The sequence below is a fragment of the Schistocerca gregaria genome, chromosome 8 (assembly GCF_023897955.1).
Source record: "Schistocerca gregaria isolate iqSchGreg1 chromosome 8, iqSchGreg1.2, whole genome shotgun sequence".
NCBI classification, from domain to species: Eukaryota; Metazoa; Arthropoda; class Insecta; order Orthoptera; family Acrididae; genus Schistocerca; species Schistocerca gregaria.
The window spans coordinates 288,736,314-288,808,402 of NC_064927.1; the positions used below are offsets into that span (position 1 = coordinate 288,736,314).

Sequence of the window (72,089 nt, forward strand, 5' to 3'; positions counted from 1 at the left end):
TATCCCAGATCATGTTAACATAACAACAGAAGTAAGTCAACAGTTCATCTGAAGATTTGTTATTAACCTCCTGAAACCATCTGAAGATGAACCTCAAAAGGTTCTAAAACCGGTTCATGGAATAAAACATAATTATTAAAAAAGACAGTGACTGGTTTCAGTTTTGTATAACTTATTTACATTCAATATACAGCCACGGTTCTAAAATATCCGTAATGGATAAGCATTTAATCGGCAGGCTGATGATTAAATCTCCTTTGACCTTTTATTTTTCCCTGTTTCTACTGCCCAATTACACGAAGCCTCGTTTAGTTCACTTTTTTTCGATGTAAGCAAATCACAAGAATGGAATAATCCAAAAAACGTACAATATGTTTTGAGTTAGTTTCCTGGTTACTCAGAATTATTTTCTCTTTCTTTATTACTAATAATTACTTTCTCGATTTGTAGTTCATAGTACCTGACCATTTTGAATATGGTCGTCTGAACCTCAAGGTGATCCGATAATAAAAAATATATGCGGTGACGCTTTTAACTAGTAAACAATTCGTCCTGCCAGGTTCTAATCTCGCGACTGCTTACATTTTGAATAAAAACCACCAGGAATGAAGGCAGTTGACTTGCGGCATGAAAAGTCACCCTTGTTCTACCCACGGCTTTGTCAAAGAGGGCGGAGGTTCAGGGCACTCCCTTGCCCCTGGAGAGGGAAACCCCCCAATAACAGGCAGAGTAATCAGCAATGCTCACCGGCACAAGGATGCAGAAGGCAATACACACCAATGAATTAAAGAAACACAATGTGTGTTTTGTTAAAAAAAAGTGTCAAGATGATCTCTCCATTGGCAGAAAATCCCGGACTAATCCCCCATTAGAATAACCGGGAAGCGGGTGCCAAGTGGATAGTAACCATGAGAACACGACAGAAAAATCAGCGAGATGGCAACGTTGTATGAGTTGGGAAGAGGAATGTCAGACGTTAGAACGTGGTAGGGAAGGTAGAAGATCTGAAATAGGAAATGCTGAGGCTTGGTCAGTGAAGTGAAATGGAAAGAACACAATGATTTCTGGTCAGACGAGATTAGGGTAATTTTAAAAAAAACAGCAGAAAATGATATAAAAGGAGTAGGATTCGTTATGAACAGGAAGGTAGGGCAGAGGATGTGTTACTGTCAACAGTTCAGTGATAGCGTTGTTATCATCAGAACTGACAGCATACCAACACCGACAACGATAGTTCAGGTACACATGCCGATATCGGAAGGCGAAGATGAAAAGAGAGAGTTAAGAAATGTGGATACTGAACGGGTAAATAGTAAATAAAGGGAGATAAAAATCTAATACTCATGAGGGGTTGGAATGCTTTTGTAGGGGAGGGAGAAAAGAGTGGAGACTTGGTAATAGTAGCAATAGAGGAGAAAGAATAATTGAGTTCTGGAGTAAGTATCAGTTATTGATAGTGAATATTCTGCCACAAGTGATGATACGCTTGGAAAATACCAGAAGATATGGGAAAATTTCAGGTAGATTACATCGTCGCCAGGCAAAAATTTCGAAATCAGATTTTCATTGCAAGACGTACACAGAAGCAGATACACACTCAGATCATAATTTACAAGCCATAAGAACACTCTGAAGTTTAAGACACTAATCAGAAAGAATCAATACGCAAAAAAGTGGGATGCGGAAGTACTAAAATTTGAAAAGACAAGCTTGAAGCTCTCTGAGGCTACAGATATTACGATAATGAGTAGTTCAGTAGGCAGTTTAGTAAAAGAGGAATGAACATTTCCAAAAAGGGCAGTCACAGACGTTGGACCGGAGACTGTAGACACAAGCAACACAACTGCGAAGAAATCATGGAAACAGATGATATTCTTCAGCTGATCGGCGAAAGAAGGGAGTACAAAAATGTTGAGGAAAATTCATAAATACAGAACTGCAAGTCACTTAGGAATAAAATAAACGGGAAATGCAGAGAAGCTTCGTGAAACATGTGGAGAAATTGAAAATGAAATGCTCGTTGGAAGACGTACTCATCATATAGAAAAGGCAAAGCAACGTTCGGTGAAATTAAAAGCATGTGCGTTAAGATTAATAGAGCAGTAAGAGTTCAACGATTAAATGCAGAGGAGGCAGCGGCTAGGTGGACAGAGTACTATGAAGACGAAAGATACGTTTTCAAAGACTTGGAAGTTGCACAGATCACACCAATACTCGAGAAACAAAGTAGGGGTAATACACTAAATTACAGGCACAAATCAGTAACGTCGATCCGCAGCAGACTTTTGGAACGTGTATTGTGTTCCAACATTATGAAATACCTCTAAGAAAACGGTCTATTGACTCGGAATCAACACGAATTTAGAAAGCATCGTTCTTGTGAAATACAACAGTCTGTTTACGCACTCGAAGTGTTGAGTGTCACTGACAAGGGATTTCAAATTGATTCCGTGTTTTTAGATACCGGTAGGCCTTTGACACTTTATCGCACATGCTGCTGGCACTGAAATTGGGTGCTTATGGTATATCGTCACAGTCATGTGACTGGATACGTAATTTCCTGTCAGTGTGTCCACAGCTGGAAGTTATTGACGGAAAGTCGTCGAGTAAAACATAAGTAATTCTTGAGTTCCCCAAGGTAGTGTTATAGGCCCTCTGCTGTTCCCTATGTGTTAATCTATTTGGGAGACTACCTGAGTAGACGTCTTAGGTTGTTCGCAGATGATACCGTCGTTTATAGTGTAATAAACTCATCAGAGGGTCAAAACACGTTGCTAAAAGATTTATAGAAGATATCTAAATGGTACGTAAATTAACAACTGACACTAAATAATGAAAAGTGTGAGGTCGTCTAGATGAGTGCTAAAAGTAATCCGTTAAACGTCGCTTACACGATAAATCAGTCAAATATAAAGGGCGTAAATTCAAGTAAATATCTATGAATTACAAACTTAAATTGGAAAGAATACACAGAAAACGTTTTGGGGGAAACAAACAGAAGACTGCGTTTTATTGGTAGAACAGTTCTACTAAAGAGGCTGTCTACACTACACTTGTCCGTCCTCTTTTGGAATACTGCTGCGCAGTCTGGGATCCCTACCAGATAGGATTAACGGAGTACTTCGAGAAAGTTCAAAGAAGGCAGCACGTTTTGTATTATACCGAAACAGGGGAGGGAGTGTCACGAACATGACGTAGGATTTGCTGCGGAAAACATTAAAACAAAAGCATATTTCGTTGCTGTGGAATCTTCTCAAGAAATTTCGATCACCAAATTTATCCTCCTAATGCGAAAATATTTCGTTGACGCCGACCTACATAGAGATAAATGATTACCATGATAAAATAATCGAAATCAGAGCTTGCACGGCAAGATATAGGTTTTCGTTTTTTCTTCACTCTGTTGGAGAATGGAGTCGTAGAGAATTATTGTGAAGGTGGTTCGAAGAACCCTCTGTGAGGCACTTACGTGTGATTTGCATAGTATTCATGTAGTGTACGTGTAGATGTAGGTGGACTATCTCACATGTTTAAATTCAACGATCTAACAATGATCAAATAGCCTGTTATCTAGCTGGTTGCCCAAACTGTGCTTGATTATGCCGGTGACGACATGACGTTCGTGCATTTGTCCGTTCAGTTCCATTCGATGTGGAAACCTGGGTGTTGCGACTAACATCGTGGCATATTCAATTGTTGATTGCTGCAAAACGTTTATAGCGAAGCCTTTAATAAGAGCGAAACCACATTTGCGACTTTTAAAATGTACATTGTTAAGTGAAACTAACACTAATTGCACTAGACACTGCAGTGATGATGGGGGGGGGGGGGGGGGGGAGGGGCTCTAACATTAATTACGAGAAAACAGTGAACCACGTAACATGAAATGTCCAGACACTTCTGGTTACAGACTTTGCAGGGTGGACTCCATTGATGGGCTTTCTGATGTAGCCTTCGGAAGACCTCACGCAGACACGCCGTGTCCTGAAGTCCTTGACTTTAATCTGCCGAACAGGAATCCTTAAGTAGAAGGTCAACTGCACTGCATTCGGGATTCTCCAGTCTGAATACTGCAGGCAAATACAGTCTGTGGTGCGAACCTGAAAAGAGAGTGAATCCTGCCACATCATGCTGGAACTGTGTTTATGATACTATTACTTTCATTATTTTTTTGTGCACAGAAGTGTTTTATTGCCTTAGTTGTTCTCACGTGGTGGATTAGATTAATTAGAGTGTTTGGTTAAATGGTTGTGTACTGGACTAGACCACGTTATGCCATTGTTCCGTACCACCGTGACAAATATCACGATAACTTCATATAGGTTTGTTCAGTGTCAGCAATTACAACTTCTGCAGTTCTCCACTAGCAGCCGAACTTTCCAAAGTGTGTATTTCGTAAGTATTTTATTCTGTACGTCTTCTAAACGACAAATAATGTAATTTATTTGGGAGTGTAGTAACAGTAATCATAAGTCGTTATATGGGAGCTTATGATAGGAGCACAGCTCTGACACATATTTGGCGACTGCAGTTTGCATAATAGTAATCCGATTCCTTGACAACAACTTAAGACTGTAAGTACTATCTACAAAACAGATGACGTTAACGAATACTATTATACATAAAAAATACTCCAGTCTATGTTCACAGCAGTAGCCCAATACAGGCTTCAGTGATGCAGATGTAGGGTATACAAGTGGAAAATGATATAGTTTCCCACCTGACAGTCTACATATGATTTCCATCTACAAATTATGTACAATTTTTCCGCTTGGAACGAAATTTTCATCAATCCAAACTTTTTGTTATCAAAATGGACAGCAAACCCTTTCGAGATATTCGCTCATATCTCCATTGGTCATGCATAACATTGTAAAATGTTTAATTAAACATGTTTGACCCTAATATTTAGATTCGCGTAGTAGGAAATGAAAGAACGAGATAGCCGTTCTTAGCAATCAGTATTGGAAACTAAGACTGTTTCACTGCAAATTCGTTTGAACAGGACATCAGAAGAGACCTATCAACGCAAAAATGAACGCAGTGTGGCTGTAAATCTAGTGGCCGAAACTTGACCAGCGGGGCCCCTTCGGTTTCGAACATAAGAAGGAAGTAATTACAAGTAATTCTCCGGAGGTTTCCTAATAAATTTCGTTGCCAATAAATTAGCTACTTCTCTATTGCAATAACAAGTCCCAATCTAATTTGAGAAAAGAACCCAACGAATTTATTAATTCGCGTAGGTACCCAGGCGCAGTAAGTTTTCTGAAAGTTAAAATAGTTCTGCTACATGAATGTGGCTTTTATTTAAACTTTCATTTGTGCGCGATGAGATGAGTGCAGGCAGTGGCCGTCGTGAATGTTGCGTCTTATAGTTTAGAATCGATTATACACGACTGTGCTCCAAATGCAGCTGATACCATACACATGCAATGTGAAATAAGAGAAAGTCGTCTTCAGAATGTTTTGCAACCGACGGTACCAGAAGACAAGTAGGAACTCCAAAACGTGTTGACGTCGTGGTCAAGCAGTTTGAGGATGTAGTCACGCGAGTGGCAGTTGACAGCATGCGATGTCTGACATCTCTTTTGGCTAATCCGATGCAATAATTTCCGCTAAGAGGTACACTGAGCTGACGCAGGCGAAACGCTAACATACAAAAGCTCAGTCATCGTGATTCATGTAGCTGTTTTAACGGCAGACGGAGAGTGACTGACTCATTGTTATTACCACCAACAACGAAGCAAATCTCCACGTCTCTGGAGTTAAGTAGGTTTGAAACTAATCACAGTGGTAATGGCAAAGCATAACCAATTTCGTTTCTGTATTAAATGAATAATCATCTTTGCACCACCAATTTGGTGAAGCGATTACCGAATTCTTCAATATGACAATAGCAGTCACGAGATTATTACAATTCATTTTGTCACCTCCTTATATAGAAAGAAATGTCCTGACCGACTGACTCGTAATCGCCCAGCCCGGATCACAAAAGACAGAAATAGGAAATGGGTATTGATCTTATACTGCAGGCGTCTTATAAGAAGGGACTGTTCGAAATTCCATCCCTAACGGGGTGAAATAGTAGATGAAAGGTTTTTTGAAAGTACGTCGCTATTAAGACAATTTTGAAGTCATAACTGCGAAAATTAGTATTTGCTTTTTTGGGTAAGAAATAAACAAATACGGGTTTCAACATTGTTGTGCATCTAACACCTATGAGAGTGAAATAGTTAGTGAAAAGTTTTTGAAAATTATCCATTATTAAAAAGCTAGTGAAGTATTTTTAAAGTTACATGTCCGAAATTTTATATTTGACTTCTCGTTGAGTTTTAAAAGAAATACCGTACATGTTGCAGTGTTTTAGGAAATTCAGCCTTTAAGCCGATAAAGTAGAGGATGAAATTTTTATGGAAATATTTCATTACGAATCTAAATCTCTGAAAATTTGTATTTATCTTCTCAGTTAGAGATAAAAATTAGTGTTTCATTGTTTCCTGGAAATTTTGCTCCTAAGGGGATAAAATTGGGTATTATAATGTTTGTTCAAAATGGTTCAAATGGCTCTGGGCACTATGGGACTTAACTTCTAAGGTCATCAGTCTCCTAGAACGTAGAACTACTTAAACCTAACTAACCTAAGGACATCACACACATTCATGCCCAAGGCAGGATTCGAACTTGCGACAGTAGCGGTCGTCCCGTTCCAGACTATAGCGCCTAGAACCACTCGGACACCCCGGCCGTCACAATTTTTGTGAAAATATTTCATTGCGTTAAAACTCACTTAGGTTAAATCTATGAAAATCAGTATCTCATTTCTAAAGAAATCTGTGTTAGTGGTTGATAGTTTTTATGGAAATATCAGCAAGAGAATGAAAACACAAGTTTAACAAATACCTCCAACTTCAGCTACCAGAATAGCTTTTTAATCAGAAGTACAATAAGAAAAGACAATACTTCTACGGTTTAAATTAGCGTGAGAAGTTTAGAAGATGTTGCAGTGTTCGAACAACTTAAACATTCACTAAAGAAAAAAAAGGGTCTGTGAAGATCGCACTGTCTAAGCGAGTGAAGCGGTGTGAGATAAGCTATTCAGTCTATAACTAAATTGATGCCAACCGTTACGATTCTCTCTTTTATCTAATCTCCTCATTTCAGAGTAGCACCAATGCAGATATTTGTCTACTGCCATATTCGCCCTCTACCACTTTAGCAACCACTCTCTCGTAAGGGTTTACCGTTAGTACCGTTCCTCGTTGATTCTATGGAGAGCCTCTTTGGCGGCCAAGATATTTTCAGTGTACTTCTGCAATACCGATTCGATGCTATTCTTCTCGCTCCCAGGTTGTGCAATTTCTGGAATATTTCTTTATCTAGGTAGTTCGCACCGTACAAGTTTACCTTTGCCGAGTAATGCTCTCCTTACCACTGCTAATCGCCTTCTTATATCCATCTTCCATCATACGTTATGCATTATCTTCCTTCTAACGTAACTACACTTCGTGAAATACATCGTCCACAATTTTGATGTCCATCGCTAATGTTATTTCTGCTAATACTTAATGTGTCGCTTTTCTTTGTTAGCTCTCTATCCGTATTCTGCGCTGTGCAGAATGTTCACCCATTAAACAGGTCCCGGATATTTTCTTCACTACTACAGCGGATAGCAATGTGATCACGTAATCTTATTAAAAATGACCCTGATTTGTTAAATAGGGTAATTAAAGGCGACGAATCGTGGGTTTATGGATATGATCCTGAAACCAAAGTGCAGTCTTAGCAGTGCACGACTCCAGGTCTTCACAATCGAGAAAAGCACAGCAAAGACGGTCGAAGGTGAGGATAATGTTGCTGATTTTTTTTTTCGATCTACCGGTATTCTGCTTCATGAATTTTCCGCTGGAGGACAGACAATCAACCAGGAATACTACAAATGTGTCCTTGACCGTTTGAGCGAAAAGGTGTGGAAGAGAAGGCCTGCATTGTGGAAAGACGGGAGTTCGGTGCTACACCATGACAACGATCCTCCTCTTCGTGCCTTCTTCATCGTTGAATTTTTGACCAAATTGAAAATAACTGTGCTTCCCCAATTGTAATACATCCTTTATTTGGTCGCTGCGGACTTCTACCTGTTTCCTAAACTGAAATTTTCACTGGAAGGGAAGCGATTTGACTCGATTGTAGGCGTCCAGGCAATTACGGAGAACGTCCTTAACACACTTCAGGAAAATATTTCCAGGAATGTTTCCTAAAGTGGAAACACTATTGGAGTCGGTGTATTCGGCTAGAAAGTGACTATTTTGAAGGATATGCATCACAGTAGAATGTTAGTACCACCATTGTAAAATTAAGCCCATTCTTAAAACTTTCCAATCACATCTCGCACGTAAAAGGGGACGCTGGATGGGTCCTGCGAAGAGTTGTCTGGTGAAGTTCCCGTGTTTTTGTTCGGAATGTAGTTAGCAGGTACATTTACTCTAGCTGATCGCTAGAGACGTAATTATCCATAAAAAGTATGAGAATACTGCATCATTATGTTCATAATTAAATATACCTGACGTAACATTTTTCTGAAAAGTATATGAGTAATGGTGTGATTATTACTCAGATAACTAGCCTCACATACATCTAATTACTATATTTTATCTGTAAATAAACAGCTCCATTCTGCTCTCATATATGCCCATAGTGAGTAGTTGTACTGTCACGTGTGTCTTGGTACCCAAACTAAGTGAGATTAGTGGCTTGCAGTTTGTCTCCTGTCTTGTACCTTCCGTTTGAAACCTGATTCATTGCGTCATTTGCATGATAATAGTAGTAATGTCATTCAGAACGTACGATAAGATCTAGTGAGTAGGAAAGAAGTGTCTGTTCTGGGGGAAAACGACAACGCATTAATTGTCACCAGTTTTTAACCAGTGCTGTCATATTACAGTAAAGAAACGTGCACGTCACATTTCACCGATGACAGCATCAGCATTTCCTTATCTCCAAGGTTATTTCAGAAATCATGACGTCCTGCCACATACTCATGTAGAGTAGAGTAGATCTACCCACAAGCAGATTTTCCATGAAGTACCCCACACTTTCACTGTGCAACAGCTTTTGCCTTAGTGACCGCCATACATTCGTTTAAGGATTATTTCACCGGTCTGCACATTGGTAACTTCGATTTGAAGCTATGTATCGTTCGCCATGCAATATCTCAAAGAGTAGATAACATTTTTCTCAAAAAATAATAAATATCATTTGCTCTTAAAAAGTAAATAAGTAGGAATTCTTAATTGTGAATGAGTTGTTTGCCTTAAATATTAGCACACAGGATACGAAAAAGCATATCAAAGTAAGTCCACTTTCAGATCATGCTAGCTCCTGCCACCAACAAATGGCAATAATGGAGATAACGAGTACATACTGTCACTAGCACATTGCTACACTGTGAAACCGATGATGTTCGACTGTTGTGAGAGAGCTTCTTACTGCCATCGATAGATGGCTGTGCCGTTAAGAAACGTAGCATGGTCGTAAACAAATTTTTTTCGCATCTAAAACGCTCCAAAATTCTAAAACGTCTGTAAAAGGTGTAGGCAGCGCAACAAACTGCGTGGTTTGACACTTATTATGCAGGACATGATTGAGATCAATTTATTAAAAAACTCTGTGAGACTCGAATCAAGTAATGTGCACTCCATCTTCAAGCCATCCGACTGCCGTGTCATCCTCGGTGGAGGATGCGGATAGGAGGGACGTGGGATCAGCACACCGCTCTCCCGGTCGTAAGATGGCACCCTTGACCGAAGCCGCAACTATTCGGTCGAGTACCTCTTCAATTGGCACTTTGCACCCCGAAATATGGCAACAGTGCATGGCGGCCTGGATGGTCACTCATCTTCGGTGATCTCACGGGAACCGCTGTACCCGCTGTGGTAAGACCGTTGCCCAAATCAAGTAATGTGACGCTATAATGTTGGGAAAAAAGTCTACATCGTAAAATAAAGCACGACTTAATTTGCAATTATACACATATTCGCCAGATTAGTGCCCAAAATTGCCACAAATTTTTCTTCTCCTCAATTCCATTCAGTACCTCCTCATTAGTTACGTAATCTATCCATCTAATCTTCAGCACACAATTCGAAAGCTTCTATTCTCTTCTTGTCCCAACTATTTATCGTCTATGTTTCACTACCATACATGGCTCCACTCCATACAAATACTTTCAGAAATGATTTCCTGACACTTAAATCTATACTCGATGTTAACAAATATCTCTTCTTCAGAAACCCTTTCTTGCCATTGGTAGTCTACATTTTATATCCTCCCTACTTCGACAATCATTAGTAATTTTACTCCCCAAATAGCAAAACTCATTTACTACTTTAAATGTCTCATTTAATAATGTAATTCCCTCAGCATCACCCGAGTTAACTCGACTACATTCCATTATCCTCGATTTGATTTTGTTGATGTTCATCTTATATCCTACTTTCAAGACACTGTCCATTCTATTCAACTACTCTTCCAGGTCCTTTACTGTCTCGATCAGAATTACAATGTCATCTGCGAACATAAAAAGTTTTTAATTCTTCCCCATGGATTCTAATTCCTACTCCGAATTTTTCTTTGTTTCCTTTACTGCTTGCTCAATATACAGGTTGAATAACATCGGGGATTGGCTACAACCCTGGCTCATTCACTTCCCAACTATTGCTTCATTTTCATGCCCCTCGACTCTTATAACTGCCATCTGGTTTATGTACAAACTGTAAATAGCATTTCGCTCCCTGTATTTTACCCCTGCCACCTTCAGAATTTGAAAGAGAATATTCAAGTCAATATTGCCAAAAGCTTCCTCTAAGTGTGCAAATGCTAGAAACGTAGGTTTGCCTTTCCTTAATCTATGTTATATGACAAGGCGTAGGGTCAGTATTGCCTCACGTGTTCCAACATTTCTACGGAATCCAAACTGATCTTCCCCGTGGTCGGCTTCACCAGTTTTTCCATTCGTTTGTAAAGATTTCGTGTTAGCATTTTGCAGCCGTGAGTTACTGAACAGTTATTACGGTAATTTTCACATTTGTCAACAACTGCTTTCTTTGGAATTGGAATTGTTATATTCTTGCTGAAGTCTGAGGGTATTTCGCCTGTCTTATACACTTTGCTCACCAGATGGAAGAGTTTTGACAGGACTGGCTCTCCCAAGGCTGTCAGTAGTTCTAATGGAGTGTTGTCTAGTCCGCGGCCTTGTTTTGACTTAGGTCTCTCAATGCTCTGTCAAACTCTTCACGCAGTATCATGTCTCCCATTTCATCTTCATCTACATCGTCTTCCATTTATAATATTGTCATCAAGTACATATCCCTTCCACCTTTCTTCTTTCCCTTCTTTGCTTAAAACTGGGTTTCCATCTGAGCTCTTGATACTCATACAAATGGTTCTCTTTTCTCCAAAGGTCTCTTTAATATTCCTGTAGGCAGTATCTATCTTGTCCCTAGTGAGATAGGCCTCTACATTCATAGATTTGGCGTCTAGACTTCCCTGCTTACCCATTTTTACTTCCTGTCGATCTAATTTCTGAGACATTTGTATTCCTTTTTGTCTGCTTCATTTACTGCATTCTTATATTTTCTCCTTTCATCAGTTACATTAAATATATTTTCTGTTACCCAAGGATTTCAACTAGTCCTCTTCTTTTAACCTATTTGATCTTCTGCTACCTTCACCATTTCATCTCTCAAAGCTACCCATTCTTCTTGTACTGTATTTCTTGCCCCCATTCTTGTCAGTCGTTCCCTAACGCTCTCCCTGAAAGTCTCTACAACCTCTGGTTCTGTCCGTTTATCCCGGTCCCATCTCCTAAAATTCCCACCTTCTTTGCAGTTTCTTCAGTTTTAGTCTGTAGTTCATGACCAATAGATTGTGTTCAGAGTCCACATCTGTCCCTGGAAATGTCCTACAATTTAAAACCTGGTTCCTAAATCTCTGCCTTACAATAATATAATCTATCTGAAACCCTCTAGTACCTCCAGTCCTCTTCCATGTCTACAACCTTCTTTCATGTGTCTTGAACCAAGTATTAGCTATGATTATGTCCTGTGCTAAATTCTACCAGGCGGCTTCCTCTTTCATTCCTTACCCCCACTCCATATTCACCTACCACGTTTCCTTCTCTTCCTTTTCCTACTACCGAATTCCAGTCACCAATGACTATTAAATTTTCGTCTCCCTTCACTATCTGAATAATTTATTTTATCTCATCATAAATTTCATCAATCCCTTCGTCATCTGTAGAGCTAGTTGTCATATAAACTTCTACTACTGTGGTAGTACAAGTTCCTATTTTTTATTCATTACTAAGCCTACTCCTGCATTACCCCTAATTGATTTTGTATTTATAACCCTGTATTCATCTGACGAGAAGTCTTGTTCCTGCTGCCACCGAACTTCACTAATTCCCGCTATATCCCACTTTAACCTATCTATTTCCCTTTTAAAATTTTCTAACCTAACTGCCCGATAAAGGGATCTGACATTCCACACTCCGATCAGTAGAAAGCCAGTTTTCTTTCTCCTGATAACGATGTCCTCCTGATTAGTCCCCGCCCGGAGATATGAATGCGGGACTGTTTTGGGAATATTTTACCCAAGAGGACGCCATCGTGATTTAACCGTACAGTAAAGTACAGTAAAGCACGAAAAGTATGAATTTTATATATCCACATTTGCCAAATTAGTGCTGAAAATTCTAAAGTATGTACTCCAATACTAATAACACATGACATTTGAAAATATAGCTTCTGATTGTTCCATACATAAAACGAACCTGAGAAGCCTACAATAGTAGAAAAGATGAATTTCAGCAAAAAGAATTTGTCGCTAAGGAGGTAAATACGTAGGTTGAATGTAACCAATTAGGTCTAATGCCTATAATAGTAGAAAAGATGAATTCTAGCAAAAAGAATTTGTCGCTAAGGAGGTAAATATGTAGATTGAATGTAACCAATTAGGTCTAATTCTGGTGAGTCAGAACACAATATTTCCACACTAAAATTGTTCTGAAGCACCACTTTAGGAGAGGAAGAGAAAATGATAATGTTGATCACTAGAAAAATTATAAACGAATTTATTGAACGAAGTAATTGCGATTATTGCAAATGACACAAATGAACAGTAGGATGAGTAGAATAACAAAGTTTGCAATCGGAACTACGGTGTCTAGGCTCTCTAAAACCTTTACGTGCTGTGTTTCCTATATTATTTTACACATCTAAGTAGTTACATTATTCTAAAATGTTCGCATAATTTGAAGTTTGCTTCGCAGGAGTTGTGAAGGACACTGCGTGTGTACTCACTCCGAGCAGCAGCTTTTCGGGAAAGCACAGATCGCAAAAGTATGTAATCCAGCACACCACTCAAACACAAACACAACACAGCTGTTCATATTACAGGAGGAAGGAATCAGGTGGTTTATTACGAAATAACAGTTAAACTGGACTCAACGATTATATAAACAGGCAAGAAAGACGTGCAAGGACAGTACCAGAGAGATGTGACATTTCCAAAGACAGTGTCAGATTCGATACCTCTGGCAACATTTATTAAATTCGTGTTATAATGTAAGTGAAGGTAGAAACGTTGTAAATCTTACAAGGGAAGCTCAAAATCCCATCCCCCTCTTGGTGGTAAGAGGGCTCAGTGAATAGCCCGTAAGAAACTGAACACAGAACAAGCGTGAAAACAGGAAGAACGTGTACTGGACTGTGAAAAAAAGCTAAATAGAGACAATGAAGGGACCAAGAACAGTAACTCCAGTAACTTCCCTCTTGTCCAATCTTCGTCCCTCCACCCCCCCCCCCCCCCCCTCAGCTGTTCACTTTATTCAAGTTTTCAACTTTCTGTCAGCGTCGTTGTGTAACGACCAAGGTGTGAGGTAGGGATCTACAGTGACAACTCTATTAGCAGCCTAAAGGATGTGGCTTTCGAACAGCAACCACAAACGTTAGATGACAAGACGACGACAAGTCAACCGAATCCTCCACCAGAAAACACATGTGGTGTGTCATAAACGGTGTTGCTAACAGTACGTGAGTCATATGATGGGCATCTCTTATCAACGCACATAAGCTGCAACCAATGGACGCAAAACATGTGTTTTTAACGTCTTTGAAATTGCGTTCTGTTTCGTAAGTCGTGACTCTTGAATTTCGAGGGCTGACTGAAAAATAATGTCTCCACTTTCGTAATTCTTCAACAGTTGTCAGCATTGGTATGCTGCAGGTACTGGCTTGTTCCATAGCCTCTTCTCTACAGCTCCAGTTGGCGGGAAGCCGTAGCGTTGAACGGTTGTGTTGTTACAGTGTCAAGTATGGAACCCTGCGCAGACGCTCGGTCACTGCGACTTAAGCAACATTTAGTCATTGAAATCTCGACCGCAGAAGGTGTCACCCCACAGGAGATTCAACAGAAAATGAAAGCAGTTTATGGTGATTGTGTTGATGTGAGTACTGTGCGTCGTTGGGTGACGGTGTTTAAAGATGTAGAGGCAGGAGCATCTGACGTGGATGACAAACAAAGTGTTGGACGTCCTGCGACAGCAACCACCGAGTTTCACAACCAAAATGTTGACAGATTAATTCAGGACGATCGTCGTATCACTCAGAGAGAAAGTGCAAGCACGATCGGCGTTTCACAAGAACGTGCGGGTCACGTTATTGCTTTGCTTGGCTCTCGGTAGAACTTTGCACCACAGCAGAACTTCAGAGACTGAATCCTCCACTGTATGGCATCCTCCATAGAATCCAGATTTAGCACCGTCTGACTTCTATCTGCTCCCGATAACGAAAGACGATTTGCTGGGACATCATTATGCTCCTGATAAAGACACTGAGAGAAATCTGAGACTGTGGTTTCGGAAACAAAGTGCCGACTTCTTCCGTGGCAGCTTCAGAAAACTTGTTCATCTTTGGCATAAATGTATCCATTTAGCTGCTGATTATGTGGAAAATTGAATATCGGTAATTAAAGACCACATTCAAAGGATTATTTCTGCGTTTGATTTATTAAAATATTCCGATATAAACCCAATTAACGAAGGTGGAGGTTTTACTTTTCATTCAAGCCCTGTACTTTGTTGTCACATAGTTCACACCCGTTTATTTGTTGTTTTCATTTCTGTGGTACTAGCCTGACCATAATATTCATCACATTTACTTGAGACGGTAACATATTTTTGCCACTTGCCTGATATACCAACGTGTAGAACGATAACTGTCAAGTCTACAGAAACAGAATAAACATCTCAATGGCGGGACAGACAGTTTATAATGTTGTGAAAAAAAAAGAAAATTGGCTGCAGGTAGTTTTGATCTGGGCTACTCCGACTGGCAGTACAACACCATGATTACTTTCCCACGACGCCTGTGCAATTTCAGACTGCTCTTTATTGCACTTCTTGTTTTTGGATCTTGAACTGTTTCTGTTACTTTTTTTTTCGTAGTTTAGTACGCCTTCTTCCTGTTTTCATGCTTGGTCTTTGTTTTTGCGTTTGACGGTGAGTCCACTGGGCCCTTTTACCACTAAATCTGATGGAAGTGCGATGGGTAGTTACTCCTGTTAGTGGGTCAAAATCGTAAATATACGCTTAATAGCATGTGCGCAACCATACCGTTAATGTTCGGACTTCCAATGAGCAAAGCTCAAACAAAATGGCTGTAAATATTACCAGATATATTACTACAGCCTTGCAGTGCGACAGCATGAGAGTGCCGGTCTGCTGTGACGGGGATATCGACGTCGTAATACACGGAAAATAATGTGATTGCAGTAGCATACCGATGAGGCATTACCGATAATTGACGAACTGACGTAATCATACCCCATGACAGAGTCTTTAAGAGGAAACATACAAGTCATCGTGTACATAACGGAAGAGTCTTGCACAGGGATCAAAGACACGATCCATTCTGCAGTGGCCTCCAGCCAGCTAATACGGTGTTCAGTCAGGTGTATGGTTACTTTATAAAAATCTATAATGAGTGTACCAAGCCTGCTCCTGAGCTAGTAATTTTAAATAAATGACATACCATATATTAACCCTAGGTTTCGATGTTTACGAGAGATGTCGCCTCCAACCACACATTACGCTCCACAAAGGAAAAACTTTATATATTCCGTTATAGATAGATTCCGTTGGCATAGATTTATTGTGCAGTTTCGTGATATAGAATAATATGTGAATCTAATGGGGGCTGTGTGTAAAATGATGGCGTCGTAACACATTCCGCATAAAATTGTGGCAAATAATAGCGTAAATGGATAATTTAAAGAAAAATTACGGGATATCTGTGACAGAGTACCAAGTAGTGAGGGACAAAATGTACTGCCGACGGTACTGCGGCGAACGAGACTTTCCAGGTTTTCTTACAATCCTTCTGTAACAATAAGAGCAGCTCATTATGGCCATAATGCACGTAGAATATAGTTAGTGGTCTTCCTGTACGCCAGCAGAGAGACAACAGAGGGGCTTCTGACCCAACGCTAGCAGAGCTATTGGTGTCACAGCATACGAGTGCAGCAAACACGTTACAGCGTTTAGTGCTCGAATAAAATGCATGGAACCTATTTATTTATTTATTTATTTTAGAAAAGTCGTATCTACTTTCTCCAATATTCCAAGTTGAATGGTACATAGCTTCAAAGTTACGAATGTGCAGGCTAATGAGCTAGTACTTAAAGAAATTTTTGAATGTCAGTAATGTACACATTGTTGCAGGGTGGAGGTGCAGGGCGCAGGGGGCAGGGTAGGGGAACTGGATCCTTCATGCAAAATTTTGCGAAACGCGGGTCTCTCTTCTCTCCTCTCCTATCCTCTCGTCCCCTCGGCTCTCGTCTGCTCTCTTTGACAACAGCACGTTGCAGGGTTTCATTATTCCTGGAAGGACTTTAAACGTAAGGACGTGCTGATACTGCCATGAGCCAAATATGACGTTCGTAACTGTCTCAGCAGTAATACGACGGCTATCCGGGAAGAAAGCAACGATGGATGGCAAAATGGAAACCAAAGTGAAAATCAAAACTGTATTATTTTGCAACGGTTAGCTACACCTTCCAGCTACTTCTCTACACAGTCTCCGCTCAGACTTAGACATCTGTCGTAGCGTTGTACCAACTTTCAATTCCCTCGTTACAGAAGACGGCCGCCAGTGCGTTTCGACAGTTTTCTACTCTGGACTGGAACATCTTCATGGCCCCTGCAGAGTGCGGCCGAGAACTGTCGTGAGGAACGAACCGTATGACAGTTATGTTATGTGGCTTGAATAGCTTTAGGTAAAATCTTTCGCCAGGCGCTCATACTTGGCGGGAGAAGCTAATTACTAGCCATTTTTAGGTTCTCCCTGTGAGGTCAGAACTGAAATGACCGACATGATGGCAATCGACGGGCGTACTAGACACAGTGTCCAACGCATCTGTGCAAAGCTTCATCAGATTTTCACTGTATTTTCCATTTCGCGACCGAGCGTTCCTTACTTTCCGAATAAGCCTCCTGTGATAACACTGATAAAAAGTTCTGACAGATAACGTGTCATTGTTTTCGACCACAATATACACTACCCCGTACCTCTCGCCTATGTACTGTTTGGAATTTTGAGGAATTAAATTCCGAATGTAGGAACCACTGTGCGTTGGATGGTTGTTCTGTTTTTCGACAGCTTGTGATTAGCGAGCATATTAAAGTAGACCGAACATCTTTTAAAGGTGGTTATCAGTATGTTGTTCGTTGTTGGGCGAGACTGGACGTGCGTAATTCCATCACCATCCACTTACATGTAACGCCAAGCTGCGTGAAGTTGGCTAAATGTGAGCTCTTAGTGAATGCTCATTTCTTACCGATTGTGATTATGGTTTTCAGGTTTGATATTTATTGAGGTCACAAACGTAATTTTTATCATTATTTCACGATAAAGCTCAACCGCTTGTTTTTTCCTGGTTTTAAATGTCATCGGAGATTGGTGTTGTCGCTTGGAATGACACCTGGTTGCTTATTCAGGTCTCGTGGCTGGACCAGTGTGTTTCGCTGTCCGTGCATGTTGCTCTCCTGGTAGATGCTGCGGTGCCTGACCTAGTTGCCACACACGCCCCGACAGTCCTGCCGGAACGGGTCCTCACTTGCGAAACCTGGCTCGTTCTAGGAACGTAGGTCGTTCCAAATGGGCGCCGCTTCTGGGAAATTCTCTAGGTAATTTGAGAGCAGAGAAAAGGAATTTAAACAAAACTTAAAAATGAAAAATTCACCACAAAAGAATCTCAGTCGCAAGGACCCAGAATTCCATTCCCCGTCCCATACTCCTGCCGTTTCAAATTCGTTCGGTCCAATGCTCTTGTAAGCTGCATCACACGCGCTTCGACCAGTGTACTTTCTACAATGCACTGTAGATGAAGCGTCAACATTTTCTTATAATACTTTTCGCTAGAAAATGTTTCACGTAACGCACGCAATAATCCGAGGTTACTTCAGTCCTGTTGAAAACCTACCCGAGCAGTCCCCATTGGCTGTTGACGTTTCTAGCCGGTACTTGTCAGTGACATCTAATTTAATGGGGTTACAGCTAAACCAACTACGAAATACTCAATGTCCTTCATGTCCTGTAGAAAGCTTTTTCGATTTTTTGTCCACTTATTGTTAACACGAGATAAATCTAAATGGCCTACTTGACTTGCAATACACAGATGAAAATTCCTAAATTAACTCGCGACAGCTGTGCTTTCTTTCCTTCACGCGAAGCGTGTGCGGCACTGGAAAGCGCGGTATCACCTCAGCCTTGCAAGAATCCGGGTTTTGAGAAGGAATAGTTAAAGGCGAAGAAATGGTGTGAGACCTTAAACATCTTATTTCATGTGATGTTTAGTACGTGCCGGAGCTAGTCTTTGGCATGTTGGTAATGTGCGACGTTAACTATCAGCAAACTAAAAATAAGATTGGATGCAGGTTAAGATATGACAAGATGGACCTTTACCTCTTAACAAAAATTAGAAATCACAACTTGTTCCTCTATGTAACGATGCGGTTACATGTCTGAGATAGCTGCACGGGATTAGCCGAGCGGTCAGGGTCGCTGCAGTCATGGGCTGTGCTGCTAGTCCCGGCAGAGGTTCGAGTCCTCCCTCGGGCATGGGTGTGTGAGTTTGTCCTTAGGATAATTTAGGTTAAGTAGTGTGTAAGCTTAACAGTTAAGTTCCATAAGATTTGACACACATTTGAACATGTCTGAGATTCCTCGTTTCTTCCACCGACTTCTTTCAGCGTTATGTCTGGTGTTGTGGAATTTGGGGAAAGTGCCTGAGCGCTGCCCAGACACGAAAATTACACAATACTAGATCAATACTAGTCGAAAATCATTTACAAAAGTTCACCAATAGGGAGTGTGAAAAATTTAAGTGTTCCTACATTCCAATGAATTAATAGTAAACATATTTTCGATCGAGCCCACACAAATACTCTCCCCACGAATACACAGACTTGATTCCCATCTGACACACGTTCAAATCGTGAAAGTTTCAAAAACTTCGCAATGCAAATTGAGAAAATAACTATGCTTGAGACATACGCTCGCTGAGAACGATTGACAAAATCGCAATACGATTGCCTGGTTGTGCACATAGCCGCCGGCCTTGGTGGCCGAGCGGTTCTAGGCGCTTCAGTCGGGAAGCGCGCAACCGCTATGGCCGCAGGTTCGAACCCTGCCTCGGCTATGGATATGTATGATGCCCTTAGGTTAGTTAGGTTTAAGTAGTTCTAAGTTCTAGGGGACTGATGACCTGGATGTTAAGTACCGTAGTGGTCAGAGCCATTTGAACCGTTTTTGCACATAGCCAAACGACATCTTACCACCACACGGTACAGCAAGCAGCAACATCGCCGACAGACAGAAAACAAAACTCCAAGCAAGCCAGGACACAAACTGCTTATTCGGTGCTTATTCTGACTCGCGACCCAACATTCCAAGGTAAGTGGGTCGTGACGTGATACATCAGCTAAGCCGGAAATCAAAGAATACTTCTTGAGCACCTCACAGTCTGGCCCAGAGTAGACTTACACTCTTCACAATCGGCAAACTAGGTACAGAATTGCATGTTTAGAGTACATCTATGTTTACTAATGCGTGAAAGACTTGATTAGTGAAAGAAAAAAAAAAAAAAGAATGTACTGAATGTTTGCAAACATAAGAGCTGACATTCAAAGTGTATCAACACAATATCTGATAGAACTGATGTAGTAGTAGATCTGATAATGATTATTAAAACAGTAAGGCTGGTAAGACACTGTGAACATCATTACTGTAGCGAAAGTAGATGCAAAGACAACGTTTCAGTACTACGTGTTTATATACCGACTTGCTCCGCAGATCCAGAAGGGATTGAAAGAATCTAAGACGTTATTCAGATTGTTAACTAGATGAAAAGTTTCGACAGGGACTCGAATTCGATAGCAACGAAAGACGAGAACGATAAATACTAGAAGAAAAATGACTTGTGGAAAGAATGAAAGGGGAAACCACAGAATTTTGAATAGAGTAGAATTTAATCTTGGATTAAGAATCTTTCTTGTTCACGTGCACGAGACCTGTAGACACCGGAACATTTCCAATAGATTACATAATGGTAAGACCAGAATTTAAATTGTGAAATTTTTCTACGGTCGGTTCGGTCCCTAACCATAGTTCTTTTGTTATGAACTGTAGATTAAACCTGATGAAACCACTAAAAGGTTGGCAATTAAGCGTATTGGACCTTGATAAATTTAAAAGTGCCAAGGTTTTTGAGATTGTCAAAGGTGCCATCAGGCACGAGAACATATGCTACATAAGAGAACGGGTACCTTTGAGAGATGAAATAGTGAAGGCAACAAAGCATCAAATAGCCAAAAAGTTAAGGCCAAATAGAGTCCCTGGAATAACACATGAGTTATTCAGTCGAGCTGTCGAAAGAACAATAAATAAAAATGCCGCAAATGAAGCAGGCTGCAGGGATTATAGACGTTTAAAAGCTGAGATACCCGGAAATACAAAACGGTAAAGCCAATAACTGCTATATGAGGATTAAAACCTCCTGACAGATTAACATTTATATGATGGACCGAGACTCGAATTCGGAAGCTTTGTCTTTCGCAGTCACGTGATCTTCCAACTGAGCTACCCAAGGACAACTTGCGACCCGCCCCCAGAATTCTAATTCCGCCAGTACCTCGTCTTCTACCTTCCATACTTGGGTAGTGCAATTGGTAGATCACGTGCCCGTGAAATGCGAAGCTCTCCAGTTCGAATCCCGGTCCGACTAAACGTTCCTTCCGGGGTATTGCAGAAAGACTTGGGAGGAATGTAAATGGCTCCTCTCAGTGGTAGCCACGGGAAGGTTCGGTCGCAAGAAGACTTTGCTCCGGACTGCCATGTGACACAGCCGAGAGGCAAAACCATCTTCTACAGCGTAGGGCTCTTGCGCATCATACTGAATGTACAGCAGAAGTTTGAACAGCGGTTGGCACCACAGTGACACAACGAACCGTTATAAATCGGTTGCTTTTCTGACAGCTCCGAGACAGACGTCCTGTAGCGTACATTTCACTGGCCCCAAGACAGTCGCTGCTTCAAGTTTGTCGAGTAAGGGCTCATTGGAGGCTAGGGTGGAGGTCTGTTGTGTTTTGTGACGAGATCTAGTCCTGATTCGGTGCCAATGTTGGTTGGATTATGGCTAAGTGAGCGCCTGCAACCAACCTGTCTGCGGTCTGGACGCATTAGGCCTACATCGGGAGTTACGGTCTCGGATGCGATTTCCTTTTACAGCAGGAGCACTCTAGAGGTTACTCCACACACCACGAATGCATGTTTGTTCGTCAGTTTGGTGTTTCGACCTGCTGTGTTGCCATTCACGAACAGCTTTTCAGGGTGTGTTTTCCAACAGGGCTGACTTGTGTGGCCGAGCGGTTCTCGGCGCTTCAGTCTGAAATCGCGCGACCGCTACGGTCGCAGGTCCGAATCCTGCCTCGGGCATGGATGCGTTTGATGTCCTTAGGTTAGTTAGGTTTAAGTAGCTCTAAGTTCTAGGGGACTGATGACCTCAGATGTTAGGTCCCATGGCGCTGAACCATTTTTGCAACAGGATAACGATCGCCGTTATACCGCAATTGTAACCCAACATGCTCTACAGAATGTCGACATGTTTCATAGGTCTGCTTGATTACCAGATCTGTCTCCAATTGCAGATATTTGACATCATAGGACATAGGACGACAACTACAGCGTAATCCGCACCCAGAAATAAATGGACCTCCAGTCTACAAACTGACATCTGATACCTATACATATCCATGTTGGGATGCTGGCATTCAAAATTCTGGCAATTATACCACTTATTAATGTACCAGCATTTTATACTTCCAATGGATTTCCTCGCGCTTACGTGGTCTTGGAATTCTAATCACTTAAAAATGTTGCTCTGCTTTGTTTATTTCTTGATGTTGGGAGTTTCTTCCCGCCAGTGTAATTGTTAGCGAGTGTTTAATGAAGGTATTGGTACGTAGTGCAGCATTGTACGGATACGAAATAGATCAGTATACAGGCCAGAAAAGTAGAGAAGCATTTGATATACAGAATACAGAAGATTAAATGTGTAAATTATCTGTTGAGAAAGTAGCTAATCGAATTAGGGAAAAAATAAATTTTTAGTACAACCAACATAAAATAATGGGTCTCTTGCAGAACACATTATCAGCCATCAGATTATGGTCAGTGTGTCAATGGACGGAAGCGCAATGGGTAAAAGTTGTAGGCATTAACTAATGATTTAATATAGTAAGAAAGTTCAAATGACTGTAGTTGCAGTAGTTTCGCAAAGACGAAGTAGCTTGTGCACAGAAGGGGCTTGCTAAATTGGTGTTAGCACTGATGACCACCACACCAACGAGTTCTGACTATTTTACATTGGCATAAGCAGGTTCTTAATGGGCTACAAATGCAACTGCGCAAATGTAATACATGGAATAAAAATAGTCATCAGGTGCGGAAGGAGGTAGTCAAAAACTCTGAAACCAGGATTCAACCCACATGAATGGTCCTTCTTCTGAAGTCTTACTATGTTTCACATGCTGATCTTGATATGCCGCTAGTAGGACTTGTCACAATTAAATTTGACTGTCGTAAAAACAAAAAAATCCATCTGGCTTTGTCACACATACTGGATGTGGCGTTTATGACCAATAACGGATAAACATGCTTGTTTTTAAGACGAAGCCTATTGGTGGCACATCATGGTCGGCATGTTAAACGCAATGCAACTTCTGAAGAAGACTCTTTTATATGGGCTGAAACCTAGGTCAAGTGCGTGTGACTACTGCCTTCCGCAACTGTTGACTGTTTGTATTCCATATAACGTCATTTGTATTTGCTTTCAACTTAAATCTCACCGTTGACGAAATATTCGGACCCTCTTCTCTTCTTCTGAGATCTCTTCTGAGTTCATTTCCTGTGCTTACAATGCATAAACGAGCTCAATTTGACCTTGTACGCGTTCGTTTCTGTCAAGCGGCGAATCTTCAGATTACTTTCTTCGGACATCAGTTTCGAGAATCAGCGACGGCGTCTGGCCACCGCCGAGCTGCGTCATGAAAACCTTCACGACGGGCACTATAAAAGAAGCCCCGTTCTGCGGTGGCGCTCATCCAAGTGCTCAGCGAACACTCGTCCACACGGCTTGCCACCTCGCGCAGATCATGAGCGCCGCAACGGTAAGTTTTTTTCTCTCCTCACTGTCCTTGTTGCGTAAACGTGGTACCCCGCGCAGGTGAAGACTATCCATGCTGCAGCCCGTGCCACAAAGCACGGCACATACATTTTCTTTGTCTATTTATTCTGTAGAAATTTTCAGTGGACAGCTGAAACGAAATAAGCCAGCATTCAGCACTCAAAACTGCACTCACTCTTGTAAATTTTCTGTTGGTTCCCGGTCAAAAGGTTAGCATTTATGTTCGTAATATCACTAAGATTCTTAACACAACGGTTAGCAAATTTCTTGCAGCTTGAAGATATACTATAACTCATTTTCGTTAGTACTGAGAGCGGGTGAAAACAAAACTGAAAGTGTGATTATTCGGAACTTTCATTTTAATGCATGTTTGGGAGAGCATTGTACTTTAATTAAATATGACTAATATTTTGCCTCTTTGTTAAAATCTTTTGTTTTGTTCAGTTTGCCTAACAAACATGTTCCTTTATGGTTACAATTGTAAATCTTGAAACAGAAATGCCGTTTCTTGCATCGTTGTGAATTGAAAATTCTGTTTCGCTTTATGAAAGTATGCTTGTTGATAGTTGTGTTAATATATCATATTTATTACCTTAACGATTTCAATTATTTTCATAAACTGGGGTCACTAATTTATTATATTAAAAATTGAATAGTCATTACTATAATTAAATAAAATATCTTACAGTTTTAAACATTATTGACCAAAAAATGGTTCAAATGGCTCTGAGCACTATGTGACTCAACTGCTGTGGTCATCAGTCACCTAGAACTTAGAACTACTTAAACCTAACTAACCTAAGGACATCACACACATCCATGCCCGAGGCAGGATTCGAACTTGCGACAGTAGCGGTCGTCCCGTTCCAGACTATAGCGCCTAGAACCACTCGGACACCCCGGCCGTCACAATTTTTGTGAAAATATTTCATTGCGTTAAAACTCACTTAGGTTAAATCTATGAAAATCAGTATCTGCCGGACTGCGCGCCTAGAACCGCGAGACCACCGCGGCCGGCCAACATTTTTGTTTCTCAGCAACCGTGTATTATTTCCCTTACAGGATAATACAACCAGCCGATTGCAAATAACTGTTTGGTACAATGACTTAGGTTACGACACATACTAAGGCTGTCTCATTACAATGAAATTTTGAAGAACCTTTAAAATAATACATCGAAGATACGCTCAGTAAGCGTCGAAATCGAGGCCAATTTACCAAACAGTTATTTGCGACCGGCTGGCTGTATAGTCCTATGCTGAAAGATATCGAAAGTGCCGTGTATGAGGGACTGCATTCGAAAATTGTTATGAAGTGCTTCCTTTCTGGATTAGATATGACGAAAGTTCTCCTTCCAGTGTTCTCACCACAAGATCAGCCGAGAGATCTGTAGATACGAAACACAATCTTGATAGCAGACATCTGTGTAACCAATTTTTGTCCCCTCCTAAGAAAGTTGTTTAAGGCTGTATGCCGAACCTGGGACCATGCATTTCATAGACACTTGACCTAGTTTCTCAGCTATTTTTGTTTTCATTTTTAACTTTATTTTCCGAAAAATTTATGGTGTGTGGCTGTGGCACTTCTCCTTTCAGTCAATAGTTTTTTATCCTTTAGAAGTAAAAGCTATAATGATAACTGAATATTGTAACATATGTATAAATCCCAGATACAAATTGTCTTTCAAAATCGTAAACCTAACATACATTTTGCCGAAGATGAAACTCTCTAACATTAGCAGCCAGCTGGAAAGTTTCTTCACAATTTTTAGATTACCACTGATGCAATTATGTCTACGTTCGTGATGGGACACAACTATGTTTACATGTTGTTTGTATTTTACTTCCGATATCGAATTTATTTCTTTTTGGGTGGTCTTGAAAACTTTTGAGTGCTGTTTCATTATTTGTTATTACATAGAATATCTAACTAAAATTTAACATTGTTGCTGATTTCCCTTTCGCACACGGAAAGGCTCGAAAGTCTAAGAAAAACAACTTCCTATGCGATAAGTCTTGTGGTTGCTCGTGTAGCATAGTTTCACATTGAGTCTTCCTCCATTTCCCTACCTCTGTGGTTATCAAACATTCAACCGTCCTGGGTATGGCGGTACTTTTCATGTGGGGGTGCTGTCAGCATGGTTCTACTCTAGGTGGTTGCTGTGACGTCACTATGTGACAAGAAAAATATGTAAACATCACTGTTTACATCCGAAGCTACACATCAATAGGAGAGATTTTTCTATATATTCTTCCTCTGAACATCCTGTATTTCAAGTTAAGTATGCGGTGTCACTGGTTTATTTGAAAATTAAATTTCAGTAAAGCCCGTTGTACGATGATTGCTTTCCGTACCCAGATTACGTACAATACACCAGTCACACTTCGTAGGGGGGTAAATATCCGTCGGTCTTGTAATAGGTGAGTTTCTCCAAGCATGCTCCATGCTCCCCTGAAGAGCTTTCCTCTATCTTACTGTACCGGGTGTAGCCCCATACTTCCATTGGGGGCGCTAGCTCTCCGCTGGTCATGCTATCGTGGCACGACCGACCACACGCCCTCAAAGCAGTATATCTGCCATTATCTCTCGCTCTCCTACTCTCTCTCCCTCTATCTCCCCCTGTCTCTCTCTCTCTCTCTCTCTCTCTCTCTATCTCTCTCTCTCTCTCTCTCTCTCTCTCTCTCTCTCTCTCTTACCTTTCAAACCTCTCCGAATTTCTCCTGCGTCACTTTCACGACCAACACTTTTGAAAGTAAGGATTTTGCTGAGACCTGGCCTAGCCGCAGAGTATGGATATAGGCCGGGAATGAGTTATCACTCTGTAATTAAGTGTGTGCTGATTTGAAACTTTCTGGGAGAGTGAAACTATACGCCGGATTGGATCTCGCCTGGGAATTTTTCTTTCTTTTTGGAGTGCTAGTCGCGGAAGGTATGAAGGAGATGTGAGACGTTTCGAAGACAGCGGCGGAGCTACAGCTGTGGGAGGGATGGAGGGAGGGGAGGGAAAGGGAAGCTGCGAGTCAAAGGCAAAGGTCTCCGGTTAGAGCGTCGGTCTGGACGACAGTTTTAATCTGAAAGTTTAAGAAGAGTGGACATTACGTTCTAGAGTGAAAATTCATCCTGGAAACGACTTTTTAACTTTACATTTGTTATTTTCACATTACATTTCCAACTGTGAACGTCCTTTTGCACTTTTATTCGCTCTTATTTTTCAGTCCTGTCATGTCTCGAAAAACAAGGTAGTCAGTTCTACCTTAGCGGTAGTCTTGTCCTATCCTGTAGAACACGGTTGTCAACTTTTTGTATTACCTGTGCCATATTAGAAGAAGGCGAATCAGATCAGATAATATACTTACCATTTTACATTTCATATACGAGATTTCATAAATAATTTTATATACAAATAATTAAATATCTTGAATTAATGAGGCATTTGACTTTCAGTTTAGGAAACTAGTGTATGAATATCATTCTCAAGGTTTTCATCTGAGATTCTGATTCTATTTTTACTCTTTATGTGCTTTACTCTTGAAAATAACATTTCACAAACACAGGCGGTTCCAAACAAAGATAAGACACGTAACGCATAACTATGCAGCAAAGGATATTCATCTGTATGCAGCTGCGATTTGTAAAAGTCCAAGATACGTGATGAAACGGTTATTTTAGTTAGATGTCGGACTGCAACTTTGTGCATTCTATCTGAAAATTTTCTGGCAACCTGGTCTCTCACCTTTCTTTAAATATAAACACGTTCAGAATAATGCAGCACTATCTACTGCTTGTTAGCATCGGTTGAGCGTAGTTCGAAGACGATGACTTGCAACTTTACCGAAGGCTACTGACCAGAGATGGGGCCAAAGTCGTTGCGGCCAGACAGCACAGTACAACCACGCTCTTAGTATTGTACTTGCGAACAACGCGTAGCTCACGAGTAAATAGAGATTACACGTCAACAAATTCCATGCAGTGCTAATAAGCTATAATAAAATGAAATGAAGCTGCGACTGATTGAGTAATGTCTGCTATCTACTGTGTGTAGACTGGAAGGGAAAAGAGCATAGTGACCGCAGCGGGCCGCCATTAAGTCCAGCACCAACACGTTTCGATTTGTACTTAACTCCTCCTTTGGTAGAAATTTCATACGAAAGTTAAAACATTTTGTGAAAGCCCATTATACACTGAGGCAGCAAAGAAACTGGTATAGGCATGCATATTAAAGTACAGAGATGTGTAAAAATGCAGAATACGGCGCTGCGGTCGGCAACGCTTCAGTTGGATATTATCAAGGTTTAAATGAGTTTCATCGGTGTTATAGTCGGCGCACAAGCGATGGGACACGGTATCTCCAAGGTAGCGATGAAGTGAGGAATTTCCCGTTCGACCATTTCTCGAGTGTATCGTGAAAATCACGAATCCAGTAAAATGTTACATCTCCGACATTGTTGCGACCGGAAAAATTTTCTAAAAGAAAGAGACCAACGATGACTGAAGATAATCTTTCAAACCGACCCTTCCGCAAATTGCTGGAGATTTCAATGCTGGGCCATCAACATGCGTCAGCGTGTAAGCCATTCGACGAAACAACATCGATATGGGCTTTCGGAGCCGCGGGCCCAATCGTGTACCCTTGATGACTGTACGACACAAAGTTTTAGGCCTCGTCAGGGCCCGTCAACATCGACATGGACTGTTGATGACTAGAAACATGTTTCCTGGTCGGACGAGTCTCGTTTCAAATTGTATCCAGTGGATGGCGGGTACGGACATGGAAACAACCTCAAGAATCTATGGACCCTGCATGTCAGCAGATGACTGATCATGCTGATGAAAGCTCTGTAAAGGTCTGTTGCGTATGCAGCTAAAGTGACGTGGGACCCCTGATGTCTAGATACGACTCCGACATGTGACACGTACGTAAGCATTCTGCCTGATCATCTGCAGCCTGTCATGTCCATTGTGCATTCCGACGGATTTGGTTATTTCCAGCAGGGCTATGCGACACCATACACGTCCAGAAGTACTACAGAATGGCTCAAGGAACACTCTTCTGAGTTTAGACACTTCCACGGGCCACCCAACTCCTCAGACGTGAAGATTATTGAGCATATATGGGATGCGTTACAGCGTGCCATTCAGAAGAGGTCTCCATTCGCAGTCTTATAGATATATGGACTGCCCTGAAGGTTTCATGGTGTCCGTTCCCTCCAGCACTACTTCAGACGTTAGTCGAGTCCATACCAGGTCGTGTATCGACACTTCAGCCTGCTCGCGTGCCTATACACGACATTAGGCAGGTTTATCAGGTTCTTTGGCTCTTCAGCGTAGAAATATTCATGTCAACATGTAGCAAAGTATATGATGTCAAATTAAACCTGTCCTAACAGAATTATACTGCTGTCAGAATTAAAGTTTCCAACTTCTATCAATTAATAAAGATCAGAGCTACGGTGAAAAATGTTCTCTATCACAATTGTACACAAATAACACATAATTTTCTCGTATTTCCTATAGCTTTATTTTCACATTTGGCCACTGAAGTAACTGCTAGATAACAGACCAGCACGTCTGACAGATTGGCCGAATAAGAATGAGACAGCGATGCAAGTATAGCACAGGTGACAATGTTAAGAACAGGATGGGCCCAAGGGTGCCAGAAGGTTTTAATGTCACTGGGTGTAAAAAATTTTCCCCACATATGTATTTCATAAATATTGACGATGTTCTTATGTTCACATCATTTTCCCCTGTTTGTTTTTACACTGCACTTTTAGTACCCATTCAGTGTTATAAACACAAACAACCAAACAGTAGAGTTATATTAAAACCTGTTTGGCCTTTAAAGAATTTATGTGGTTTTCTGTTGATCCCGTCATAAACCCTATTGTCTCCATTAATTGTTTTCTTGCCTTTAAACGCTTAATATGGATGACATTTCCCACATCTTGCGTTTCTGAACCAGTACCACAAGATTCAACATCAGTTTCACTTGAAACAGACATTCGAAGTTACTACATAACACACTGTAGAACATTATCTCACTTCTGACAGCTTTATCCAAAATTCTTGAAAAATTCATGTATTAAGGGGTAGCATCACACATTTGTAAAAGTGAAGTACCAACAAAATATAAGTTTGCTTTTTTCAGAAAGGTTTTTCAACACAAAATGATATACATACATTCACTGATCAAATTTTAAATGCATTGAATAACCTAACATCACCGATTGGGATATTTTCTGATCTCTCAAAGGCCTTTCACTGTGTGAATCACGAAATTCTTTCAGATATGCTTAAGTATTGTGGTGTGAGTGGGACAGTGCACAAAAGGTTTAAATTATATTTAACTGAATGAATGCAGAAGGTTAAAATTAACAATACAGGTCGTGTGCAAAGTTAGTAGAGTCCTCCAGTTGCAGTGGTAGCAAGATTGGTGTCCCACAGGGTTCAGTCTTGGGCACCTTATTGCTCTTAATGTACATTAGTGTCTTGCCACTCGCTCTTCATAAAGATGCAGTGTTAGTCCTTTTAGCTTTTGATACAATTATAGTAATAATACCTAACAAACAAGAATTAGCTTAGGATATTGTAAATAACGTCTTTCAGAAAATTATTAAGTGGTTCTCTTCAAATGGGCTCTCACCAAATTTTGAGAAACCACAGTATATACAGTTCTGTACAGTAAATAGCATAGCACTGTTGACAGATGTTGGCTATGGAGAAGTCTGTTGCTAAAGCAGAACGTTAAAAATTTCTGGATGTGTGCACTGGCGAGAAATTTAATTGGAAAAAACACATCGATGGTCTGCTGAAACGATTAGGTTCAGCTACTTACGCTGTTAGGACTATTGCAAGTTTAGTGATAAATATATCAGTAAATTAGCGTACTATGGTTATTTTCGTTCACTGCTTTTATATGGCATCATATTTTGGGGTAATTCATCATTAAGAGAAAAAGTATTCATTGATCAAACCTTGCAGGCATTTGTTTAAGGAACTCGGGGTATTCACAGTACCTTCGCAAAATGGTTCAAATGGCTCTGAGCACTATGGGACCCAACTTTTCAGGTCATCAGCCCCCTAGCACTTAGAACTACTTAAACCTAACTAACCTAAGGACATCAAACATATCCATGCCCGAGGCAGGATTCGAAGCTGCGACCGTAGCGGTCGTGCGTTTCCAGACTGAAGCGCCTAGATTAGAACCGCTCGGCCACATCGGTCGGCAGTACCCTCGCATTACATATGTTCACTTATGAAATTTGTTATTAAAAGTCCCCCCCCCCCCCTCAATTCAAAAATAACAGTGAAGTGCATAGCTAAAACACTAGAAGAAAAGATTACCTTCAGTAACTAGGTTAAATGTCTTTGGCACACGAAGTGGAGAATTATACTGCCAAAAAATCTTTTTGCCAAATAGCATTAAAAATCTAACAGATACTCAACCAACATTTAAACACAAATTAAAATAATTTCTGAATGACAACTCCTTCTACGTAATAGATGAATTTTTAGATATGAAGTGGTAACTGTAAAAAAAAATATTCTGTGTAAATAAAACTTATATTAAAGTGACACACCATTACGAAATGTCGTAATGATGAACTATAGAACAAATATTAATGTACGTATGTATATGTATTGTTAGTTGCAAATCAACAAAGCTTTCACCGCATTTAAATTAATTTTGACCAATTTTACAGATTTCAAAGTACTGACACTTTTTTTAGATTTTTTTATTTTAACTCCAGTTGCGTGATATCGCCAGCCAAGATACAGATGCTCCAATTGCTACAGTACGTCGCCCTGCAGCGAACAGTACGCGCCACGCACTTCATTAGGATTACTGAGTTTCATCGCATATACATATAGCAGATTCATCACTCAGTCATTCTGCAGGTTTATTTCATTTTATTAAAGCTTATCAGTAATGCGCGCAGTTGGTTGACGTGTAATCTCTCTTTACTTATGAACTACGCGTTGTTCGCAAGTACAATTATGACCATAAAAAGAGCTACATAATTTTCCCCTTTTCGTCTTATATATACCACACTGTATTAAATTTTTCAAGGATGAAATAATTTTGAAGATTTTAGGTCCTTTTTACTTGTCTAACGTCCATATATGGCATAACGGTTCATTCTTTCAGTGTTGGCAAGAACGACCAATGTTGCTGAGGAATAGTGCTCTAAGAAGTTTATACAGCAATTTTCGTACGTCTTTAGAAGAATAATACTTCTTGAATAATACAATGACCTTAGACATTGTACTCCTAATTTTTGAAATTTCAGTTTCTACCTCCTATAAAGTTTTTCAATAATATAGTTCCTTTCATAAGTCAATTTACATACCTATATCATTTATACGTCACTTCGTCGATATTTTCAAATTATTTTAGTATTAATTTTACACATAAAAATTCACACCCTGCAGTTACAGATCCTTTTCGTATTCGTAAGTGACATCTCTCTGAGTGTAGCTGGCACCCTCCTGCTGGCGGTCCACTATGTATCAGTGAGACAAGTGCATTTTCAAATTGAAAATTGTCAAATTTTTATAACTTATTTACGTAAACGGGTATTTGTCTGGTCGCCTGATAGATGCTCACTTCTTTGGCCCCATTGATTTTTGCTGTGGGCCGCAAACAGCTCTCTGGTTCAACAAACCTGCTGTAGAATCCACAGTTACACTTCAAGGTACAATGTACGGAAATTGGTTCTTCCGGAGATTTTGAAAATGACGTACCCTATCAAGTCACGTTTTTCCACAAGTCACGAAAAAGTGTTATTTAAAACTAATTTAATATTTATGGCATTGCTGTAAGTTAACATTTTTTGGCCTGTAACTGAGATCCGCTGAAGGGAAAAACATGTATAGGGAGTATAGGAAACAAACTTAAGTGCAAAATTTAACAGCGCACTCATCTAACATTTACCACTGGAGTTTACTAATGGCGTGGTCCCACGTAAGATCAGCTGTTGGAATCCGCAATTTCATGGTTAAACTTACAGGAGCATATCATAATTTTGCTGTTCAAAGGTAGCCGTCGTCAGTGTGAGTTGCCTCACCACGCTGCCACATAGATGTAACTAACGACGTTGATTCCATTTGTTCACTTCTCCTGCTATAACCTAGCTTTGTTCTCACGTAACCGCATACATTTTATGCAAAATTCGTTTCATCTAGGTAAACTGATTTAATGGACATTCTACAAAAATGGCCTGGAGCAAGTAGTATAACTGATTGGTGTCTACGTACATTATGACTTACTTGACCACCTCCGTAGCTGAGTGGTCAGCGCTACTGACTAAGGTACCCCTGTTCCAGTGCTGGTGCTGCAGGTACTTCTTTTCCTTGGTGGGAGGGCTGTTAACGGGTGCACTCATCCTCGTGACGTCGACTGAGGATCTACTCGACGTTTCAGTAGCGGTTCTAAGGTCAAGTAACGCAACGACCAGAAAACTGAGACTGGCTCGGCTGCTGACTTTGTGTCCCGCCATACGGCGTGCTGTGACACAATGGGAAGTGAATGACATAGCGCCCGGCTGGGTTCCATTGGGTCCTCTAAGCACAGGACGGGGACCTTTTTGTCAGTGATCATACACTCCTGGAAATGGAAAAAAGAACACATTGACACCGGTGTGTCAGCCCCACCATACTTGCTCCGGACAGTGCGAGAGGGCTGTACAAGCAATGACCACACGCACGGCACAGCGGACACACCAGGAACCGCGGTGTTGGCCGTCGAATGGCACTAGCTGCGCAGCATTTGTGCACCGCCGCCGTCAGTGTCAGCTAGTTTGACGTGGCATACGGAGCTCCATCGCAGTCTTTAACACTGGTAGCATGCCGCGACAGCGTGGACGCGAACCGTATGTGCAGTTGACGGACTTTGAGCGAGGGCGTATAGTGGGTATGCGGGAGGCCGGGTGGACGTACGCCGAATTGCTCAACACATGGGGTGTAAGGTCTCCACAGTACATTGATGTTGTCGCCAGTGGTCGGCGGAAGGTGCACGTGCCCGTCGACCTGGGACCGGACCGCAGCGACGCACGGATGCACGCCAAGACTGTAGGATCCTACGCAGTGCCGTAGGGGACCGCACCGCCACTTCCCAGCAAATTAGGGACACTGTTGCTCGTGTGGTATCGGCGAGGACCATTCGCAACCGTCTCTACAAAGCTGGGCTACGGTCCCGCACACCTTTAGGCCGTCTTCCGCTCACGCCCCAACATCGTGCAGCCCGCCTCCAGTGGTGTCGCGACAGGCGTGAATGGAGGGACGAATGGAGACGTGTCGTCTTCAGCGATGAGAGTCGCTTCTGCCTTGGTGCCAATGATGGTCGTATGCGTGTTTGGCGCCGTGCAGGTGAGCGCCACAATCTGGACTGCATACGACCGAGGCACACAGGGCCAACACCCGGCATCATGGTGTGGGCAGCGATCTCCTACACTGGCCGTACACCTCTGGTGAACGTCGAAGGGACACTGAATAGTGCACGGTACATCCAAACCGTCATCGAACCCATCGTTCTACAATTCCTAGACCGGCAAGGGAACTTGCTGTTCCAACAGGACAATGCACGTCCGCATGTATCCCGTGCCATCCAACGTGCTCTAGAAGGTGTAAGTCAACTACCCTGGCCAGCAAGGTCTCCGGATCTGTCCCCCATTGAGCATGTTTGGGACTGGATAAAGCGTCGTCTCACGCGGTCTGCACGTCCAGCGCGAACGCTGGTCCAACTAAGGCGCCAGGTGGAAATGGCACGGCAAGCCATTCCACAGGACTACATCCAGCATCTCTACGATGGTCTCCATGGGAGAATAGCAGCCTGCATTGCTGCGAAAGGTGGATATACACTGTACTAGTGCCGACATTGTGCATGCTCTGTTGCCTGTGTCTATGTGCCTGTGGTTCTGTCAGTGTGATCATGTGATGTATCTGACCCCAGGAATGTGTCAATAAAGTTTCCCCTTCCTGGGACAATGAATTCACGGTGTTCTTATTTCAATTTCCAGGAGTGTATGTTATTGGTCAGCAGTCTTCTGACAGGTATGATGCAGTCTCGGAAAGAGTTCCTCCCCTGTTCCACATTCCTTATCTCAGAGTAGCACTTGCAACCTACATCCTCAATTATTTGTTGGATGTATTCCGATCACTGTCTTCTTCTACAGTTTTTGCCTTTCACAAATTCTGCTTATACCATGTAAGCCATTCCCTGACGTCTTAACAGATGCCCCATCATCCACTGCCTTCGTCTTGTCAGCGCTTTGCTCGCCGATTCTCCGGAGAACATTCTCACTCCTCTCATTATCAGTCCACCTAATTATCAAATTCTTCTGTAGCACCACATTTCAAATACTTAGATTTTCCTCTTTTCCTTACCATTCAATCCTGTGCTCCAAACTAATATTCTTAGAAATTTCTGAGACAAATCGTTTTATACTAGCCGACTTCTCTCCGCAAGGAATGCCCTTTTTGCCAGCATTAGTCTGATTTTTCAGTCTTCTTGGCTCCGACCGCCATTGGTTCCTTTGCTGTCTAGGTAGCAGATCACTTAACTTTATCTGTTCGTAATCATCGAACATGTTTTTTTAAATTTCTCGCTCTTCTCATTTTTGCCGCTTCTAATTGCTTTCGCCTTTCTTCATTTTACTCCAATCCATATTCTGTACACATTGGAGTGTTCAGTATATTCAGAAGATCCTGTAATTCTTCTTCATTTTCACTGAGATTATCAATGTCATCGGCAAATCTCATCGTTGATATCTTTGCACCTTGTGTTTTAATCCCACTCTTGAACGTTTCTTTCATTTCCTGTAATTACTTTTTCAATGCATACATTCAACAGCCGGGGAAAAAGACTACATCACTGTCTTACTCCCTTCCTAATCCGAGCAATTCATTCTTGATTTTCCACTCTTATTATTACCACTTGGATTTTGTACATATCGCATTGCCCTTCTCTCCCTGTAACTTACCGCCTCAGGACTTCGACCATGTTCCATCGTTTGACACTGTCGAAATCTTTTACCAGGTCGACACAGCCTACGGATGTGTCTTGATTTTGCTTTAGGCTCGCTTCCATGACCAGCGGCAATGTCAGAACTGCCTGTCTGGTCCCTTTACCTTTCGTAAAGTCAAACTGATCGTCATCTAACACATCCTAAATTCTCCCTGCCATTCTTCTCTATATTTTCCTTATCAGCACCCTCGAAGCATGAGCTGTTAAGCTGATTGTGTGGTAATTTTCGCACTTGTCAGCTATTGCTGTCTTCGAGACTGTGGCAGTTTCTCCGAAACTTAGATGGTTTATCGCAAGACTCATACATTCAAGAAGTAACGTCAGTAGTTGTTTTGTTGTCACTTTCCCCAATGAATTTAGAAACTGTAATAGAAAGTTATCCATCCCTTCTGCCTTATTCGTTCTTAAGTCTTCCAAAGGTCTTTTAAATTTTGACTCTAATAATGGATCCCTTATCTCTTCAATATTCAATACCGTTTCTTCTTCTATAATGTGATGGGACAAATCTTCCACTCATACAGACGATAAGTGTTCTCTTTCCGCTTACCCGCTGTGTTCTGTGCATTGAACACTGCAGATTCCTTTGCACTTTTAAGTTTACCACCCTTGCCTTCAATTGCACCTAATGTTGTTTCGACTTTACTAGAAGCTGAGTCTGTCCTTCCGATAATCATTTCTTTTTCGATTTCTTTACATTTTTTACGCAGTTCTCTCCCGAAGATCAGAATGGCAGATTGGTCCAGAAGCCTTTTTTTAATTATAGACCACATGTCCTGTGGATACATATTATGTGTACACTTGTCCAGAAGCCTTTTTTAATTATAGACCACATGGCCTGTGGATACATACTATGTATCTTTAATGCTGCGGTTTCCGCTGCCTTCTGCATCCTCATGCAGTTCATCATTGCTGATTGTCCCACCTTTAGGGTAGTCCTTCAGTCCAAGGGCCAGGAAGTGCCCTTAACCTCTGTTCGCTCCTTCGCCCTCTTTGGCAAGGTCGTTGAGTGAATGAGGATGACTGCTTATGCCGGAGATTCTCGGCTCCCATTGTTGTATATTTTTGTGCACAAGTGCTGCGGATTTAGAACCCAGGACAGAGGACATTTTGATTATCAATCAATGACGCTACACGTAAAAAATTGATTTATTTGTGTTCGATAGTACACTGTAGTAAAGTGATATACAATTCTCATTATAGTTATAAGTCCTATATAAATTATTGTGTACGGTATATAATTTAAAAATTGAGATTTTAATGCAATGACTCATTTTTTTCTGTAATTTTCAACACACTTACTATTTATTTCGTTTGCACAGCCGTTACCTGGTAGCACAGATCTAAGATTCATTGTCCTGCTCAGGCTAGCTCCAGAAAAGAACGATTTTATAAAAGTAATAACTTCTAAATGCGTAACGTTATGATACAAGGAAATTTCACAGCTGCTTTGAATGTGTAGGGTCGCACACAAGCATGACTTCCCAAAATGAATTGAACACCATGTGGAAAGGAAGCAAACAAAGGAACTAGTACTATGTCAGGATAATAATAGAAAAAGACAATAACAAGCGAATCAAAATAGTTTGTAAGTCCAGGATGACTATTCTTTTCATAGCAGGACCCTCTGGAAATCATCCACTGCACCATTATAGTACAGCGATACATAGGTAATACTCAAAGAACCGTTTTGTCACAGGTTAATAATGCCTGTCCGCACAGGGCGAGAGTTTCAACTCTTGTCTCCGTGCCTGCCAAACTCTACATTGGCCAACCAGGGCGCCGGAAGGAGGAATGGGTTTGAGGTCACATCGACATCGGGGTCATTAGAGGCGGAACACAAGCTCGGGTTGTAGCAAGGATTGGAAAGGAAATCGGCAGTGCTCTTTCAAAAGGAACTCTCCGGGAATTTGCGAAGACCGATTTAGGGAAATAATGGAAAATCTGAATGATCATGGCCGAACTCGGGTTTAAACAATCGTCCTCCCGAATGTGAATCTAGTGCGGTAGCTACTGCGCCATCTCGCTCGCTAAGGGCGCTGGATCTCTCCCCTATCGAGAACGTTTGGAGTATTATGGGCAGGGCCCTCCAACCACTTCGGGAATTTAAAGATATAATGCTCCAATTGGACAGAATTAGGCAAGACATTCCTCAGCAGGGCATACAATAACTCTAAGAATTAATCCCAAGTTAGTAAATGCTTCCGTAAGCCCAGAAGTGGACCAACACATTATTGACTTGCTCAATTTGTGAAGCTCTCTCTCGTGAATAAACCATTCAGTTTTTCTGTTTTTGTTTCTCTGTACACGTGTATCACATCCATCGGTTTCCTCCCTGGTCGGATAATTTCTTCGCGGTGCGTAGATTTTCTCTTAGAGTATGTCATTAAATACTATACCGTACTATTATTAAACTCTATATCATACCATTATTAAACTTAGTCAGGTGTCAAGGCTTTGGCTAAAACTAGTTTAATTTCTAAGTACAGTGTCGTAACAAGAAAGTCACCGTATCGTATAAGGGGCCATGACATTATCGACGCTTTCGTTAACATAGTGCATTTTGCCATTGGACAAAGTTATGTGAATGTGTTCCTCACACGAACCTTTTCCACACACTACAGGTATTGCACTCTATTTTCTTTTGCCATACCCGTGATCGCTTATCGCGGCTTGTCTTGTCATTGTTTCGAGCCCGTTATTTCTTACTTAGGGGTTCCATGTCTCACGAACTTGGCATTTTAAATTTATAAGTGTAGTCGGTTTATTGAGAGGGTAATGAAGTTTCCCGAAAACCTTGCACGTGAGGCCAATTCGCAGAGTGACCTGAGATGTCACGTTATCTTTTCCAAAGGGAATTTTGTTTCCCGGGTAAATGTATCCATTTAATACTTCCTGAACATGGTTTCAACGGAGATCTTAATACTAACATTGTTCTTCTCTTTGGTCTTTTGAACAATAGTTCAGAGGCCAAGTGCTATGGAAGCATCTCGGATCATTTTTGGCACTTCTACTGTGTCGCCGCTCAAGAGGATGAAACCTGCAAACTGAAGATGGTTGAGACGTTATCCATACTGATACATTTCTGTCCCCAGATTAGACACTTTAACACAGCCTCCAAAGTCGAGCTCAGTAACTTGGGGAGACTGTGTCTCCTTGTGCGATGGCTCACGCGAACCATTCCAGTGATCCAGCCATCGTTTATTTTCCCATGCAGAGAGGAATTATCGTAAATGTAGCCCATTAAGTTGGTATATTTGCAGTCAATGCGGGCTCCGCTCATCGGCATCATTACTGAGCAATTTTCGATCATGTCTAACTCCTTCTGCTAGTGTATGAAGATCATGTAAATGGGGACATTCTACTTACTACATTTCTCTATCAGTATGCATATTGCTTCGTACTGTCAGTTGGACTGAAACTGTTTCTGAACCCCGCCTCTTCGACTGGCTGGTAACGGTAAATTTTCTGAGTCAGGTGGTTCATAATGATTTTTGTCATTTGTTTGTAAAAGATTCATCTACATCTACATTTACGTCTACATCTACATGGCTGTTGTGCAATGTAAAATCATGCGCCTGATACAGCGTTAATCGGACAACCTCTAAGTTATTACTTTGGCCTTCTAATGTTGTAAAGTGTAGGGAAAAGAATATATCAATCATTCGGTGCGAGCTCTGGTTTCGCTTACTGTATTACGTAGGTAATTTCATCCTAAGTTGGTGAACAAAAACAAACTATTTTCGCACTGGAAGAAGAAAGTTACTTGCTACCTTGTATCATCTGCGTGACACCACCTCCCCTATTTAGAGATAGTACAAAATGATATACCCTTCTTTGAACGTACTCAATGTATCCGCCAATGTTCTCTGATACGGATCCTACGCCATATAGCAATATTCGAGAACGAGGCGACAAGCGAAGAGTAAATAATCTCTCTGGTAGATCTGTAACAAAACAGATAAGTTCTTTCCCGATTTTGTTTTCGTTTTCAAACATCTATAAAAGTATTATTTTTATTAGAAAGAGCACAGTACGAGAAATTTCAAATATTGTCTCAGAGTTTAGTCAATTAGGCTTTATTACCCGTCAGATTCATTTGGTTAAGTAGAATTTGCTGGTGTTATGAGATAATCTAGAAACTGTGCTAATTACAAAATACTGGTAATATGAAACTTCATTATAGTTGTTCCTACGTAAACATACACCCAGTTTCTAACTCTGAAATACAGTATACAAAAAATATATTTAAGTAAGTAGAGTATTTATATAGGTAACGATGAAAACATGTTAACAAACCGACATTCATTTAGTTTCAAAGTAATTAGCATTCATAACTAAAATATTGTTACTGGAATAGAATATCGTATATTGGCAAAATAGCTTAATTAAATATCAGTACTAAATTGAATGGTCACCCAGGAAGATGAGTTCGCATAGGAGAATGTATGTAAAGCATTTTCAATTACCAGTAATGTGAGTGAGTTCGAAATGACTGAAGTAGTAGTAAACAAAATTTAGCAATAATGTATGGATGTGTGTGAAACTGGAAACAAATGTGATACCAGTGTCAAAGGTTTTGTTAAGCAGAAAGTGTTGAGATGAATGTTGGTTTCTTGGCAGATGTTGGGTTAGAATATCAGAAAGTAATTAATGATGGAACACCCAAAATAGGTGACACTCTACATGAATTCTTCGGGAAGAAGCTGAAACTTCGATGGTTAACAATAAAGTAAGTATTCAACAAATAATGAAATCATATTTCTGTAACAACGATAATGAACAATTACACAAAAAAGGGCTGTTGATGCACTGGATTGGGTGTTTGAGCAAAAAGCTCCTCATATAAAAAGTGATGCTTTTGATGATATTGCAGCAGAGTGTATGCAGTTAATGAATGATATTTTGGTCAAAATGGATGACATGTGCATGAATGTCAGGATGAAGAAGAGTGTGAATCAGTAGTTAATGAAATAAATGTAAATGCGATGCAAAGAGAAGAATCTGAAGACTGTGCGGTAGGAACGCCGTGTGTGTAGGTAGTGAATGACACTGTTACAGATAAAGATGAAGTTGCAGATAAAAAAATCCATTTCTACTCAGAGTAAAGGTATATCTGAGTTACCACCAATATATGAGAGATTTAACCAACAGTAGTATCAATATTAGATAGCCAAATAGTGGCATTTTTAGTCGATAGTGTTGAAGACAAAGATTGGTGTCGAATCAGGAATGAAACAAGTGATCAGACAAAGCACTTATCAGTAAACGAACGAATTATTGTGTATAGCGCCAAAAATCCTCCAGTAGACAGTTTTTGAATAAATTATTGATCGGAGATGATACAGGCAGATGTTGACATCAATACTGATATGACAAGAATGAGAAAATGAGTGCAGAAGCCATGAATGTAAAATATGTTAATATTCATGACCTGGGGATTCATCAGAAAACTGTTTGTGTAATTACTATGTTCTTCATCGAACAGGAGAGTGCATGTTTACTGAATGAATGTATTGATGAGTTAATGATCATAATGATAGAAAATGTAAATCTATAGAACTCAATAGTAAGGTATGTGATATGCAATTAGTTAGAGTCAATGCAGGTAGTGTTGTACTGAGGTGTGCTGCTGTTGAAAACAGAAAGGTTACTGAAGCAAAGAAGTATGTCCCTAAATTACCAGTAGCTGCTATTTGCAAAATATAGGAAGTTGATGCTGAGATAAACACTATGATGAGTGCAGTAAGACAATGAAGAAAACAGTTTTCAAAAAAGGATCTACAGTTTAAATGGACAAAACATGTTTTCAGTACATTAGTAACTCACATTACTTTTCTATTTACTGGATGCAGAATTGTCAGTGGATTTGTGTGAAATGAGTACAGAGTGAATGGAAACTTTGTGTTTTGCATTGTTCTGGCAAATGTTGTGAATATGAATTTTGGTTTTCAACTAATCATATAAAATTAGATGGGAGGGCTGGGGGTTCAATTTTCAGAGTAACTTCTGTTTTGCATTGGTTTGGTGGATGTTCTGAAAGACAAATGTTGTTCTGAAACCTAAAATATAAAATTAGGTGGAAGACTGTGGAGTCAATTAATAATACATAGTAATAAATGGATATTAGGATTCAATGTTCTGCAGTGAATTTATTGTGTGGCGATAATGCTTATTGCAGTTGGTTGTTTCATCCTTCCTGAATCACTCAATTTCTTCTGTTAATTTGTCTGTAGGCAGTAGGTTCATTAGTAATTGCCTTTCACTTTTGTGTGCTCTTTGGTATAGTAATATATTTGAGTAGTTTGTACTGTTAGTTTATATTGGACTAGTGATTATACATAATGGAACAGTAGGAGAGTGGAAGCGAGGACAGCATATAATTCATCTATGATACTTGGTAAAATTTGTGAGGTGTTGTATTTATTTTGCTTTGAAGGTGATAATGAGGATAATTTTGTGTCACCATAGATAATAATTTGTCAGCCAAAAGGTAAGGTGAATAGAAAAGAGAGTTATGTCAAAGTATGTGATAAATGTGAAATTATCTGAAAATTGTATTTATGTGTTAGGAATCTGGGAAGCAGTAGAAGGAACGAAAGAGAGTATATCTTAAACTTGTGCCTTCGTACTATTCTTGATAACATAAAAATGTTGGCGCCTAAGGAAGTTATTTATGGAGAGGTCTGTCTATTTGTGTGAAAAATGTTATGATATAGCCGTTCTGGCTTCATACAGTGGAATAAACGCAATATACAGTTGCCAGCATTAATGCTTGTGAACTGGAGAAGCAAGATTTATATCTGTATTCCACTTCACGTTTCAGAAATTAATATGATGAAATGAAGTAGAGTAATGATCTTAGAAATTGATATTGTTTTCTTTCATGAGAGTAAAGTCTGCATATAATATCAGGATTTGTTTGTGTGGAGTGTGGTTCTGTAGCTTAATTTTTTGCGTTTGAGGAGCAAAGCAGGTGTTTAATTTTAGAGAACGCAGTAGTGAGGTAATAATGAAGTTATAATGATGCACCAATAAAGTAATGAAGTAATGGTGAGAATTAATGAGGTATATGTTATGGTATTAACAGTTAAAGAGACTCTCTTGGCATTAGGGTAATAATTGAGAATGCATTCCTCTAGATAACTATGTTAGGAGGATTGGAAGTAACAATGGAACTAACAGGCATTAGCAAGCAATGTAATTATACCTCTATAGTGCAGGTGTAGTCTTCTTATAGTGAAAACCCATTTGATCTAGGTAACTTTTGGTACTATTGGTATTTGCAAGTTATGACACTGAAATTGGAAAGTTGAGTGAAAGAACAATATTTTGCTGAAGTTCTAGTTCTACACTGATGCATATTAGGATGCATGTGTTTTTAAAAATTGATATTTCTTTTTTTGGTTAATGGCTGGCTTTATGTAATGATCACACAATAAAGAAAAATTATTTTTTTGCTCATTAACTGATGACAGTATTTCAGAAGTTATGGGAATATTTTGGCAAAAGTGAGTAATTTAATAACATTTTATGACTATAATGAAGATTTAAGTTTCTGGAAGGTGGTAATAAATTTCAGGAAGTTAGTATCTTGTTTGACACAGTGTCAATCCCATTAACTTAAATTTACTACCAATTATGTGATTCTATTGTAGTCATGGTTATGTTCACCTTGTATTGCGGAAAACATGTACTTCGTCATTAGAAAGATAAATTGGGATATTTGACTTTTAATTTCTGAATAGAAAGACAAGTACAGGAGTGTATGCAACAGATCAATTCCTTTTATATTATTTTTTAAGTAAACTGTTGTGACATTTTGATACATAATGAATATGTCTTTCAAAAATGAAACATTCTTTTTTGGGTATACTTATGATATTATTGGTGCACTACAATTGTATATTTGGATTTTGCCTTCCCTGTAAAATGATGAAGGATAACATCCTCAAAGAACACTCATGAAACTGGAGGCTGGGAGGCTGGGAGGCTCGGAGGCACCTGTGAAACGTGTGAACCGAAGTTCAGCTAAGAAAAATGGTGACAAAGGTAACAGGTGTAAAAACAATCAGAGAAAGCACAGGTAGATGATGAATTTCTTCCTTTGGTAAAATGCAAAATGTATTACATTTTCTAGAGTTTTCTTATTTTATTCGTTTTCCTCTGTGCTATGTAACTTGTACGTTACAGGAACAAACTTTTGACATTCCAATAAATTTTTCTATGTGATATGTAACTTTGAAATTTTTTGTAATATTTAGGATTTCAACATCATTTAATTCCTTGTATTAGTAGTTTATGATTGGTTTAGGTAACCAAAATATTTTTGAATCTGTATGGTTGAATTACTTTGCAAAGTTTTGTGGGTTTTTGTTTAAACATTAGGTTATACAGTCAGCTATTTCGCAAATATCTGTATTATCTAATGCAAAGCAGGTGGATTCTTTCCAGCTATTATCTTTTTCTCCCATCCCCCAACAAAATATTTTTTAATTATTTTCAACAGTGTTTTTTTATGACGAAAGAAATAGAACCAAAAATACCAAAAATGAACTTGAATTTGCTGTCCATCACATCCATTTGCTTAATTGGTATCATTACAGAAACTAGAAATTCTGTTAATTAGAAAATACCAGTAATGTAAAACTTTAATGTCGTTGTTCCTATGTAAACATGTATCCAGAAGGAAACTTCCTGAAAGGAGATCAAAAATACACATGCACAAACACCCACTCCCACACATACACTCACACAAATACACACACACATACACAGATGTGTGTGGGTTTTTAAGTGTGTGTGTGTGTGTTTATATGTGTGTGTGTGTGTGTGTGTGTGTGTGTATGTGTGTGTGTGTGTGTGTGTGTGTGTGTGTGTCTGTCTGTCTGTCTGTCTGTCTGTGTGAGTAAGACAGTCTGTGTCTACGTATTTTTTATCTACTTCGTTATCTGTGTACATGTCAGTGAAGTAGGGAAAATATTTTAACAGGCCAGACACTCGTTTAGTATCAGAGTAATTAGCATTCCTAACTGACACATTGTTACTGGAATAGAGTACCACATTTAGGCAAAATAGACAGCGTTTTAATATTGTTGTATCCAAAAGTCTACAGCCATAAGAATCTCTCTCTACTATTCACTTAATCATGACTGTAAATCTTTAATCATAACTTGTAAAACTCTAGCAATCAAAATAGATAAATATATATTTAATTATTGCAAACTTATAAAAGAAACGTTTTGGGAGCAATTTTTGTGAGTTTGTAGAAGGTTATGAAATGAGCAAGATCCGTACTTGAACATGTACTACAGACGAATTGGCACAAATTACAACAATGGACGGACAGAGCTGTGTCTACATTTTGCATCTGGGAGATCAGTTTGTAATTCAGTGCACGTTTTAATGATTCACTGTGCACATGCGATTAATTTCAGGATCTGTGTTAACCTTCACTATTGCATTCTGCAAACTGCGGCTATAGAATTGGACTGTAACTCCCAAATTATACTTACTGTGCACATAGGTTTCGGCTTGGTTTGATTATTAGCTTTCAAGGACAGGTGAATAAGTGACTGTGTTAAATAAATGTCTGCTACACTCTAAGTTAAAGTCACTTTAGTTTTAGACTACTGCACTCGAACAGTTGCGTTATAGGATATCAGAGGAGTGTTGTAAGTAGCTAGTTTCATTTCCTAACTATTTTGCCAATAAATCACAATCCCTGTTTGCTTTCCCCACTATATTGTCACTATCTATGTGATCATTCCAGTCTAAGTTACTGATAACTGTATCCCCTTGATGTAAATTTTGTGTGATTTAGCGTGTAACTGAAATTTAAAGTATTCCGTTTAGTGAGCAGTGCCACACCTTCCATTACTAAAATTCAATTACTATTTTCGCACAATGCAGATATCTCGTCTCAATCATTTTACAGTTGCATTTGTTCTTCTGATGATTTTACACGACAGTAAAACAATCAAACAGGGCAGCTCGAATCGACTTCTGTGTCGTTTATGTACATTAGAAACAGCAGAGGGCCTATCGCTTTCTCTTCTACCGCTAGATATCGCATTTGTTATACTCGATGACTTTTCGCCGTACATCTGAGTCGATACTCCATAGACGTGCGGTTTGCTTAGAAGTCGCTTGTAGGTAACGGTGTAAAAAGATTTCTGGAGAACTAGAAGTATGATATCAGTTTGACATCCCCTATAGATAGCACTAATTACTTGGCGTGAATAAAGAACTGCTATGTGTCAGAAAAAATATATTTTCTGAATCTGTGCTGAAAGTTTGTTGATAGATCGTTTTCTTCGAGGTAATTCATAATTTTCGAACACAAGTTCAAAAATCCTATTGCAAATCGACGGCAGTGAGATATGCCTGTAATTCTATATTAATTAACTATTTACTATCTTGAATATTGGCGTGACCTGTGCAAATTTCTAGTCTTTAGGTACGCATGTTTCGTCAAGAGATTTGTTTTAATGATTCCTAAGTGCCAAGATATTGTATCAGCAGCCTATGAAAGGAATCTAACTGGCATTCGCTCTGGACCGATGTAGTCTCCTTCGAAGTTACTTTTACTGGCAGCTGCTCTTGATTCGAATTGTGGGTGAATTAAAGAGTAATAGCCCTGCCGATTTCGGTGTCCACGTTATCAAAATTTTTCAAGAGGAGAATGACTTCAGCATTTTTCCATGACGCTGGAATCTTCTCTTCGTCGAGCCATTTATTTAAAGGAATTAGGAGTGTTTTCTAAAGCCTCTCTCGTCCAATTTCAAATACTGTGCTTGTGACCAGATCTTCTTCAGGCGCTTTACAGTTCTTGAGTTGATTCAGAGATGTTTCCGTTTATTTTTAATTGATTTGTGCCAGTGGTAGCGATCCTGCATTCAAAATAGATCTTCGAGTTCATCATCCAGGCTTTTATGTGTCACTGACTGGTTGTAGAGTTTCCGATGAAGGTCCTGACATATTTCATAGTTTGGTCTCTTCCAGTAACAGCTTCTCCTCGTTAATTCCAAATTTTGTAGATAATCAGGTTTACCTTTTGATTCACTGCAACGAAGGACTCTAGTTTTCAGGTGGTTTTTGTTGGTGTGTCCCGTCAGTCGTTTTTTTTTTTGATAGCTTCTAATGATCTTCTTTACGTTTTTCATTGAGCTCTCTACATTTCGATTAATCTCTGTCAGCGTACCTCCTTTCTTCTATATGCTCTTCTGTTTCGACAGTGAAGTTCAGATTTATTGCGTTTTTTGAGTGTACTGAGTTCCTTTACTATTGTTGAGTACTGTTGGTAGTTTCTATCTGGAGTTCGTTGTCTTCCATTCCTCCTAACATTTTTGTTGACAATTTTTTCTCTGTGTATTTTTAGAGCACCTTTCTTTTTTATTCTATCTCATTTTTTGCATGTCGCATCCTCATTTCCATCACACGTTTTCTTTCGAGTCCAACATAATATGGATGCTGGATCCAACGATCCTACGTCGCTACGTGTATTGAACTGGTCTATGGATGACACGTCTCACCAAATTCTTAACCACGGCATCAGTGCTTTTCCAGGCTTTCGGTTGTAAAATGTATTCATTCAGTATAAAGTTCTTTGCTTAGAAAATTTCCAATGCAGGTACTGCCTTCTGGACACTTCACTTCTCCTTGGCATTAAAGTCGTGCAATAGTGATGAAAATGCGGTTTTCCTCTGAATATTTTTGGTCTTGTGTCCTTATGACTCTTCACACTCTTCATCGGTGGGGGTGAAAGTTGATGAATACTTACAAATTATCTCGAGGCTAATCTTAACAACTTAGGAATCATGTGTATCACTTTTATGAAATTGACATGGTCTTGTTGTGAATATTTTGCATTTGGTTTGGGAGGATGGAACAAATATTTGACTAGCCAAATTAAAGAGCAAAAAAAGGAAAAGAAAAAGAAAGTGATCTAGGAACAACTTGAACAAAACTTTCTGCACTGAAGCACATAATATTAGCACCACGAGGTTTGCAGAATATCTCTCCCAGATGGAACCTGAACTGCATGACATCAAATGGGGCCAGAAGGCGAAGTGGTTGCTACAGGTCTGGCCCACTCCAATTTCAGAAGAGCATGGATGTACATTCCAATATTGATATCGCAGCTTACAGCCTCGGCTGCTACACATTCAGCTGCATGTTGGATTCTAGCTGATATGTGTCCATTCAACTCAACTATTGGTTGCCCAGAGAGGTTGACTGACCTCAGGGCCATTGTGGGTTGCCAGCTAGCAGGCGCAGTCATTGCGGAGCGTAAAGTGGTCTCGTACTGGCTGCTGGTGGGTCCAGAGTACAATTCAGAAATCTACGATGACCCTCGATGATCCATCCGCTATGTACCTGCTGTCGGTAGTTGTGTGGTCGCTTGATCTCCTCTGTCACCTGGAGAAGGCTGAGTGTTGGATAGAAACGTAGACACCAGGAAGCCCTGTTGCTGTCTTCTGCAATCATGTTCAGTAGAGGAAGCACTCTCTGATGTGGTGTTGTCGAAAGATATTTTCTCCATTAGTAGATGGTAGGTGGCGAGTTACAGTAAGTTCATTAGATAAAGGCCATCATTAAGTTCATAGATTCAATACAGTACCATAATCATGGAATCGGGTGCTGTTACTGTAGATGTTCTCGATCCCAATGAACAACTCATGACAATAGCTGGAACGTTGGAGTATTTAAAGTGAGCGAGGGGGCAGCTACGACACGAGGCTCAGTTCGTAAATACGGCATGCGTTCTCATCCTGTTTTATTCTCTTAAGAGGCTGCTAACAACAGTTTCAGTTCCTCACTACCTGCTATTGTGTAAGAGATAGAGTTCCTTTGCAATATGTCGTACGAGCAAATGAATATGCTCCTCTCCCTCCCTTTAATTTTCTGCCACAGTCTCGTTTCTGATGAATGTGCATCCTCACTTGGCGTCGTTGTAATTTGTTGTTGACCTGACCTACTTACGATATAACAGTCCGCTTTCTGCTTTTGCCTATATCTCTGCCCTTGCTATTCAGTGCCATGACATTCGTATTGGTTTTGCTTAGTCTAGGAAATACTGCAACTCTATTTCACGGAGGACCTTGTTTTAACTACAATGATGGAAAACAATCGAAGCAAAAAATATATTTAATCATTAGGTAATGAAATTTCGGGAATACATTTGCCTACGTAAGATATTGAGTGATTAATACTGCAAGACGACAGGTTAATATATGAGCGAGATAAGAGATTGTAAATGTGAAATGCTGGTACGTTAAAACCGCTCTAAATCCGATAATGTTGAATGAAGTCATGCAAACATTTTTGCAGTATGTTGTACTGTGTCCAGATGTCAGTTTCTGAGGTGGACTTCCATGCCTGATACACTTGTTCGGTCAATACAGGGATGGTTAATGCTGCTTGTGGATGACACTGGATTTGTCGTTCGATGATGTCCCACACGTGCTCGATTGGAGACATATCTGGTGATCGAGCAGGCCATGGAAACGTGTAAACACTCCGTATAGCAAGTTGGGTTAGAAATGCGGTATGTGGGTGAGCATTATCCTGGTGGAAAGCTGGAATGCTCTTTATGAATGACAGCACAGCTCGTCGAATCGCCAGAGTCACGTACAGATTTGCATTGATAGTGCGTTGGATATCCAGCTTTCATCAGAAAAGACAACAGACCTCAGTCCTGGCCTCCAATGGGCTCTCGCTTGACACCACCGAAGTCACAAACGGCGGTGGCTTGGTGACAGTGGAACTTACGGTACAGGGCATCTCTCTCTGCAATGTGACAGGAGAAATATTCTGCTTCTCGTGGCTCTATTACATCCTTTATCACATACAAATTTGCATTCATGGTGCGTGGGATAACGACGAGAGCGCTCGTGCCTCAACATGACCTCGCACCCCGGACCATAACTTCAAGTGTAGATCCAGTGTGTCTAGCCCTCAAAGAGTTAGGTTGCTGGCCCTCACCTGCCTTCATTTTAACCGGGACCATCATTGGCACTGAGGAAGGAGGCACAACCAGCTTTCATCAGAAAACGCAAGAGACCTACAGCCTGCACTTCGATGGTCTCTGGCTTGACAACACTGAAGTCCCAAATGGCGGTGGCTTGGTTGACAATTGCGTTATTGTCTCCTTAAAGGCAATCTTGAATAACATCGAATCACCACCTCCAATCTCAAAAGAAACGTACGCCAACGACCGTTGGAAGATGCGTTTAAAGCAAACCTTATCTGCATCCTCATAGCGTGTTACTAACAACACTCTTATGACTAGTGTGAAAATTGAGTAGACATCATAGTTCAGGTGTAGAAACACGCCTCCCAGCTTTCTTTTATGCCGCACAAGTGCTTCTTGGTGATGCGATATTTTCGTCAGTTTATATTGCCTTTTACGTTGAATTTCGTTGTTTTCTTCTTTTAAAGAACATCTTAATTTTGGCTCTGTGGTAACAGGTAGGCAGAAGTCGTTGCTGCGCTGGACTAGAGGGTCTGTCATGTGTTGGAGAGCAAGTAGCTTGTATACAATGGTGACGGTGTCGTCCTCTTATGTGATGTTAAAAATAACCTCTTCATTTATTATGGATCATTTCGCCAACGCTTCCTCGACATCTGTAGCACACTTTTCGAAACTCAGATAGTTCGTGCACTTCCTTGATGAGACTCAATATCTTCAGTTTGGTTATATATAATTTGCAGCGGTCTACCTTCCCATACAACAAAATCAATGATGAAATATATTTTAATACATGGATTTCTTAGATTTTTTACAAAGCTAACGTTATCGAAATAGCCAAAAGCTTTCGGAACTACAGGAAATAACAAACCGCTTTTATTTTGTAAAGATCCGAAGACATTGCGGGATGGCCGATAGATGTTATGGTTACTACATCAACTACTACTTGCATTATTCCAGTCCAAGACAGTGCTCATCGAGCACGCCTCTATACGTACTCCACAAACACAATGTATTTAAATAAACAAAGTATTGTGTATGTTTTACAATATTAATTTAGCATACAAGTTTTCCATTATAATACCATCATGATGATAGCACAGTCAGCCTAAAACTGGTCCACTAAAATATTAATCATGAATAAAATAACTACACAGCAATTGTAAGTTATAATTTGACTGAAGTCAAGACAACATCTACAACATTTGCAGCACTGTAGCTAATGAACCTCGGAGATACGTCCAAGTAAACATATCACCGTGGTTACATACTAGTTGGGCCATAACAGTTTCCTCTTTGGCGCCAACTAGTCACCAAAGATCATCACAGGCATATTATCAGAACAGGTAAACAACTAACACGCTATAATTAAAGCCGTGACCATGCTTTTAAATGTCTACAAAAGCAGAGGTAACAAATATTTTGCAACCGAATTTAGTTTACTCCGTACGTACTTTAAAATGTTCATAAATTAAGGATAATGCTGATACATGGCGAAACAACGCTTTTGTGGGTGGTTTGCGGGTTTAAATCACCTCGGGGTATGACAATACGGTGCATTTGACCTGCGGCCGTCGCACGGTGGCGCTGTCAGCAGTTCACATACGCAGAGGTGTGTTGGTGCACGTCAAAGTACGGTGCAGCGAGTAAGTGTGCTGACGTTTTCAGACTTGCTAACGGTGACTGCGTGTTGAAACGGTCTCAAAGAACACATACTGATGACGTTATGAGGGGTAGAATACTAGGGCGACTGGGATATGGTCAAACACAGCAGGTCGTAGCACGGGCCCTCCGTGTGCCACAAAGTGTGATCTCAAAATTCTGGCAACGATTCCAGCAGACAGGAAACGTGTCCAGGCGCTACAATAGGGGACGTCCACAGTGTAGAACATCACAACAATACCGATATCTCACCATCAGTGCCCGCAGACGGCCACGGATTACTGCAGGTAGCCTTGCTCAGGACCTTAACGCAGCCACTGCAACAGATGTCTCCAGATACACAGTCTACAGGCGACTGAACAGACATGGTTAATTCGTCCGGAGACCTGCAAGGTACACTCCACTGACCCCTGGTCAAAGGAGAGACTGTAAAGCTTGGTGTCCGGAACACAATACATGGTCATTGGAACATTGGTTCCAGGTTATGTTCATGGACGAGTCCAGTTATAGTCTTAACAGCGATTCTCGCCGGGTTTACGTCTGGTGTGAAACAGGAACCAGATACGAACCCTTTAACGTCATTGAAAGGGACCTGCATGGAGGTTGTGGTTTGATGGTGTGGGGTGGGATTATGATGGATACACGTATACCCCTGCATGTCTTTGACAAAGTAATTGTAACAGGTCAGATGTACAGGCACGTCATTTTGCACCAGTATGTCCGCCTTTCCAGGGGTTCAGAGGGTCCCACCTTCCTCCTGATGGATGATAACGCACGGCCCCACCGAGCTGCAATCGTGAAGGAGTACCTTGAAACAGAAGATATCAGGCGAATGGAGTGGCCTGCCTGTTCTCCAGACCTATAACCCACAGAGCACGACTGGGATGCTCTCGGTCGACTTATCGCTGCCGTCTTCAAACCCCTAGGACACCTGAGGAGCTCCGACAGGCACTGCTGCAAGAATGGGAGGCTATACCCCAGCAGCTGCTCGACCACATGGCCCCGAGGATGCCAACCCGTTTTTCGGCCTGTGAATGTGTGCATGATTATCATATCCCATATTGATGTCGGGTACAAGCGCAGGAAACTGGCGTTTTGGAGCACATGTATTTCGGGACGGTTTTCTCAACTTATCACTAATACTGTGGACTTAATCTGTGTCACGTGGGTTTCCTATGTGCCTGTGCGACAGTTTTGTGTAGTGCCACGTTGTGTGGCACCACATTCTGCAATTATCCTTAATTTATGAGAATGAGTGTAGTAGGTTCACTTTGTTTCTTTTGTTTGTTTTGTTTCAGCTGTTCCTGGTAGCTATTACGCTCCACACGGTATTATCGGCACCACAGCAGGACGGATCGAAACAAGCTACCGTTGTAGAGCAGTTCAACAACTTTAACGGCATCGACCCATGGCGCTGGAGGTATTCCTACGTTAATAATAAAATTTACTGATAGCCCGCTAAACTTAAGTGCGAAGATAACTTTCGCATGATGTGTCATGTGAAGTAGTCCAGTAGCTCGATTTATCTTGGGCCATGCATAGAAAGAACGACCACAGCACAGTACAGTACAGTGTAGAAAGTAAGTGAAACAAATACGCAATGCAAACGGTAATCACAGTTTTATTGAGAATAATTGTAGCGAAGCCGCCGGGATATAAGACGGATTCCTGAATATTGCAATAGGCGGCATATGGTTATTAATAAGATATATGATGGCTACAGTCGGCAGCGTGTGCTCTGCCACGATCTCCCGTGGTAGCCACGAGGTTGGTAAGCAATTTCTATGATGGGACTAGTGCTGCACGGTTGCTGGCGTAGGTGAATCTACTGTAACACGTCTTTCAACGCATCTTTCATGAACGAGATTTAAGTTGGGGAAATTAGTCGGAGATGTGGACTGGCCAGTATATTCGCCAAATTCCCTCTCGTTCCGAGAGCTTCTCCATCCACACAGTTCGATATGGTCTTATATGTTCATCCATAAAAATGAAGTTAGGTGCAAAGACGCGCGTGGGGAACGAGTACAGCGATAAAATAAACGACTGGTGGGTGGACCGATCCAAAGATCTGGAGGTCGGGACGCCACAACACCTTAACATGTGAACGACCAAAATAAATGTTGGGAACACCTAATGCACCCAGAAACAGTGTCGAATATAATTAAAAAAATGGCTCTGAGGACTATGGGACTTAACTTCTGAGGTCATCGGTCCCCTAGAACTTAGAACGACTTACACCCAACTAAGGACATTACAAACATCGATGCCGACGTCTGGGCCGGAATATTGGGCGACGGAAGTCTGGACCTTTACATGTTACCTGACTGCTTACCTGCAGGAAGGTATCATGCATTCCTATCAAAGTATCTGCCTGACGCTATGAAAGACATTCCACTAAATGTTCGGCATAGAATATGGTTCCAATGTGATGGTGCACCTTCACACTCTGGAATTAATGTGCGACAGTACTTGGACGGAACATTTCCAGGAAGGATAGCTCGGAGGTACCGTTGTATGGCCACCGCGTTCACCAGACCTAAATCCCCTGGATTTCTTTCTGTGGGGACACCTGCAGGAGGACGTGTACTCTACTCCGCCGACGAATGTGCATGAATTGGTGGCGCATGTTCATGCTGCTCTTGTTACTGTGGACTGAGCTTTGCTGCGATGGGTCCAGGGCTGTAAGATCCGGCGGGTTGCGCAATTTTTGGACGTGCAGGGAGGTTACTTTCAGCGGCTGTTGTTCTGAGGACAAGATATTCCGTTGTGAAGGTCATGCGATCATTGATGTGGGCATTATTATTGTCACTGGTTGCTAATGTCCGGTATCTGAGAGCTCATATTACATGTGGTATAAATGAGAAGAAGATATTGTTTTTGTTGTTATTCTGTCCTATGACAGAACATTTGTGTCCACTGTCTATTTCCTATTGGTCTCAGGACGTATTTGTTATGTTCAGCGTTACAAAATGTTGTAACTTTAGGATACGGAATGAAATTAGCAAATAAAAAATTGCGCCCTAGCCCCGGATCGAACCATCGATCTCCTGCATTCGAACCCAAAAATTTATCCAATGCACCAAACGCACTCCTTAACTGACTAGTGCTGAAAGCGATACCTATCATACATTTGGTTACAATGTTGCCATTCTTTAACGTCCTTTTTCTGTAGATGTACTCACCAGACGAAATTTTGTGACAGACATTTTTTTATCGTTGGTGCGTGAGGAGTCGCGCTGTGATGCAGGAGTGCGCGAATTTCGCGTCACCCTGTATATTACATTCTTTCCAAAAACTAGAATGTAAATGGTCTGGTACACAAGGTAGTAGGATACTTCAGGATGTGGCCCATCCTTATTCAGTGTAGGTCAGTATTGATACTGATATAACAGCTGGTCATATATCCCTGAAAAGGGAGCCTTAAAAGTAGCATTAATATTCTGGGTGAAAACCTACCAACGATAAGATCCACTGATGACATTCTTATCCTCAGTGAAGGTGAAGTGGAATTAATGGATATACTGACTGGAATATACAATGTAATGAGTACGGAATAGCGATTGAGAGTAAACGGAAAAGGGACAACATCTGTAAGGAGTGGTAGAATTGAGACTAGCGAGAACTCCACGAAGCTAAGGAACACTGCTGGTTTGGAGGCAAAATGATCCATGTCCGACGAAGCACACTACAGCAGGTAGAGAGAAGTCTACTAGCAGCAAACATACGCCCTAATTTCAGAAACAAGTTACTCAGAATATACACTACTGGTCATTAAAATTGCTACACCAAGAAGAAATGCAGATGATAAATGGATATTCATTGCACAATTATACTAGAACTGACATGTGATTACATTTTCACGTAATTTGGATGCATAGATCCTGAGAAAGTAGTACCCAGAATAACAACCTCTGGCCGTAATAACGGCCTTTATATGCCTGGGCATTGATTCAAACAGAGCTTGGATGGCGTGTACATGTACAGCTGCCCATGCAGCTTCAACACGATACCACAATTCATCAAGAGTAGTGACTGGCGTATTGTGAAGAGCTAGTTGCTCAGCCACAGAGCTGCAGAATGTGCTGGCCAGGCCAGCAGTCGAACATTTCCTGTATCCAGAAAGGCCCGCACAGGAACTGCAACATGCGGTCGTGCATTATCCTGCTGAAATGTAGGGTTTCGCAGGGATGAAATGGAGGATAGAGCCACGGGTCGTAACATATCTGTTCAAAATACCGTCAATGCGAACAAGAGGTGACCGAGACATGTAACGAATGGCACCCGATGCCATCACGCCGGGTGATACGCCAGTATGGTGCTGACGAGTACACGCTTCCAATGTGCGTTCACCGCGATGTCACCAAACAATGATGCGACCATCATGATGCTGTAAACAGAACCTGGATTCATCCGAAAAACTGACGTTTCGCCATTCGTGCACCCAGGTTCGTCATTGAGCACACCATCGCAGGCGCTCCTATCTCTGATGGAGAGTAAACAGTAACCGCAGCCATGGTCTCCGAGTTGATAGTCCATGCTGCTGCAAACGTCGTCGAACTGTTCGTGCAGATGGTTGTTGTCCTGCAAACGACCGCATCTCTTGACTCAGGGATCGAGATGTGGCTGCACCATCCGGTACAGCCATGCGGATAAGACTCCTGTCATCTCAACTGATAGTCATACGAGGCCGTTGGGATCCAGCACGGCGTTCCGTATTACCCTCCTGAACCCAGCGATTCCATATCATGCTAACAGTCATTGGATCTCGACCAACGCGAGCAGGAATGTCGCGATACGATAAACCGTAATCGCGATAGGCTACAATCCGACCTTTGTTCAAGTCGGAAACGTGATGGTACGCATTTCTCCTCCTTACATGAGGCATCACAACAACGTTTCACCAGCCAACGCCGGTCAACTGCTGTTTGTGTATGAGAAATCGGTTGGAAGCTTTCCTCATGTCAGCACGTTGTAGGTGTCACCACCGGCGCCAACCTTGTGTGGATGCTATGAAAATATAATTTCTCGTCTGTAGAACGTCATCTTAATGGTGTAGCAATTTTAATGGCCATTAGTGTATATTTAGAGCAGAGCATTTTATGTTAGTTAATCATTGACTCTGAAAACCAGAACAGAAAAGAGTCGGGCTACCTGAAATGTGGTAGTAAACACCAAACTAGGTGGTCTGATGAGGTAAGGAATGAGGAGGTTCTTCTATGATAGTTAATCATGGACTCTATGGAAAGCAGAAGAGAAAAGAATCGATGTATCTTAAATGCGGCACTACAGACCAAACCAGGTGGACTGATGAAGTAAGGAATAAGGGGGTTCTCTGCAGAATTCGCGATAAAAGAACATATGAAAAAGACTGAAGAAGATGGGAAATGATGGTAGGAAATGTAGGATACATCAGAAAAGACCTCCTATGACTGAGGACAAGAATAGGAAAAGGAAGTGACTTCAAATGATGATTCTGGACGAGAGAATCTCTTGAAAATTTGTTCTTACTTTATATTGAGTTGTCTATATAATTGTGCGACGCACTCTGTCTGCATCTTTCAGTGTTTGCTAAACTCATTCGAGCGCAAACAGGTTGTTTCCTTTTATTTCGCAGCTCTATAAGTGGACTCGTTTCCTTTTCAGCTACACTCTAAGTGATGGTAGCAGACGCGAGGAGGAAGGGGAAGTGGTGGACGGAGAGCTGAGGTTGAGTGGCTCGTACGCGTGGAAGGACCCGGAAGGTTCCGTCCACGAGGTGAACTACATTGCTGACAAAAAAGGCTACAGGATGGCGCCGGAATTGCGCCTGGGCACGAACGCGGGACTGTCGCTAATTGGAAGATGATCGCCAACTCATCACTGCAGAAACCTCTCAGGCACACGTCTCCTAGTGTGACTTACATTGTCTCTGGACAACAGCTGCAGAAGAGGCCAGTGTCGTATTCCTGCGCTAAGATATTAACTGAATCTTTGCACTCACTGGTTGTATGTAATATGAGAACAATAAACGATTATTAACATTTTTCCTTGCATTTAACCACAATTTGGCTGAACGCAAGGACCACATGATCTTCTTCCTTATATACTGCCCTTACTCATTAATCAAGTTACCCTTTTGGGCATAGAGTGTAGGTGTACATGAGACCTGGGACAGTTACGAATTCAGCACATGTGAAGTGCTTTGGCTCATATGTGGTCTGTCACCTAGTAGCACACATCCTTCACTGCCACGCCATGCTGTCTGAGCGGAAAGAGGTGGAGGAGGTGGAAACTGCGAATTTACCACAATGAAATTGCATAGTAATAGCGCAAGGAATACTGAACGCCTTGCATACAGCTTGGTTTCATATTTCATAACAACAATCTAACATTCACTATTTATTGCATAGGTGCACTGAAGACATGGTTAAGTATATATGGTATCTGGTAACAACTGTAGGCATGCAGACAGACGAAACGTAACTGCATCTTTACACTTCGCTGGACACATCAGAATTTCATGTAATAATTTCATAGATTCAAGTTTTAATATTTTTACATATTTTTTGTACAAATTTTCGGATTGTAGTCATATGTCGTCGCATTTTTATTATACTTTCTGATAATGAGGTCCCACGTATTCTAATTACAAGAATGTATTGAATTTAAGTTACATATTGCACGTTCATATGTTAGTACTACTTCATATACACATCACAAGATAGCATCTGGCACGTCGACATACTCGTAATAGCCGTTTTTCTTAACTGTCGTCTTATTTGTGACTTTACACTATTGTTCCCACCCTCATTATATCGCACGTAAAAACTGTAGGTGAGAGACTGTCATAGTATGTATGTCATACAATAATTTTGACGTCTACATCTGTTCACATTGTATATTGGTGCTAAGTACATTACGTAAACATATTAGGCAAAGAACTTTTTTAACAAGTATGTACACAATGTCATTCCATGTATTATTAACGGTCGCTTCATTTTACTAAGTGTTTTGTTTCTCCATGTCTTCTCACTAAAATCATTAGTAAAACGAGAACTCATATTCAGCATGTAATCGGAAGGCATTTGATATCTGCTTGAGTCTTTCCAAGCGTTTTGTTCTATCTCTGTCAATTAGTACAGATGTATGGTAAAATAATGTTAGGTATGCAGGATGCTATTCGTACCGTATAGTGGCTGCCAATTTTATTATTTTTATACCTTTTACGCCGCCTCCCCTCCCTCCCCCCCCCCCCCCCTTTAAGAACAACAGACCTTGCCTTTGGTGTGAAGGCTTGCGTGCCTCAGCGATACAGATTGCCGTACCGTAGGTGCAACCCAACAAAGGGGTGTCTGTTGAGAGGGCAGACAAAAGTGTGGGTCCTGAAGAGGGACAGCAGCCTTTTCAGTAGTTGCAGGGGCAACAGTCTGTATGATTGACTGATCTGGCCTTGTAACACTAACCAAAACGGCCTTGCTGCGCTGGTACTGCGAACGGCTGAAAGCAAGGGGAAACTACAGCCGTAATTTTTCCCGAGGGCATGCAGCTTTACTGTATTGTTAAATGATGATAGCGTCCTCTTGGGTAAAATATTGCGGAGGTAAAAAATTCCGCCATCTGGATCTCCAGGCGGGGACTACTCAACAGGACGTCGTTAACAGGAGAAAAAAAACTGGCGTTCTACGGATCGGAGATTGGAATGTCAGATTCCTTAATCGAGCAGGTGGTTAGAAAATTTAGAAAGGGAAATGGATAGATTATAGTTAGATATAGTGGGAATTAGCGACGTTCGGTGGCAGGAGGAACAAGACAGGTTTAATAATACATAAAAAAAATAGGAGTGCGGGTAAGCTACTACAAACAGCATAGTGAACGCATTATTGTGGCCAAGTACAAGTTTATATGCCAACTAGCTCAGCAGATGACGAAGAAATTGAAGCAATGTGTGACGAGATTAAAGAAATTATTCAGACAGTGAAGGGAGACGAAAATTTAATAGTCATGGGTGACTGGAATTCGATAGTAGGAAAAGGAAGAGAAGTAAACGTAGTAGGTGAATATCGATTCGGGGTAAGAAACGAAATAGGAAGCAGTCTGGTAGAATTTTGTACAGAGCATAACTTAATCGTGGCTAAAAGTTGGTTCAAGAATCAGAAAAGAAGGTTGCATACATGGAAGAAGCCTGGAGACACTGACAAGTTTCAGGTATATTCTATAATGGTAAGACAGAGATTTAGGAACCAGGTTTTAAATTGTAAGAGTTTTCCAGGGGCTGATGAGGACTCTGACCACAATCTATTTCTTATGAACTGTAGATTAAAACTGAAGAAACAGCAACAAGGTGGGAAATTGATGAGTGGAACTTGGATAACCTGAGCACACCAGAAGTTCAACAGGGTTTCAGGGAGAGTATAAGGGAACAATTGACAAGAATGTGGGAAAGAAACACAGTAGAAGAAGAACGGGTAGCTTTGAAGGATGAAATAATGCGGGCAGCAGAGGATCAAGTAGGTAAAAAGGACGAGGTCTAGTAGAAATCCTTGGGTAACAGAAGAAATATTGAAATTAATTGATGGCAGGAGAAAATACAAAAGTACAGTAAATGAAGCAGGGAAACAGGAATAGAAACATCTCCAAAATGTGATCGACAGGAAGTGCAAAATGGCTAAGCAGGCACGGCTAGAGGACAAATGTAATCATGTAGAGGCCTATCTCACTAGGGCTTAGATACTGCCTACAGAAAAATTAAAGAGACCTTTGGAGAAAAGAGAACCACTTGTATGAATATCAAGAGCTCAGATGGAAACCCAGTTCTAAGTAAAGAAGGGAAAGCAGGAAGATGGAAGGAATATATAGAGGGTCTATACTAGGACGATGTACTTGAGGGCAATTTTATGGAAACGGAAGAGGATGAAGATGAAATGGGAGATGTCATACTTCATGAAAAGTTTGGCAGAGCAGTGAAAGACCTGTCGAAACAAGGCCCCGGAAGTAGACAACATTCCATTAGAACTACTGACAGCGTTGGGAGAACCAGTCCTGACAAAACTCTGCAGTCTGATGAGCAAAATGTATTAGACAGGCGAAATAACCTCAGACATCAAGAAGAATATAATAATTCCAATCCCAAAGAAAGCTGGTGTTGACAGATGTGAAAATTACCGAACTAACACTTTAATAATTCACAGCTGCAAGATATTAACGCGAATTCTTTACAGAGGGAAGGAAAAACTGGTAGAAGCCGACCACGGGGAAGATCAGTTTGGATTTCGTCGAAATGTTGGAACACGTGAGGCAATATTGATACTACGACTTATCTTTAAGCTAGATTAAGAACAGGCAAACCTACGTTTCTAGCATATGTAGACTTAGAGAAAGCTATTGAAAATGTTGACTGGAATACTCTCTCTCAAATTCTGAAGGTAGCAGAGGTAAAACACCTGGAGCAAAAGGTTATTTACAATTTGTACAGAAACCAGATGGCAGTTATAAGAATCGAGGGACATCAAGCAGTGGTTGAGAAGGGAGTGAGACAGGGCTGTAGTCTTTCCCCAATGTTATTCAATCTGTATATTGAGTAAGCAGTAAAGGAAACAACAGAAAAATTCGCAGTAGGTATTAAAATCCATGGTGAAGAAATAAAAACTTTAAGGTTCTCCGATGATTTTGTAATTCTGTCAGAGACAGCAAAAGACTTGGAACACTAGTTGAACGGAATGGACAGTGCCTTGAAAGGAGCATATAAGATGAACATCAACAGAAGCAACACGAGGATAATGGAATGCAATCGAGTTAACTCGGGTGATGCTGAGGGAATTAGATAAGGAAATGAAACATTTAATGTATTAAAGAAGTTTTGCTATTTGGGGAGAAAAATAACTGATGATGTCGAAGTAGCGAATATATAAAATGTAGACTGGCAATGGGAAGAAAAGGGTTTCAGAAGGAGAGAAATTTGTTAATATCTAACTTAGCTTTAAGTGTCAGGAAGTCGTTTCTGAAAGCATTTGTATGGAGTGTAGCCATGTATGGAAGTGAAACATGGACGACAAATAGTTTGGACAAGAAGAGACTAGAAGCTTCGGAAATGTGATGCTACAGAAGAATGCTGAAGATTATGTGGGTAGATCACATAACTAATGAGGAGGTATTAAATTGAGCTGGGGAGGAGTTTGTAGCACAACTTGACTAGAAGATGGGATCGGTTGGTAGGAGATGTTCTGAGGCATCACGAATTTAGTACTGGAGGGCAGCCTGCAGAGTAAAAATCGTAGAGGGAGACCAAGGGATGAATACACTAAGCAGATTCAGAAGGATGTAGGCTGCAGTACATACTGGGAGATGAAGGAGATTGCACTGGATAGAGAAGAGCTGCATCAGACCAGTCTCAAGACTGAAGATCACAACAACAACAACCTTTTACCTTAATGTGTACACACGTTAGTGAGTCGTTGTTTGACCTCTACTTTCAACAGTCTTCCCACAAAAATGTCGCAAAATGCACGACCTTACGTTTTGCGCATGTCATAACTGCACCACTAAGTGGACTATGCCTTTCAATATAGGCTAACCGTTATCTATCCATGCATTGACGCTTCAACGTCTGACTTGCTTCGCAGGGTAAAATAAACATTAATGGCTTGCTCTAGCCACATGTACTTGGAGGTGCTAACAAACCTCAAATAACGCGCCTTGTAGTAGCTATAATGTAAGTGCTGATGTAATTTATTTAGTTCAGTACACCGTACTCAGTCACCAATAAAATTATGTACTCTTATACCCATATACCCATTATACACACACAAACACAAACACACACATACATATGTATATATGTGGTACCCATAAGCAAAGTACCCAATTCAAAACACTGTTAAAAGGGAACCACTTCTCAGAACGATGTCAAATTTGGGCAGCATGGCATGGGCGCAGAGTTAAACGTCGTGGAAAAATATAATGAAAATTTTGGCAATAGAAGGCGCTGTAACCGTTTTAACCTAAATGGGGTCGCCTGTAAATTACACATGGATCGCAGTACGATGGTTATGGTTTTAGTCGGACATTACGCCATCCATAAAATTGAATGTATATGACTGCACAAATTAGCCTGGTATTGAGCGAGGTTCGTAATACCGAACATAACGTGTTTCATATAACCCACAGCCTGAAATAAAGCCGCGTAAGGATCGGTAAGGTCATGATGTAGGGAAATGACGGTTGATATTCTAGCATTTCCAAAATGCCTGTGCAGCAGCTACCTCACTGTCTGTGGAACGTGCAGAGGAGCGCCATCTTGCAGCAAAAGGGTCCCACCCACACATATGTGCTCCTGAAGTATTGGAATGACATTGGTGCACAAAACACTTTCATAGTGTTTACCAGCGTCGATACAGGTGCCAGGACTCATATCTCCACAAGAAAAATACCTCCCTACGATAAACGATGGCGACCACCTGCTCCACACACCTCTGCAGAATTAAGTGGAACTGGTTGATGTGCATGCGAATTTTCTATTGGCCATATTCTGCAGTTTTGCATATTCGCATGTCCTTGGAGATGGAAATGAGTTTTTTCCGTCCTCAGAATGTTCTATAGCCATTCATTGTACACTTCTACGTGAACAAGAAATTCCAGAGTTAACGTTTATTTTTCTCGCAAGTCAACAGGAATCGAATCCTGAGGATAGCTGATTTTGTAGCTAGATTTTGATAACAGTGCAAGATGTGTATTAGAATTTCAGACACTGTGCTCGCAGTCATGTCAAATGTTTAGGCAGTTACACACGCACAGCATGTGTGCACACCACCACTCAACTCCTCCTGCACGGCTGCGGCCAAATCTGCGACGGGCATCAGATCAATTGCTTTTCTCCATACATCACATTGTACTTCAAGAGAAATCTTTAATTATTTGCTAATCATTTTTACATACCCTTAGCAGACATTACAGCAATTCCTGTTTTCATAGCCTTCAGCGTATGGAACTTCTAGAGGGCTACTAGCACACAGTCACCATTATTGTAAAAAAGCAGCTGCGCACAATTCTTCATGGAGACATCCATGTTGTGTGCCGTGAACGTAAATTTAGGAACAGCTATCTGCAATGCATCTGTTGGTGTACTTATTCTGACGCTCACAGCTCCTTCAATTGATGAAATTTTCGTTCGTTTTTTGTTCCATCAAGTTCTCCTCTGCGTCATTAATTTACTGCTTAAAGCTGAAGACATTCTGAGAAGTGGTTCTATTCCTAAAGAGATTTGAAGCTTGGGTTATGAGTGGCAAGGTAAGGTTTGATATTTCGTTACAAAACACGCGATGTAGTAATATTTTACGCTTATAAGCCGTCATCAGGAACACCATGCATCAAGTTTCATTGCAACAAAATTGGTTGGTATACTATCAAACAATACATCCCCTACATCTTTTCCATATCATTAACAGTTTTGTCGCTTCATTGCAGAATAACAACCCCCCCACAGATGCTTCAAGGGTTTCTCGGCGTATAAAATACTAGTGAGCGACATTACTTATTCTTAGGTGTTTTCCAGAAATTAATGTTTCATTTCATACTTTCGTCACCTCAACGTACATTGTGTTTTAAACTCATCTAATATTGTTAGTATACTTACTCGTTCTAACACTAAACCCATAGTAAACACAGTACAAATCTTCATCTTATTTCTGTGTACCAACATATACCATATAATACAAGTGAGTTGCACATACCACAATACAGAGTTAAGTTCCCTAACACATAGCAACCTAACCATAATTTTCAAAATACTATAACATACCACATATTATATCAACATTTCATCCAACACAAAAAGTTCCTGCACATCGTAGTCACAGCATGGGAATAATATTACCAAAACATATAATAAACAACTTCTCACATTTCGCCATAATCACTCTAATCATCACTCACAGTGAGAAGCAGCTGAGATAATATATATGTCTTCTCCAGGTCTGAAATTTTCAGCTTAGTATTCACTTCTCATAAGATATTTTCGTCAGTACTATAACAGTTATAATCAGTGGCTGACTATAGATATTTCAAACAACGACAGTAAACTAGCAAGTGTGACTTCCTTCCTTTCCATTTACAAGTCAAGTACAAAATTTTCCCCACATACTCCCAAATATGCGTTTATTCAATTTCTGTGAAACCAAACAGCAGAGTAACTGCCAAAACGTACGTTCTCAAAATGTAAAACAATTTCTTCCCTAAACAAGCATAGATGTAAATGCCTCTTTCGGTTGTAACAAGGTAAAATACTTTTAAGTGTAATCATGTGTCAAAATTTCTGTCTTTACCAACTGTATTCAGACTTCATGTCAAAAGCGTACATCAGTATAGGAAAAATAATGAATAAATTTCACGTAACTAATTTTGCAATTACACCTGAAATACCGTTTTTGTACACACATAAAACTTTTGAAGAAGGATAGCATGACAGGAGAAGATATCCTGAAGGATTCATAGAATAGTTTAAGGATGTATGTGGTTCTGGAAATCGAAATTTTTATGTGAGATCGCCGGCCGGTGTGGCTTAGCGGTTCTAGGCACTACAGTCTGGAACCGCGCTACCGAAACGGACGCAGGTTCGAATCCTGCCTCGGGCGTAGACGTGTGTGATGTGATGTCCTTAGGATAATTAGGTTTAAGTAGTTCTAAGTTCTAGGGGACTGATGACCACAGCAGTTAAGTCCCATAGTGCTCAGAGACATTTTATGTTAGATTCACAGCAGCTAACGGCTCTGTATTGACGATGGACATTACAAACATGGATTCTCTTGGAGTTTTTAAAATTATGATGAATAGAAATAATTATTATTTTCGAAACCATGCACATCCAGTTGCAAAACTAATTTCTTTGAATGGACTTGTTTTGACTTGACATTGGATACAATCGTTGCGAAATGAAAAATTCGTTTGGAATATGCTTTTGACGTAAAGTATTTCTTAGTATCCTATACATTTCATGGTTACTATTCATTTTTCATCACCCAAATTTATGTTTTACAAAACTCTGAGATAATTACCCATGGAGAGTGAAATGAGACATCAGGATGATAGTGGATTTGTTCAGTTAATTTCTTTACCTCGACCCTCAGCGAAGACCCTTAGGAAGAGCTTGGTGGAGGTGTACAGTAGTCTCTCATGCAAAACAGTAGACATCTAAGATTTATGACAGCACAAAGAGGGGGGATGAGCTTGGTGTCAATAGAATGCCCCTAGCAGTGACATCTCCGACTACGACCGTGATGACAGCGTGGCGTTGCAGCTGACGATGGCTGTGAATTTCCTCCAGCGAGCAAGTGGCTTGCTCATGACTCAGGGCAGGATGCCCTTTTTTTGGTGTAACAGCGGCCTCCATACTGCATTCAAGGATATCGCTAAAGGTATCACTGGCTCTTAGGATAGGCTGTGACACTGAGAACACATCGATTTAATACGCGGATGGCCGAGAACTTATTCACTCCAGATATTGTACGTTTAGGGCTTTAAGACGAATTCTACACATTTCTGTGGTGGCATGTGAGGAATGGCTGCCGTCCTTCCCCTAGCATATTGCAGCGTCTACTGTTGTACCACATTCAGGTGGCTCCACTTCGCAACGCCAGTTGACAGCGTTTTGCTTTGTAATGCATAACACTCTCGCCGACCTATGGCTGGCTCTATGGAACTCACTTCCACTCTGACGTATTTATTGACTGAAAACAGTCAATAAAATGCATTGACCAATTATTTTGTTATCAAGATCCGGTTCTTCCGGTCGACGAAACTAGATTATCCTTTACCCGAGATTTCCTAGCGACTGGCTCTTCTGGCCCTGTTTCACCTCTTAAGAATTAGTCTAACAGATGGCTCCCTTAACCCAATCATTTCATCTTATAAACTTCTGCAGGGTCCGTCGTCATGCTCCTTAACTCAAACACCGTGGAAGTTATGTCATTACTAGACTGGCCGCACGGCTAGTCGCACGGTCTAACGCGCTGCTTCCCGAGTGGAAGGCAAGCCGGTCCCCGCCACGAATCCGCTCGGCGTATTAGTGTCGAGGTCTGGTGTGACAGCCAGCCTGTGGATGGTTTTTAAGGCGGTTTTCCATCTGCCTAGGCGAATGAGGGCCGGTTCACTTATTCCACCTCAGTTACACTACGCCGGCAATTGTTGCGCAAATACTGTCTCCACGTACACATGCGCCATAATTACTCTACCACGCAAACATTTGGGCGTTACACTTGTCTGGTATGAGACAGGAAGGGGGCGGGGGTCCACTGGGGGCCGAGCTGCACAATAACCCTGGGTTCGGTGTGGGGCGGTGATGGGGTGGGTGGACTGCTATGGCCCGTTGTGGGGTTGTGAACCACGGAAGGCAAAGGCGGGACGAAGACTCTCCGTAATTTCTAGGTCCCCGGTTCAATACACAATTCATATAAGTACACAGTTATTTGGCTTCTTATACAATCACTTCTAACTCTATACTCCCCTCTAATACGCCAAAATAAATCAATTAATCTTAATACTACCCCTTGTGCGTTAAGCTTCCTTCTGATGCTTTCATGCTCATGATATCCATTGCACTGGAATCTGAGCAACGAGTAGGTGCGAACTCAGTCTTGTGCTTCGTCTTGTACACACCAAAACAAGGACTAACGCTCTGCAGAACAATAGCTGTGGCAGTGGTTTACACGACAGTAGTCAATGCTGTCTCTTTCCAGTACTGTTATTCCCGATAGTCGACAGGACTCAACAGGACCAGCCATACCTCTGAGGATGTCCAACGTAGTATTGGACGAAACGTTTGGAATAGAAGTATTCCATGGACCACGGCCATATAACCCGGAAGAATTATCGTCAACAGTACCATCCGGTCATGAAAGCCTTCATTGTATGTTCCGCATATGAATTTACATGCTTCAACAAGGTTTTCAGGGGGACTCGTCCCTCCTGTTGCTTCAGAATGGCGTTCATAGATAGCAGTAAATCCTGTCCTAGTGTTTGATTGAAGTTGATTAGATGTGTGGCAGATAGCACTTCCATGGGCTCCTGTGGCCAATACAAAAACGGCTCATGTGAGTTATCTCTGAAATGATGGTGAGCAGATGGAAGTCAGGCTCCATTATCCTGCACGATGTTCCGTTTAACAGGAAATCACTTCCGTTTAATTCTAACTTCTTTACTAACTTAAACTTCCCCTGTTCGAAACAACTAGCCACTGCTACCATCTTATCAAAGGTAAAGTACAACTCTGGCTCACTTCTTTACTTCCTTCGCTTACCTCTTTTTATCCCATTAGCAATTTCACTGTACACTGTTCACTGTGCTCTATGCTCTCCTCTTATTACCGTATTCGGTCAGACTGTGATTGCCCTTCGGTGACATTTTCGTAATTTTGCTTCCTCCACTTCTACATGTCTTCCCTCGACTTTTGCAATTAATAGTAATCACTCCATTTTTATTCTTACATATCTCTTCAACGATTCCCACTTCACAGGGTATACATGAACTTTGTAACTGTCATAATGTGCTTATTTCCCTGCTACTGGCATAGAAACGGGAATGTAAACTTTCATTTCATCCGTTCTCATCTATACTGTGACTACCTTGAAATAAAATAATAAATCTTTGCGCTCGGGTTCTAAACCCATTCTCAACTCCAGCGGTATTTCCAACAGCTCTTTTGGTATACTCTCTAATTACCGCTCTGACAACAACAAGTGTACCTCTAGCTGACCTCTTACAGACTGCTTTATAGCCTCCTACAGTTCTATTACTTTCCCTCGTGCTACGCAAGCACTATCTTCTACGGGCTCCCACCATTTTGTCATTACTTCTTCCCCATCGAAAACGTCAGTGGCGGTTTGTAGTTCCGTGCTATTCTAATTTACTACCTCTTCTGCTACTCTGCATACCGCGTTATCTCGGCTTCTCTGCGCCTCACCTACGGACAGAATTACCAGTTTCTTTCGTCCCCCTTAAATTTATTGCTGCCCCACAACTTTACTAATTACACTAAACCTATGTCTAATCTAAAAAAGATGTGAAATGTCTATCTCCTAGGCCTTAATCCATACGGGTTCCTCATTATTATTTCTTTCACAATCTCTTTTTTATCTTCCTACACCTTTCTCCTCACTCTGCCGTTCTGGTCCGCATTTCCTATCCTGGAATAAGTCCTGGAATCCCTTGAAAAGCTTTGAACCGACATGCACGCACAGTTATTGTTCTCGTCGGTAACTGAATCTTGACTAGTCTCTACCACTCGATGTGCCCCATGATACTTTGCAAGGAACTTCTTTGTCTTTCCCTTCGGCGTACACAAAGTTGCTAGCATCACCCATTGACCAGCCTTATACTGGGCGTTCTTACAGTACAGTTCAAAATTTTCATAATCACTTTTGTAAATTTCTTAACAGACTCTCCAGTTAGGCCTTTCTTCGCTTTCAATATATCGAGCGCCGATGGCCTTCTACGACCATACACTACTTCATAGGGCGATAAATCTATGTTCGTATGTTGCATTGAGTTGTAGGCAGAGACGACATACTTCATACAGACGTCCCAGTTGGTGTCACGAGAGTCAATGTAATATCCAAGCTTCTTCCCAATTGTCCTATGCACTCTTCCAGTTCTTTCATTGGCTCTTGGATGGAGAGAGCTCATCGTTAACTTCTTCACATTCAATAACTCATAAACTTCCTTGAATAGATCTAACAAGAATTTCGTTCCCTGATCTGTTATTATTGATTCAGCCGCTCCAATGTCCAATTATTCACAAGCACTTGTGCCACTGTTGCTACCTGCTGGTTTGGCATTGCGAACATTTCTACATTTCGTGAAAAAGTATCTATGATTGTGAGTACATATTTTTCCCTACAGGTGTTTTATTAAATGGACCTAAAACATCAATCCCCAGAAATTCGAATGGTGCTAATGCTTCAGGTCTCCTCTACAATGGTACCCTTGTTCGACACAAATCCGCTCTCTATGTGCACTGTATACAATTACGTCTCTCTGGCTTTTCCTCCACAAATACCTTTCTACTACTAGTTTTGGAAGATCCTCAACCTCAATGACCCATTAATGTGTGATCATGAGTATCATGTAACACTCTGTTCCTTTGCTTGGCCAGTAGCACTAACTATGTTTCCAACTTGATTTCTCTTCATAGCAACCAATGCTGCTACAACGTCTTTACAGTACAGGAAATTCACGTGCACCTCTAATTAATTTTGGATCTGTCTTAATCGGACAATTACTTATGATATGACCTATTTATGGTACCTCTTCCACCACAAATTACACTATTCTGTGCTCAGTATTGAGTTCATTACATTTAACCTTAGGAATACTTCCCTTAATCACAGTACATGCTGTTCCATATCACTCTCATAGACGATTATGTCATCGAGATACACGAAGTATTGACGTTGTTTCAAACCTGTGAATACTATGTCCAACAATCTCCGGGATGTTGCAAGTGCATTTTTTAAAAATTCGGATCGCATTTTTCTGAATTGATAATGTCCGCAGGGTGCCAAAAACTGTTTTCTGTCCAACCTCTATGTGGCGATAACCACTTTTCAAGTCCATTATAGAAAAGTATTTGCATTTCCCCAAATGATCCAAGGTTTCTGTAATGTTTTTAAAAGGGTAGGCGTTCATTACAGTTTTTGCAATTAGGTGTCTGTAATCAGAACAATTTCTTTTGTTTTCCATTCATTGTTTTTTCCTGCTCGACGACTCTTCCAGCACCACATGGACTATTTCTTTCTTTAGTTATTCCATTTTCCAGCTGTTGATCAGTAAATTCCTCGAAAATTGGCTAAAGTACATAGGCATTCTGTATGGTTTGCAGGAAACGAGTGATTCATTTCCCGTTGTTATGTGGTGCTGTGTAATACGCACAGCTGTAATGACCTCTTTGGAAAAATTAGATCCTCTAATTCAAAAGTAACTTTTTCAGTCATTCTCTACAGCTTTCCTCCGGGTGCTTCCTTTTCTCTCGTAACGTAGTTTCAATGGCGTCTGGCACTAGTCTGTGGGTGACACCATTTCCGGCCCATTCTTTTTCCTTAAGGACACCCATATTAGTGATTAACAAGCTCATTGTTAACCCTATGTCCTCTGTGCTAAGATTATCTACAGAACCACATAGCACCCTTTCACCCTTTATTTCGTGTATGCATACAATACCTCTTTTAACTAGTCAAAATATCTGATCTAATACTTCGTTCTCCTTTAACACAAAGTTCCTACTGGCAAGCTAGACCCAACACTGACGCTAAGTCATTTCAAAGTACCCTTGGGTATCAAATCTCAGCGTGGTCGTTCACGGTTTAATCATTTCACTTTTCATGAGAGACTCCCTTCGCAATATCTCTACACTGGCAATTTCTTCACCTAACTGAAGAATTTTTCTATGACACAATGGTGACATAAGAAATCTAATCCCAGAATGATGTCATAGCACTAACTGACATGGGGCATAATCTCTACACATTGCTTAGATAGAACCTTTTCCAGGCAAAAGTATATGCCCACATATCCTAATGGTGTGACATCTTTATCCATCAATCCACGCAACCCGTACCATGATGGGTCTCATTGCTTACGTTTCACTAGATCACAATTGCGCCCCTGTGTCCATTAATAACCTGCAGCCTTTTTATCCTACTATTCCTCGTATTGCACAATCCATCTCTGCATATGATTTCGTATCATCAAATCTTACTGGGAAGGTCCATTGGTGGACCTAACGATCCCAAAAGTGTTTAACACCTTATTCCCCCGTGGTCCCCTACTTCTATATCTTTTGTAAAACTATTGCTTCCTCTTACTTTAAACAACTCACCCTGAAGCTGGCGACACAGTATCCTCGCATGTGCTGTTCGTCCACACCTGTAACGTTTTATACGAGCTGCAAACACTGTCCATTTACCCTGTATTCCAGTCGACCTATCGATATCCTCACACTCTGTACTTAACCACATCGCTGTGTGTAAATCTAATTTACCTTAGGTCTGCACACTTCTGCATGCAATCATCTTAAAAACTCAAGAAGAATCATCTGCTCTTCTTCTTGCAAAATAATTTCGTTGACTGCAGTATTCTGTCCTAATTCATAGGTACATCCAGTAATTTTCCCTCTCCTTTCTGCAACTTGCTCCACAGTTCCCGTGTTTTTCTTAGTTATTTCTCCTAATGGTTCCCTATGATGTTTGGCACTAATTAGTATCATCGATCTTTTAATTCACCCTTTTTGAATTCTTTGAATGTTGTGGCTCCCTACACATTTTTTCGGTCTCCCTGTTAGTCTCAATTTTGCAACACTCAATAGTTCTTTATCATATCTGAGACAGATTTCCAAGGTCTCCCACAAAGGTCTGCTCAGCATCGGTTGCAATACCAGAAAAAGTAAGAATTAAACTTGCGACTGGCAGAACTACACCCCACTGTGACGATTGCTATTCTGCCAAGCCACAGAGTTCTCTATGATCTGTTGTTGGTTGTGCTACCTTTTCTAAAAAAAAAAAAAATGCATACTGCTTCCGGTTCTGACATACCTTGGACCTAAGGTTCTGTCGAAGCTTTGTGCTTGACAACTCCCATTTGGAGAACTAACATTCCCAAGAGAAAAAAGAAATACAC

At 40.9% G+C, this 72,089-nt stretch overlaps 1 protein-coding gene across 1 annotated transcript; it reads left to right on the top strand.

Moving 5' to 3' along the window:
* The first annotated feature begins 23,716 nt into the window (after nucleotides 1-23,716).
* LOC126284303 (uncharacterized) lies at nucleotides 23,717-57,475 on the top strand. The gene is made up of 3 exons (XM_049983135.1): nucleotides 23,717-23,779; nucleotides 52,751-52,872; nucleotides 57,096-57,475. The coding sequence occupies exons 1-3, from the start codon at nucleotides 23,765-23,767 to the stop codon at nucleotides 57,295-57,297; spliced, it is 339 nt and encodes a 112-aa protein (XP_049839092.1). The 5' UTR covers nucleotides 23,717-23,764; the 3' UTR covers nucleotides 57,298-57,475.
* The last annotated feature ends 14,614 nt before the right edge of the window (nucleotides 57,476-72,089 follow it).

Excerpts from the sequence above, each read along its gene's own strand:
- LOC126284303 (XM_049983135.1), top strand. Across the intron at positions 52,873-57,095 it reads ATCGACCCATGGCGCTGGAG|CTACACTCTAAGTGATGGTA; the intron begins GTATTCCTACGT and ends TTTCCTTTTCAG.